The sequence below is a fragment of the Nicotiana tabacum genome, chromosome 3 (assembly GCF_000715075.1).
Source record: "Nicotiana tabacum cultivar K326 chromosome 3, ASM71507v2, whole genome shotgun sequence".
Classification (NCBI taxonomy): Eukaryota; Viridiplantae; Streptophyta; class Magnoliopsida; order Solanales; family Solanaceae; genus Nicotiana; species Nicotiana tabacum.
The window spans coordinates 183,296,886-183,357,833 of record NC_134082.1 but is presented as its reverse complement, the minus strand read 5'-3'; the positions used below and the strand labels follow the sequence as shown (position 1 = coordinate 183,357,833).

The 60,948-nt window shown below is 35.4% G+C and overlaps 2 protein-coding genes across 2 annotated transcripts; both read right to left on the bottom strand.

Moving 5' to 3' along the window:
- Positions 1–6,662: 6,662 nt before the first annotated feature.
- LOC107811494 (large ribosomal subunit protein bL21m) lies at positions 6,663–12,672 on the bottom strand. The gene is made up of 5 exons (XM_016636438.2): positions 12,075–12,672; positions 11,799–11,879; positions 8,115–8,216; positions 7,412–7,486; positions 6,663–7,312 (listed from the first exon to the last, which is right to left on the bottom strand). Exons 1-5 carry the CDS (start codon positions 12,516–12,518, stop codon positions 7,202–7,204), a joined length of 813 nt encoding a protein of 270 aa, XP_016491924.1. The 5' UTR covers positions 12,519–12,672; the 3' UTR covers positions 6,663–7,201.
- Positions 12,673–18,256: 5,584 nt separating this feature from the next.
- Positions 18,257–18,859, bottom strand: LOC142178399 (putative mitochondrial protein AtMg00300). The gene has a single exon (XM_075247739.1). The coding sequence runs from the start codon at positions 18,857–18,859 to the stop codon at positions 18,257–18,259; it is 603 nt and encodes a 200-aa protein (XP_075103840.1).
- Between the last annotated feature and the right edge of the window lie 42,089 nt (positions 18,860–60,948).

The following is a 60,948-nucleotide window of genomic DNA, read 5'->3' as shown; positions in this document are numbered from 1 at the left end:
TTTCTTTTTACGTTTTTGGTGGGTTTCAAAGCTCCAGTACTTTACATGATTGTGTTTTTTTCCCTTGAATTCACTTTCTTCTTTTTTTTTGCAGTAGGTTTTGGACTTAGTTCTTAGGCGCAGGGACCGCCAATCAAGTCTTTATTTTTTGGTTTCCCATCTATGGCATGCATTGGGATCCGACTAAATTCGAATTTACGTTTGAAAGTCTCACATTAAGGTAATTAAAGTACTCCTTATCAAAGACGACTTCATATCCAAGCACTGCCGGAGCCACATGCACGTTGACACCCTTTCGTCGAAAAATTACACTGTTTAGTTCGCTCATATTTTTAAATATATATATATATATATATATATATATATATATATATATATATATATATATATATATATATATATATATATATATACTATATAATGACACCCCTTGACTTCTTGGTGAGTTTGTTTCTTTATATTTTGACTCCCCTTAATAAAAATCTTGGCTCCGCCACTGCTTATCCAAGGCTTAAATCTGAAACCTTTAGTTAAGGATGAAAGAGTACTTATTACTCCACCACAACCCTTATTGGTCCGCCAATCATGAATCTGAATTGCAGGCATAATTAAAGTACATGCTAACGTAGAGTCTAGACGGTAAGAGACTTTGGTTTATCCGAATTCAGTTATTTTGTTTCAAATTTTAATTTATATTTGTATCAAAAAAAATTCGAACTCGAACACTTAAATTTTATATTCTAGATCCATCTCTAAGTTAAATCAAACATCTTGTTGTTCGAGATATACATACAACATCTCACATCAGTCATGTAATTTGTTTCAAAAGAGTTTATAATGACTCCACAATTATTTTGGAGTTTCAAATTAAATGTTTAAATTCATCCAACCAACCAAAAAACCAAAACAGAAAAGGACAAATAGACTTAGCTAGCGTTTGACCATAGATTCCAAATTTGTTTTGAAAAATCTGATTTGGGTGAAGTTTGGTTTGAAGATGAAAATGTGTTTGGCCATACGTTTTCAAAACATATTTTCCAACTTTATTTTGGAAAAACATGTATATAATTCCCAAGTTTTAGGATTTTGGCCCAAAATCAGCAATTGGGGTAATTTTGAGATTTTGCCAAAAATGTGGGCAAAATTTATGGCCAAATATGAGTTTTGAAAATAAATCCCAAAATTATTTTGGCAAAACTCATGGCCAAACAGGGCCTTAATATATTGTCATGTTTCATTTCGTTTCGTATGGTTAATTGGTTATAGATGAGGAACTAATTAAGGAATTAGTAAATAAATAACAGAGAATACGCATCATAATTATTGAAATTAGATGCTTAGTTTAATTTGGTTAATGAATTTGTAAAGTGGGGAAGAATGACAATTAGTACACTATTAAAAGACGTAGGTTATTCTTCTATACCCTTCATCGTAAAGCAAGAAAGATATTTTCAACAACCCAACGCAATCATACTCCAAAAGTTGATTTTGTTAAAGAAAACAATTTTAATTTTCAACAACACCCAAAATAAGTTTGCTACTTGCCTTTGAACACTCTTTTCCAACCTAAAAAACTACATAATATAATTAAAGTGCATAATGTATCCCACACGCAACAGAGAATAATAGTCAGCATAATTAAGCAACTTCATTAGTTATAGACCTAGAAAAGCATAAATTAACTAGTATATTTATCAACCTTCATTTTTCTTTTAGTAAAAAGTAGTAAGATATTAATTAACTAGTAATTTACCACCTTTTAATCAACTGTTATTTTGATATACACAGTACCATATGAATCTTCAAATAATCAACCGAATATTTGTTTAAAATCGACCTAGGTATTTCTCAGTATAAAACCGGTACTGATATATTTAATATTATCACACACTATGTTCGATTGTCAACGTTTGCCTTATCGATACTCGACCAATGAATTGATGTCCAGGGGCATGTGATAATTAATTTAAAATGCCAAAAAATCAGAACAAGAAAATAAAAAGGCCGTTGAGTAGGAATCTTACCACTCTACTATTAAGGAAAAAGACCTAACATCATTAAGTTGGTTCGAGAAATGAGAATATATACGTAATGGTGGAACAACAACACTTTGATTCTATAACGTTATTAGTGGGAAGTCATGATGTTGTTGAAATTATTATCAAACAATTCATTCTTATTTCAGAAAGGAGAGGCACAAAATGCTCATGCCCATGTGCTTTAATATTTGTAACTAATCTGGTCAATTTATCAAGATTTTTGCTTCTTTCACAATAATATTCCTCCATCAATTCAATGAGCAGTGGTAATGGAACCAAATACACTAAAACTCAGCTTCCTTTCACATCTACGAAACCCTTGTCATATTTTTGGTTCCTACTCGATGTTCTATACTTGCATATTGAAGCTCCCCCTATTCACGTCACGTAAAGCGCAGCAAAAGGCGAAGCGCTCCCTACTATGATTTTTTCCAAACGCATAGCTCGAACTCGAGGACTTCTAATTAAGAATGGAGCAATTCTATCCCTCCTATATTAACTCTTAATGGTACGAAACACATGTCATTTCTGCCGTAAGTATACTCAAAATATTGAAAGCACTAGGTAATAATTAACCCTATCATTTCTCCCATAGAAAGGGAATTTGAAAGAAGGGATGATGCTACATGGATCGGGTTGGTTCGGTCTTTTATCAAAATTAAACCAAACCAACTATATCGGTTTGGATTGGTTCGGTTTTATCGGGTTTTTCGATTTTTTCGGGTTTTCTGTTACATGAATATTATTTCAATCTTACTTTGCTAATTTTTTATAAGTAAATATATGTTTAGTAAAAATTGAAAAAATTGACAAACATATCACCTATTAAAATATTCTTGTGGGAGAATTCTCTTAATAACACATGATAGTAGTTTTTTTTAGTCGTGTGACAATAATTTTTCGTTGATGGACACTTTCAACATTAACCGAATTTAATAATTAAATATAAAAATTAATATGTTACCTATATAATGATATATTCTATTTAGTTTAAATTATCGAAATATCACTTCAAATTTGAAAAAGATATAAGATTTAATAGATCTTAGCATATGAATATGGAAGAACAAAGAATTTGGCGCATTTCAGTAACACTTGATTAGAAAGTGATTATACAACCAATTATTTAAAGTTAATAAAAAAGGAGCACTTCATATTTAACTAAATATTACATCCCATAAGAGAATAGCAAATATTTCTAGATTTTTTTTTAAAGAAAATTCTATAAAAAGTCTTAAAAGTATATATAATAATTATATATTTATATGTCGGTTTGGTTCAGATTTTTTTTACTCAATACCAAACCAAATCAAACCAAACCTAATCGGGGATTTTAATCAGTTTGGTTTGACTTTTCGATTTGGTGTGGATTTCCGGTTCGGTTTGTACACCCCTAATGCTCCTTTAAAGCATAAACCATCAATTTCTTGTTTATTCTTATCCAGCTGCCTAAGAGAAATCAATAGAGCAGTCAGAATTTGTAGTGTGTATAGTTAGACCTCTCTATAACAGCATCTCTATATAATAACCATTCGTTATAAAAGTCAAGTTTTTTCGGAACCAATTTTTATGTTATGTTATATTATATGTTCTTTATAACAGCACCTCACTATAGCAGCCATATCGGAACAAACAAAGCTGTTATAGAGAGGTTGTTTGACTGTATTACTTTTACAACATATAATATAATCGTAGTTGAGCAATACGAAATTATGGCGCTATGAGAAACTGTTGTTCAGCTATAATATATATCAATTTTGTGATATATTGTCTTTGTTATAGCGCATTCACCAATATTCAATGCAAAGTATAAAAGTCTAGTGAGCAAATTCACATGTTAACTAGCCAAGGACGAAAAGATGAAATGTGAGGAACAACTCAAAAGGACACTCAGCCATATACAGCATAAATATAGAATCTAATTGGAGTTGAGTTGGAAACCTCAAGAAAGGAATGCATATAAGTAAAGAGGGAGAATTAATATTCAAATCCTATTGCTACAAATTAGTGAATAATTGAAGCTTCCGAGGGGCGGTGCGATGGGTCGAATTTCCCCTTTTTGAGATTATAAGAATTAATATAAAGCATTAATCTTGTTCTGTTGCATTTTTATGTAAACGTTACAAGACCATGCGCGATTGAAAATTTAGACATATTTTAGATTTTTTTTTTAATGTCTCGCGACCTTTTAGAATATATACTCATAGATTTTGAAATGTTACATAATTATGTTTAAAGATTCAAAACATCTTATTTACCTATGTTTGATATGGATAAAGGGACTTGAGTCCTATCTTTCTATCTAGTGGTTGTGAAAAGTTGAAAATATATATAAGAAGATAAGTACTTCATGGCCATAAGTACGTAGTTTCCTCAATTTGATTAGTATTTACTTCTATGTACAAATTATCACACATTCTGCGTAGCAATAAAGATATTAGATTCATTTTCTTATATAACAATATATATACCTCTAAAACAGTGAGAAGATAATTATAAAATCTTAGGACGAAAGTAGAAGCACTCCACATGTTAATGAAAATGAAGTTTTGTGAGTGGGGGTGGAGGCTAAAAGAGTCGTCGTGAGTGGGAGGGACTATAGAGTATATACTATGAGTCTATGACAAAGAATTCCATTATTAGTTTTTTAATTAAAAATACAAGTTGGAGCACTGAGAAGTCCCCTTATTCCTTTTCCCAGCTTTGTTCATCAATGATACTTAGGTTAATAGGTGGGCAATTCTAGTGATATCCACTTGTTTCTGTTTTATTTGTTTAACAAGAAAAAAGGTTAAAAATAAATAAATAAATAAAGTAAAATCCACTTTCAAGTACTTTCTTTCTTTTTCTTTTTCTTTTTCTTTTTCTTTTTTTTTTTTTTTGGTGAGGAGAGGTATCTTCCACAATTTCTTAATGATTTTAGGACTTTAAACAAGATTTGAATGAATCGGATCTATTCAAAGAAAATAATTGATTGCTCATGAGAAAAAATAAATTAAAATCTGAATTCTTCAAATTTAAATCTCTGACAACAAATGGAAGCACAGTGATTGTAAAGATGGAAAAATGTAAATGAAATATATAGGACGAAAGTTATGTACTTTTTAAAAAGAAGGTAGGGCCAATCTAATAAGTGGAGCATAAGAAAATGAAAAACAGTCTTCTTGAACTATTGTACTTAGTTAGTGGCGACATAAAAGTGAAGAGAAGGTTCATCCTAATCTCAAGTTTTGTTTTGGAGTCAACTAAGAAGATATACTTCGAGGAGCAATTGTAAAGTTGGCTTCGTGTGATCTTTAGGTCATGAGTTTAAGTTGTGGAAGCAGTCAATAATGCTTGTATTAGGGTAGACTGTCTACATCACACCCCCTAGAAGGTGTGGCCCTTCTTAAAGCTTGCATGAATGCGAGATACTTTGTGCATAGGCTGCCTTTTAAAGAACTATATACCTGCAAGCTATGTTTTGCACACACCCAAGATCTTCTTCTATCAAGAAGTGGGACAGAGAGTGTATTTGGAAAGTGTCTGTGGTGACTACTGTTACAATCTCTGTTTCCACAAGTTGTAAACTCAGAAGTTCGATAATGCGACATATGGTTAACAAAAATTAAATTCGAAACTGAATGCTTAAAGCAATATACTTGGTGCCTCCTGTCTGTTATGTTACTATTGTATGGAAATATTTAGAGCTTGTTATCTTTCTTTTCTCTTTGTATTTTTCTAAAGGGTGAGGGTAGAGGATAATGTAGGTCCAAAGGGGGTCAATCCAATCCCTTTTATCAGAAAATTACACTATGGTAAGGCAAATTCAATTATTGTTTTATCACATTAACAAAAGAAATCCTTTACTATACATAAAAGAATATCTAGGTCACTGCTCCACCACTGGTGGGGGAGGCTTTTCAATTCATCTGTTTTTGCTTGACCAACAAAAACTGGCATACTTGGTCAACTAAGGGCAAGTCCTTTTGTATTTTGCTTGACAAAAAGAGTTCAAGCTAAGCTGCCCTCAGCTTCGAATCCTTTTCATCCTATTAATTAGTCATACAAAAGGAGGTTAAGAAGGGGATAAGGGTGGGAAGCCGCATGAAATTTACTTTTTCCTTGGGGTTGGACACGACAATTTCGGAAATAAGCAATAGGGCTAATCAACTTTAGAATTAGAACCACGATAATTGTGACAGTAAGATTACAAAAATACTTTTGTACGTCAAAGTTTATGGCATTGAAAATAGAGATTAATTACAGAACAAGAGAAAGAGGAAGGAGCGAAGAAAAATGGTGCTCAAATAACCCCTGGCTTTTGAACTATTAAGACCACTACAGATATGTTGAGATTTCTTTTACCATAATCAGTAAGCTGCGCAGAGGTAAAAGTCTTCAATTTGCAATCCAGCAGAATGTAGTTTCCATTCTAACTTTGTTCCTCGCCCACACTTAAAGATGGAAAATTTTGCAAGAAATTTTTGACTAACAAGCCGCATCCAGTGGAAATCCAGGACCCAAACCTAGTGTTGGGCCTTCATTTAACATGGTTCTCGACTACAAGTTTGCATGAGCGCATAATGCCGCAAAAACTAAGAAACAAGATACAAGATATAAGGTCTGAAAAATGCACGAGTGTGGATACATGCTTAAGGTACCAGCTGCATTAACATAGTCCCTCATACACTTCGTTTTCCTTGGACACTACAGCATTAGTTTTCCCTTTATTTGCTAAACAACAACGCTAATGTTTTATACAAAGCAATGCAAAAACCAAATATCCAGTCAAAGCTGATCATGTCTCACCATATTTTGCATAGTCCAACAGCTAAAGCCGTGCAATATGACAACACGTACGGAAAGGGGAAACCAGCAAAGAAAACAAAACCACCAATGACTTGAGAGTAGGACATACTCCTCTAAAAGAAAATATTATTCTCTAAGCTTTATAGGCGATGTGTTCTCGTAACCGAATATACCCTCAAGATTCAACTATGTTAAGCCTACAACATAATCATTGCCCTCCATCTCATGCCACTTTAACACCTGACCACATGTGGCATCTGCGTTCTCACATAAATCTTATAAGACAGGACGAGAATGGAAAAAGCTGAGCCATGTCAGCTGTATATGCCAAATATCCCTTACTCAACTATTACTAAAACTTTTTAGCATCTTTAAGCTGCTACTGCTACCTTCTTAACACCTTTCTTCTCTGTTTTAAGAGGGGGTGCCACTTCAGGTTTCTCAATTCCTTGTATATCCGTAATCCTCAATTTTGTTAATTCCTAGAAATGAATAGGAAAAGAGGATGAGAAGTAACAATGAGTAAAAAACATAGCTGTGTTTCAGGCAGTATGTTCATTGTGGATGAATCAATGACTAACCTGTCGATGTCCTCGTGTTCGTCGATAATTCTTCCGTCTCTTCTTCTTGAATATAAGTACTTTAGCATCTAATGCCTGGACCAAGAGAAGGACAGATTAAATATCCTAACCTATCTGGAATAAAATGAGATGTGTGTGTGCATATATGAAGTAAGTTATGCGACCATCCAAGCTCAAAGCCTGAAGAACTGAACCTAGTTCCACATCTGTGGCATTCCTCGAATAAGCTCAGCAAGATCCAATAAGTAATATAATTGAAGCTAACAGTTATAACTACTGAAAAATGAAGTTCTGGTAAATACACAAACCATTCTTGAGGTATTGTATATTACTAATATCAGTCCACTTACCATAAGTGGTTACTGGTAGTGCAATATGTGCAATACCTTTTCAACAGTGATGAAATATAGATCATTTAAAAAATAACAACAATCACGCCTCAGTCCCAAACAAGTCAGAGCCGGCCCTCGATGAACCTTTTTTTCCTTGGGATAAGTATTCCTCTCAACAACTCCTTATAGAATTCATTCAAATAAGAACTTATTCTTTTAATATATTTTAAAGGATTAAAAAGTGGTTTTTGAGGAAATTGCTAATCCAACTTCTCAAGCTTCATGGGAACTCACTAGTCAACCAGAAAATACACAAGTAAATATGCAAACAAACTAAAGGCAAAGGTAGACTCATGACACAACTATCTTACATGCTCCTCAACGACAGCATGAACAGCTGCATCCGGCAATATAGGCCTGCCAATGATTGTCTGAGACGTTGAGCCCAGCAGCAAAACCTTGTTTAGTATTAACTGAACACAAAACATGACATAGTTATGCACTCACGTGAAGGTAATTCCAATGTACAAGCATTTTTCACAAGTAAAAGACAGGCAAAAACTAAAGTGAGAGGGGAAGCACCAGTGTTGTCAAAGGCGTGCTTAAAGCGCGCTTAAGCCCTGAAGAGAGGCTCAAAACATGTTGCGCGCTTCGCCTCGCTTAGCGGGCGCTTCAATGTCGTCATCAAGACTCTAAGGCATACTTTTCCTTGCCAATGGGCGTAATCTGAAGAGGCGACACTAAACAATTGATATTTCACTTTATCGTAATTCTTTTTTACTTTCTCTGTCCATATACTCCCCCCATTTCAATTTATGTGAATCTATTTTATTTTTAGTCCGTGCCAAAAAGATGACTCATTTTCATATTTGGAAATAATTTACTTTTATGCAATGATTTGTAGCAATACATAATATATATGCCTCATTTTACACCACAAATTCAAAAGTCTTCTCTTTTTTCTTAAACTTCGTGTCCAGTCAAATAGGATCACATAAATTGAAACGGAGAGAGTATTTGTTATTCACATTTATAATTATTAATTAATCTTGGACTACACATACATATTTGTATATTTTCTCCATTTGTGCCTTTCTCCATTAAAGCCCTCTCTTTATTTGGCTTTGCGCTTAAAGCCCCAATGGACCTTAGAGTTTTTTGTGCTTTTCGCTTTTGATAACACTGGGAAGCACATAGCAAGCTTCATCAGGGTCAAGGTCTCATGCGCAACGTGATCCTGCACTTTGAAGCTTATCTTGTGCTTCAGCTTGTATTAGAACTAAAACCTATCATTAAACACAAGCCACATTATATTTAAGGGTTATGAGTTTGTTCCTCTTTCCTCTATATTAAAACTGAACCCATAAGATTTGTTTTCTAAACAATTACTATGGTGGTAGTTACTTCTAACTAAGTTGGAAACCAAAAAATTTAGCATCTTCCCTTGGCATCGAAAGATATCAAAGCCAATTAGTTTCATATGGATTATGGAACCCAAGAATTTTGTGCATGCACAGCTCAAAAGATGTCCATTTCCAGCAATATAATTCAAGTCTCCTTTTATACTTTACATAATTTTAGAACAGAAGGCATACTACCCTATTCTAATTATAAACACTTGTCAATTCTTCTCCAACGCAAGTACGTAACAAATAGTCTCATTAGCCCTTTTTACAGTATTATACCTGTATATTAAGACAAGGAAACTCATTTTGCAATAATATCTAGGATCAGTGTTATCAAAGGCAAAAGCGCAAAAAATCTCTAAGGTCCATTTAGTGAAAAGAGGCGCAACTGGAGAAAAAGTAACAATATGTATATATAGTCCAAGACCAATAATTATAAGCATAAATAACAAATATATGGACAAAGAAATTGAAAAAAAAAAATTACGATAAAGTGAAAGATCAATTGTTTAGTGTCGCCTTTTCAGCATCACACTCATTGGCAGGAAAAGTATGCCTTAGAGCCTTGATGTGACACTGAAGCGCCCACAAAGCGAGGCGAAGCGCTCAACATGTTTTGAGCCTCGCTTCAGGGCTTAAGCACGCATTTGACAACACTGTCTAGGATACACAGAAAATATTATAAGGTTGTTTCATCTCAAAGTCCCAGTGGTCTAATTTGCATTTACTTTCTACCATCAAAAACCTGAAGATTAAAGAATAAACTGATGACAGGAGAAAGAATCATGGTTTTCAAAAAAAAAATAGTTGCATGTTTTCTTAATGGGAAAATGCATAATTACCCCCTTACCTATACCCGGATTCCCAACTACATACTTTTTCTTTGCGGGAATCATATTACCCCCTAAACTTATTTTAAATGGAATTATTTGCACCCTTAACGTTGATGTGGCAGAGTGTGTGTATTTTACTCTCCCAAAGGAGAGTGAGAAGCAAGAAAAAATGATTTTCAGATTATTTTTTATTCTTTTTTACCATTTTTTCTTACTTTTTTTTCCTTTTCCTTTTTTTTTCCTTTTTTTTTCGTTTCCTCTCTAATTCCGGCGGATATTCATTCACCGGCGACTTTGTCTAACCGTTTTTCTTCCATTTTTTCTTTTCACACACAAATTAAACTCTCAGAAAGATCTATTCATAAGAAAACCAAAATACACTCAGATTTGGGGGGGGGGGGAATTCATCATCGGAAAACCTTCCCACGCCGGAAAAAAAATAATGTATTGAAATTTTAACTGGAAAAAGTTTTCTCAGCTTATATTCGTTTTTATTTCTTTTGCTCTTACTCCCACTCATAAATTCAACTTTCAAGAAAAATTTATATATATATAAAACAAAACACACTTAGATCAGGATAAAAAATTTGTCGCCGGAAAAAAAAATTCGCCGAAAAAATGGTGTTTGTGAAATTCCAACGACCACCATTTTATGCTGCCGGTGACCAAAACAAAAAGAAAGAGAATGAAATAACCCAAAAAATGAGAATAATAAGAAAAAAGGATAAGAAAAAGCAGAAAGAATAAAAAAAGTACTAAAAATACATGTGGGGGCACGTGTAGCTCACCACTTGCCAAGAGTTTGGTTGCCAGCGTAAAGGGTGCAAATAATTCCATTTAAAATAAGTTTAGGGGGGGTAATAGGATTTCCGCAAAGAAAAAGTGTGTAGTTGGGAATTCGGGTATAGGTCAGGGGGTACTTATGCATTTTCCTTTTTCTTAATCAACCCAAAGTTGCGTGGTTTTATGAAAAAGGCCTCTTTAATTAAGGAAAACTACAGAGGAATTACAGGGATATTACATAACAAGAGGAGGGTAATTATCAAATTCCAAAAGCAATAAAAGGGTAACTTCCTTTTCCCCCTTTTCATCAAGCATCAGATGAGTTAAAAATAGAATTATGAAATTTCCCACATCTAATAATAAATATCTTAAACTTTTTTCCACGTATATCACCACTTAATTGATGTTATAGATATACTTTTTTCTCAACTTTTTCCTTGAGAATTGCTCTGGAGCCTTTTCTTTCAAGTAATGCCAATTGATGCAAGGTCAGTAGTAAATAATCTATTGAGAAGAGCAAAGATAAAAGTAGTGGACTGATACCTAATACATTTGCACAAAGAACTAAGGAGATCATCAACTAGCTCCTGCAGTCCTACTTAAGGTTTGGTAGAAATTGAGCATTTAACATATCCAGAGGGACGAGGCACATAAAGCTCAAATAAGCACTTAGAGTATCCCTTTACCCCATCATTCCTTACTTGAACAAACAACAGAGCTTAAAAAAACGATACATGGTCACAATCCAACCAGACCTGTGACAGCCACAACCCTAAACTCAGCCTTTAGTTTTTTTCCTGATGAAATTTCAGCAGTTAGGGTAAATTTAGTATGAGAGCAGCGGGTGCATCTGCACTGCACACTTGCATTTGATTTTAACTATATGAACTGTTGAACAATTTTTAAGACATATATTTTTACTAAGTTAGCGCCCGCTGCTACAACGTCCTCAAGGTGTCTTCTGTTGGTGGTATGCATAAGAAAAAGACATCAACTTTGTACACAACTTCCAGAAAGCAAGAACCCAACTTACCTTGTCATTAACTTCGCAGAACTTCAGTTTCTCAGTAAAAATGGAATCACCATTGCTCACTTTAAACTGGTGAGAACCAATCTACATAACAAAAGACAACAGCTTCAATTCTCCAAAGGTCACAATTAAAGATACTTTATTTATCAGTAAACGTATACAATCTATAGTGTTAAAAAAACTCCTAATATATTAAGTCAATAAAAAATAGCATAGACATTCATATAGTCGACCCAAACTAGTTTGGGATTATAAGGTATACAGGAAACAGCAATTAACCTGAACAATGGCGAAAACGGGTTCATATGGTTTGAAGACCCGGTCCGATTTCTGAAGTGGGCCGATGACCTTATACCCAATTTCAGCTGCCTCGTGTTCTTTCTCCTCTGGAGTGTACTCTCTGCTGGGCTCACTATTCGACTCCAAACCCTCCACGTCCTGATCATCATCATAATCATCATCATCAGTTTCTTCTTCACTTCCCTCCTCGTCATCATCGCTATTGATCGGTCGATTGGAACAGAAATTCCGGTGGAAAGATGAAATTTTAGTGGTAATGTGGGGGCATTTTGGGGAGGACGTGAGTGCGTTAAGGGAATTGAGTAGTTTTGGGGTTAGGATTTGAGGGGAAACGGAAGTAAGGGAATGGAGAGAAGATGGCTCCGGAGATAGAAGATATGTTAAATGACGGGTTAGGGTTTGAACGCATCGGCGATTCGCCATTGTTTGGCTGAGCTTTGACCTTTAGGGGAGTGATGAGTGGGGACTGGTGAAAGTCTAGGGTTTAAGAGTGAGCTGGAAGTTGGGGGTTTCTGTTCTGATTGAACTCGGTAACATGACTCACGGTTCTCTTTTTCTTTTCGTTTTTTTCCCTTTTTTATTTGAAGAGTAGTAATTTTATTTTTATTTTTATTTTTAAATAACAGTGGTGTTTGAGTTTCACATTTTCTGGTTAGCTTGCCCCTGTCATGATTTTCATATTTATCGACCACCAAACCACACGCTCGAATTTGGAGTAACAGTTTTAACTTTTACTTAATAGCTATGTTTAGCTTGATCAAGAAATAATCAACTCACCCCTCTTAATTTGTAACTTTTCATATTATCAAAGTAACTAGCGTGTGTTGAAGAATTATAATGATTTTTGAAAATTCGTGTTACTGTATTTAAGGATATTTTATCAACGACGAGCATGATAAGTGATAAAAGTTTTTGTGTTGCATTCATTTGTTTGATGCAAATATAAATTTTTTTGTGGAATCTTTAGCATGTTGGCTCATTACTTGCAATGTATGATACCGCAATCTCATCTCATCTATAGTTGGAAACTATTGATCAGCATGTTGGTTTTTTTTAAATCTAATTAGATAAGAGGTGTGAATAGGAAATGAAGGGAAAAGATTTGGAGAGAAACGAAAAGTTTGAAGCTATTTCCTTTACTAATGCATTTTGTCCCTCATCGAAAAAATTAAAGAAAATTTTTGTGCTTATATAGAGAAGTATCTCGCGCCGTCGTCACTCGCTCGGCTTCGGTGAACCCTTAGTTACCATAAGCTTGCGATTTATGTCCAGTACTAATGAGGTTATGCCTGGGTATGTTAGCAGATCCACTAACATTTTTATTTTCGTCAAAATTATCAAACGAATAGCATAAACAACATGCACATTCTAACATTTACCAAAACGTGACAACATTAAAATCTATTAGGAGGTATTTGTGAGCTTAACATATAATTCAAATTGCAAAGAGGTTGAAAAGTTTTTTAATTTCAACAACAATGAAATGAAGTATAGGTGTTTTATTTTTCTTCTGAATCAAGTATTTGAGAAGATATGTGATTTGAAGTGTTCTGCAAAAGCATAGTGTTTAATGTTATTGTCACTGAATCTAAACTTTAACTATACACAAGAGATCACCAACAAAATCTTAGCTCCTATACATCATAGAATTGCCTGAAATTTCTCTGTGTTGAGCCTGATCAACTTTGGTTTTCTTCATTTCCCTGCTCGTGTTAGAGCTATCAGGCATTCTTGAACTATGCACATTCTCATCTAAGAGTGAAACAGGAATAAAGGAACATTAGAGTTAAACTTGTAGTGACACAATCTTAAGCTCAAAGGGTAGATTGGCCTTGAAAGTTAAAACAAGGCTCTAAGAAACTACTGGTATAACTGGGATAAACATACCAAAAGAAAATCAAATTAAAAGAAATGAACAACTTGGAATTTGGCTCTGCAGAAATTGAATTTTCCTATTTAGTTTTGGTAGTGTATTATTAGCATGACTGTGTTTTAAGCAAGGAAACATGAGACTTATTAGTAATTGGAAGAAATTCTGAGGTGAAACAATGAGTATGATGGGCCTCTAAAGATGTAGCAGATGAGACAGTAATGTCGTCAACCCACAACGTCCACATATGTCAATTCAATAAGCCTGCATAATACCAAAAAGAAAGGATCTTAGCCCAGTTGATATCTTTCACTGTTATGATAAAACTGTTGTATTTAAACTATATAACCAAATCCCAAAACACAATCAATAGAAAACTATAATAGAAAAAGAAACAAACTAATATATGAATTGTCCAATTCAAACAAACTCAACTGTTTGGAGACACCACAACTCCCTCTACCCTATAACAAACCAGTAACCACTCAGAAGAATACATTATTTTTTATCAGGTAAGATAATCTAGCAACAAATATATAATAACTACTACTATCCCTACTATCCCTCAACCTCACACAAGTTGAGGTCACTATATGGAGCCTCTTTACCATTCTAATCTATTTTGGCCCGTCTCTATTCCAATACTGAACCTTTGCTTAAGGATACTCTTACTCTAGATTTCATAGTCTTATACGGACATACAAGTTGAGCTAGCAATAACTAACTTAGTAAAATAGTGTGTAACAGTTTCTCCAAAATAGAAGACAAAACAAACAAATTCGAATCAAAACTTAAATCAACTGGTCGCTGCACTTGGGAGCACAGATCGGTAGAGTCACCCAACAACTAAAAAACTTACCAATGGACATGGATTCAGGAGGTCTGATAGTACATTTTCCTTTGTTTTTTAACACCAACTGCTAACCAGAGAGGCACCTGTGTTGCTATTGTGGACAGATAATTTGAATATTCAAAACAAAATTAGCACAAAACACTACAAAGCTTATGTAAAATAAATTTAATTAAAGGAGGAAAATAATACATATACAAGATTGAGAGGATCCATTCTCATGTTTGGCATGTATCATCTTTTGAAAAAATTCCAACTGCACAAGCGATAAACAAGAAACTAAAGCTCACCGCTTTGGCATTACTTAAGAGCATGAAACAACACAAAATAAAGTGAAATTACTAAAAGGTGATTTGTATTAAAAATAGAAGCAGATCTTGGATTTTTAAGTTAGTGCATATAGATTACCTGTTGCACCCACTACTCTTTTATCTTTAGTGACAATAGGCATGGATTTGGAAAAATATAGGTGCAACATTTATTTTCACTGAAACTGGTACTTCTATGTAAATCCACAATGGTAAGAGGAAATGAAACAAATTCTAAGAAATATAGAGCACAGATATCCTTTAAAAGCATAAGTCAAATAGAAAATCAGATGAAAATTTCATCAATTTGATTGTGCGAAGAGAAAATGAGAATTTTTTTAAAAAAGCTAAGAATATCAGTGTGGATAGAGAAGTAAAAGAACCTCAGCTGCAGAAAAAGCGAAAGCGTGAGGATCAGATTGGCTATCCATTGCAATTATCTTTTACTTGTATGTGAATCCGGAGTTTTGAGTACTGAAAGTCTCACAGTGACAAATCTACAAGCAACCAAAAGTAAACACAATAAGCAAAATCCAGGATACCTCATATTCCAATAAGTTAATATTCAAGTAATTTCCAAATTAAAAATAGTTCACTATAAAATAAACCAAAAGTGAAAAATAATAAAGTATTCATTGGAATTATTATGTTCTTCTACTATGTAAAATCTCCATAATAGTAATTGATTAAAGATATAGCATTTTAGAAGCTCTAATGTATTATTGATGTCACACGCAAGCACTTCATTTGAGACAACAACATGCATTTTATCTAATCTTGGTAAGGTTCAAAGATAATCACACCAGATAGTAAGGATTTGTTGTACGAAGAAATCCTGCAATTAATATTGTAACACCGAAATACTTTAATCCTTTCAGCTAGATTACTAATAAAAACAAATCATTAACAATGTCATATACATTATCAAAATTACTGTACGAAATAGGAGAAGACATTAGTGGTTAAAAAGCAATTTTATCGTAACAGAGAAAAATAACTTCACAACTGTGAAGCAATAAATGAAAACACATCAGAGAAGGATGTAACTTATAATAGACAGTAAATCCTCCTTCTTCAAGCTATGTATATGTAACACATCCTCACATTTTCAAGAAAACAGACAGAAGAACAAGCAAGAAGACGGCGTACATGCATTGCAACAGGTAAAAACTTTTCCTTTGTGTATTTATCCCGAAAAGAAAGTTTCAAATATTTTATATTCAATGATATTATACAATGTCAGAAGTAGTGCTAAAAGCACAGAAGGTAAGGGAAGTTTGTTGTCTTAATCGTATCCTTTTTAATTTATCAGATAGATTTTTGTATTCGATATAAAATGATCAGCGAAATTGTATAAGTGCACATATTAAGATACGTTAAAATATTATTTGATAGTTTGTTTACAGTTTGTATTGCAAAGTGAACAGTTAAATGATGTTATACATCCATTGTTAATTAAATTATATTACCTAGTCGATCGATAAACCATCCAAAGAGTCAGTGAGTATATATCTTATATTAACATACAATAGATAACTTAGTTTAGAGACCACATATCATCAAGAGAAACTAAAAAAGAAGAAACATGGTGCGCCTCTGTCATGAAGGTAGGAGGCAAGTGTCAAATTCGAAAATCACAAGTACTGCAGTAAGTCACTATTTAGATTTTATTTGTGTTGCGGAATATCGTGGGTTAACTAGCACACAATCTCACACAAAGCAAATAAAGAAGAAAAATCAACACAAGGATTTAACGAGATTCGACTAAGCCTAATTCTCGGGGCAAAAGAAGAGAGAGTTTTTTCACTATGAATGAAAAGAAAAGCACAATACAATCTATATAATCCCCAACTATAACCCCTATATATAGATCCCAAAAGGTCTCAAACATATATGAGAAAGGTTTCTCAATTTGACAAGGACTATAGGTTTTCCTTTCCCAAATCTATTAGGACAATGGGTTTTCCTAAACCTATAGAGATTATGGGTTTCCTAAAAATACAAGAAAATAATTCAAGCCACAAATAACAAATCTTCCCCTTGGCTTGAATTCTCTTCATCAACAGGAACAACGTCTCTCTACATTGCCCTCATCCCTCGCAAGGGCTCTATTGAGTACTGCACACACCAATCAAGTCTAGGCAATGCCTAAACTTGTTAAGAGACTCAACCTCTTTAGCCATAGCACTAATCCATCGATTTGGTTATGTACTCTAAATAGCTTCTGAGTAGCTATAACACTCAAATGCATCAACGGTCTCTGCAACTGCCAAAGCAAATCCCACTGGATTCGTATATCCAAGGAGATTCCCATCAACTACATTTGCAAACCTTTGCGGTCGGTTGATCATTCTCTTCTCTCTGCCTATTGCAATGCTATAGAGTTGTTGCGCAGGTGCATCAACATTATCTTCTTGATCAATATTTTGCACCTCCTCCACTTCCTTTACTTTAGAACTACTGGGCTGAGCTAGTGGAGATTCAATTTCTAGCTCTATGCGGTCACTGACACCATGATCTGTTTCTGCTATTGCCTTATCCCTCTGACTGTCCAGTGAGGCAGATTCATTGAATATTGCATCCCTACTGATAATTAACCCTGGAGTCTTTTGATCTGTGTACCACAACCTATAACATTTCACTCCAGTTGCATACCCTAGAAATATGCACTTCTTTGCCCTCGGCTCAAGTTTTCTATCCCTCACATGAGCATAAGCAGGACAACCAAATATCCTTAAATTTGAATAATCAGCAGGCGAACCGGACCATACCTCAAAAGGAGTTTTGAACTCAGTAGCTGTGGATGAAAATCTATTGACCAAATAACAAGCTGTATTGATTGCTTCAACCCAAAAATCTTTGCTAACACATGAGTGTGAAAGCATGCTTCGTGCCCTATCACAAAGCGTTCTATTCATACGTTCTGCAATACCATTTTGTTGTGGTGTTCCGACACAAGTGCAGTGTCTCACTATGCCCTCCCTGCTGCAAAAATTATCGAACTCAGAATTGCAAAATTCCAACCCATTGTCAGTTCGAAGACGCTTAACTTTTCTTTCCGTTTGTCTCTCAACCATCGTCTTCCATTTAAAAATGTCGAAAATGCTTCATCTTTTGTTTTCAGAAAATACACTCACACCATCCTTGAGTAATCATCAATCAAAGTCATAAAATACCTGGCACCACTCTTGGAGGGAACTCTGTTTGGACCCCACAAGTCAGAGTGTATATAATCTAACTTGTCTCTGGTCTTGTGCTCGGCCTTGTTGATGAACTTTACCCTTGTCTGTTTACCAAAGACACAATGCTCAGAAAAATTCAAAACTTGATTTTTGTACCCATCTAGCAAATTCTGCTTACTCAACAAAGACAATCCATTATCACTCCTATGGCCAAGTCGCAAGTGCCACAACTGAGACTGATTCAGATCACTTTTCCCAGAAGCTACAGCAGCTTCCCCTTCAACTATACTAGACCGAAGATGATATAATTTAGAATGTAGTTTACCCTTCATGAGTGCCATGGAGCCTTTACACACTTTAAGTATTCCATTCTCGGAGTGAAATTTGTACCCTTGATCATCCAAAGTCGAAAGAGAAATCAAATATTTCTTTATCCGAGGAACATGCCAACACTTAATGTTTCTGATAATTCCGTCGAACATTCTTAATTTGATGTTACCAACCCCCTCTATTGGTAATGGATTATCATCTCCCATATAGACAGTCCCACTCATTTGTTTGTAAGTTGCAAACCAATTCCTGTGTGGACACATGTGGAAAGCAAATTTTGCCCATGACTAGAACTCACAACACAAACTTCCCCTACATAATCACTATCATCAAAATTATTGCCAGTGTCAATAATATTTGTCGAATTATCTATTTTCTGCTTCCCTCTTTTCTCCTTCTGCTTAGGACAATCTCTCTTGTAGTGACCTTGCTCCCCGCACTCATAACAATTTTGCTTTCTTTCTCTAGACTTTGATCTTGCGGTTGATTTTTTCCTTTTAAATTCCTTTTGTTTTGTTTTTCCTCTAATCACAAGACCCTCGCCCTCAATTCTGTTGTCTCTTTTTCAACTCTTTAGATTTTAGTGCATTACTAACATATTCTAGTGAAATATTATCTTTCCCATATAGCAATGTATCAGTAAAAGTATCATAAAACTGTGGTAAAGAACATAACACAATAAAGGACTGATCCTCACTCTCAATTTTGATATCCACATTCTTCAGGTCCATTATAATTGAATTAAACTCATCAAGGTGAGTTTTAACATGTGTACCTTCATTAATACGGAGATTGTATAACCTCTTTTTTAGGTAGAGGCAGTTTGTCAGCGATTTCTTAGAATACAAATCTTCTAGCTTCTTCCATGTCGTTGCTGCAAAAGTTTCTTCAGCAATTTCTCGACGAACGCTATCTGTAACGCTCATGAAGATCGCACTCAAAGCCCTCTCCTTTAGGTCTTCCTTCTTTGTCTCTTTTATATCTTCAGGAAAATCCTCATCAATTGCTTTCCATAATCCTTGTAACACCAGGGACGATTTCATCCTAATCTTCCATAGACTGAAACTAGAACCTCCATCAAATTTCTCTACTTCGTACTTTGTTGAAGATGATGAAGACATCTTAACCCTAAATTATGTGTAGAAACCCGAACCTTGCTCTGATACCAATTGTTACGGAATTTCGTGGGTTAACTAGCACACAATCTCACACAAAGCAAATAGAGAAGAAAAATCAACACAAGGATTTAACGAGATTCGGCTAAGCCTAATCCTCGGGGCAAAAGAAGAGAGAGCTTTCCACTATGAATGAGAAGAAAAACACAATACAATCTATAGAATCCCCAACTACAACCCCTATATATAGATCCCAAAAGGTCCCAAACATATATGAGAAAGGTTTCCCAATTTGACAAGGACTATAGGTTTACCTTTCCCAAATCTATTAGGACAATGGGTTTTCCTAAACCTATAGGGATTATGGGTTTCCTAAAAATACAAAGAAATAATTCAAGCCACAAATAATAATTTAACAACAAAGGTTTCATGGTATCCAGAAGAAAGGAAAGGGAATTCTCTTTAATTGATCAAATTTATAGCAGGATGTTAAAGTTTTTCCAGCCAAGCAGTAAAATAATTATTGTTTCAATCGATTCTAACATTGTAAATTTTTATTAAGTAATATTCGCTTTGTTGGCAAAAATATACCAAAATAATAGTAGCTAAAGCAGGATCCAAATTGCAGAGCTATCTACATAATACATGCATTTCAAACCTTGTGCTACTGCCGCTCGGGATACCTCTGTTAGTAAACCAAAATTATTTCTTAAGCAAAGGAAAATCAATCTTGATGACTATCTAAAATGAAGACAGAAAGAAAGCTTTCAACTCAAAAACACCACTTGATAAGCTAATGAAACTTCTTGCAATGTCAGGCAGAGATTTCCTATTCGTGCGTCAAAATGCCCTAACTCAAAATGTAACCAAAGAATGAAACCAGATAAAACAAAAGACAGGACCATGCATAAGAAATCTAATTGAAAACCTGGTTGAAGAATTTTGTCAAACACCTAGAGAACAAAATTTATTAACATGTTTCACTTTATCTGCAGGAATCCCCTTGCTATTCAGGGGAAAACACAAATACCTAGCATATTATCAGCGATTGAAACAAATCAATGCAAGAAACACAAGTTGAGAAGAAGATTACCCAGTAGGAAATATCAATAGACAGAGGGGAGGAGTGAGAGAGAGCAGAGATATTAAGCGAAGAGCCGTTTGAAGAAGGGGACTTTGCAGATGGAGCTTCTCACCAGTGTCGGATGTAGTTAGAGAAATCAAGCGGTGAGTTGATAGTTGGGCTACACGTGTTGGGCTACAAATTGGGATAAATTCAAAAATAGTCGGATTTACAAGTGGTCATTCAAAAAAAGCCACAATTTCAAAAGTAATCGAAATTGGGTCAGACAGACATGCTGACCATGAGCTACCTGATTATCCCCGTTTATAGTATAGGAATAGAAATAGATATGATGGGCTATGATTTGGTAACGTTTATAAGACTCTCACTTATATACAACAAAAAATAATAATCGGTCACCTCCTAAAAGAATAGGTGAAATCTTTTTATACCACCTTTTTTGCAAACAACATCTATAACACTCATCTTGCACAATTTCTAGGGAAATTACCAGCTATGTCCATTTATAAGTAGCTCATTACAAAAATTGGCCAATTGATAAAATATTACTAATATTAGCCAAATTAGCCAATTAGCTATTTGTAGCAAAAAAAAATCAACTTTTTGCTTTGTTTTGAGTGGGGTATTATTAGAATAGATTTGACACAACTTAAGGAGCTTGAATCTCAGTTTTGGAATGATTTGGTGAAGTTTTGAGGCGGTTTGAATTGAAAATTCGAAGTAAATGCTGAACATGAAAAAAAATGATGTGTGTATCATTTGTGTATTACATATGTATCATATTTGTATCAATTGTGTATCACATGTATATCCATGTATGCCTGTGTGTGAAATACATGCGTGATACATGTGTCGTAGAAGACTTTTTTGAACTTGATTTAATTACGAATTTTGATACAAAACCAGTCCAAATCGCCTCCAATCTTCCTCAAATTTTGTATATTGACTTATCTATATATTTTCAATGAATTTCAACTATATCCATTGAAAAAGTTCCTTTTTTGTTTAGATTTTTGGAATATTGTATAGATTTTTGTATTTTATCACCTTATTTGCTACCCCGTCCATGAAATTTCCTTTCCGTCTTGTATCTAATGTTGCTAATCACGCTTAAAATATGAAAGGTGATTTTTGCATGTGATTCTTTGATAAAAAGAACCCTATTTTTTGGTTTTTCAATTTTTGTTGGCTAGTTTTGATAAGTCTATGACTAATAGCTAGAGGTTGGTAAGTTAGATTTATTTGAGACATTTGTGTAAGTTTTCCTAATTTCTAACCCCGAGAAACCGATATCCTTGAGTTCGGGGAAGGAAAGAATAAAAATTTAGCTAAAATAAATATTTTATCTTGAGTTGAGATCTCTATTACCAGGAATAACTTTTCTATGACGTCTGAATTTCCTTTCTCTCCCACGCTTCGCGGGTATTTCTTTTACCGGACTAGTACATTTTAATTTATTGTTAATATATATATATATATATATATATATATATATATATATATATATATATATTACTCAATGCATATATATTTGAATATTTAATTTAATTTAGTTTAATTTAAAGCTAGCATTCTCTTATGAATAAATTAAAATCAAACAAACATATTTTTTCGACCAACTCTATTTCTATTCTTCTAGTCATTTGTGTATGGGTCAAAATCTGAAGACAAGAATCGGCGTGGGAAGGGACGACGAAAGGTTACCTGGGACTGTTATATCCATACCACTGTAACGATATGCACCTCGGCCACGGTCGAGATCGCGTATTTAGGACATCTGGGCCGAATTGAATATCGTGGTATTTCAAGGGGTCGGCCCATAATACAGTCGAGTGACCTAGATACTATGGGTAAAGACCGTTGAGTAAGGGAGAAGATCTAGTATACAGATATTCCCCAAAAAGAAGAGGGATCACCATCTCTCCCTATGGAGGAGAAAGAAGCAAGGAAGCTCGGAACTTCAACATAAATTGTTGGTTCATCACACCCAATGTATAGGGTTCTACCTTATTAAAGATTGGTGACCTTTTCCACTCATATATTCTTCATTGATTGTTAAGCATTACGGAAACCACCATCGTCTTCTTATACGATGTGATTTAATAAATATTACATTTAAATCTTATGGGTGCTATGCTTGCTTATTCTCATCTTCTATCCTAGATCTGGAATAAATTATCGTTGGCTAAGATTTACCTAAAGTCTTCTTATTTATTTAGTTTAGCAAAAAAACTCAATACTTTTTGGTCAAACAATTTGTGATATTTTTTATATCCTTCAGCCATACTAATATCAATTGTATTATCAAGATTGATTTCTCTTTTCTACAATATTTTAAGCCTCACTATTCCTGTTTGAATGTATATGTCATACAAAAAATTTCAATTTCATCATATACACCTATAAGTAATATTTATTTATACATCAATAAGTGTTAGAATCCAAATAATATCATTGGTGGATATAAAAAAAATGAATTGCATAATGATCCATCTTTTATCTACCTATTGAAAATTAGGTAATCAAAGTAAGATAAAATTAAGGGGAAAGTTCCATATATTCTATGTACTATTCAAAAGTATTCAATTTCTTCTTCTTCAATAAACTTTAGAGCTTTATACCTTCGTCTGGTTACGATGGTCCTTTCTTCACATTAGTTTAACACGGTAAGGTGATCTCCTTTTTCATTCCATTTAACTAAATGAGACTTATTTAAATAAATAAGACTAAAATTCAAGAGCTTTAAATGACCAATGTGGATCACAAATTTAAAATTGTTCATATTTTTTGCTGTCGAGCATAATACATAAAATATTAATATGTTATATTTCGCTGAAGAGATCAGATTTATGATAATATGTCACTAATCGGTAAACAATATTTATGTAAACTTTAATTTTTATCATGATCACAAGAATATTTTAAATATTAATTTAAGCTTATTTTATATCTTTCAACCTTGAAAATAATTATCCATAATATTTTATGCATGGTTACAAATTAAATATTAATTAATCAATTTTATTTGGCAGAAGGAAAACGAAATTAATTTATAACCATATGTTATTTTCAGTCATCACATGCCTGCAAATTAGGATATTTCAAAATCATAACATAATAAATATCTACCATAACACTTGTACAAAATAAATTTCATAATAACAAATGGTAAATTATAAATTAGAAGTTCATCGAGAAACCTGTATTTATATTCGTCAAACTGCTCCGATCTCTCCAAGCAACGACCAAAAAGAACATCATTTGGGCCCGAAAAATCATGTCAGTTGAAGACATCCGCTCTGTCACATTATTCATGTCTTCAATCTATCACATCATTCAATAAACAGTTGAATATATGTAATTTTGCAAAATTAATACTTCAGATAGCCACATTAGAGATGATAGAAACTGAGCGAGGTGATCGACTTGCTGTAAAAGTTGAAATGGTTTGTTAACAAACAACGTCAGAATTATAAGATATACCTTGCAAGAATTCATGAAACTCTATTGGTGGAACTCCTATTATCATTTTATACTCCTAGGTCATATGCAGAGAGCAATCTGAAGAATATTTTTGTAAGCCTTTAGATTCAGGCTCTTACTCTTGTGTTGTCTCTCTCTCTGCTTCTTGCACTTATTTCTCGTTGTGAGAATTTGGAGGAAATCCAAGAGCATCACACAGAGGCGAATTTAGAATTTCTAGAGGATGGATGCACCGTTATCGAAGATAGGAGAGAGACGAGTAGTGACGGATGCACTTTTTTGACATCGGATTCATCTGAACCCAATAATTTCGACGCATAGCACAAAGTTATATGTAAACTTTACTAAACTTTCAATAACTTAGTCTGAACAAAAATTTTTAAAATATAATGATTTCAATACTAACATTATTAAAGACGAAAATGGTTAAGTCATGATTTCGCACTGGAAATAAGTCATGAAAATCACGTGTGTGACTTGTAATTTTGGGGATAGAAGCTAAGGTTTGAATACCGCTAAGATGGAGTTGGAAGAGAGAGGAAACACAATTTTTTTTAAAAATCAGAAGAATTAACTTTATACGCGAAAGTGTAAAAATATTTATTATCAAGTTATTTAAATATTATTTATAGATAATTCATTAGTAACATTGAAAAGATCTCAAGTGAACTTGTGATAAAAGAATGAATTAAAAGATTTTTTTAAAAAAGAATAATAGAATAGGAAAAATGTTATGATAAATATCACATTATGGTGGGTGTCTACTCTTCTTCCATGATCTTCATCTCAAATGCTTAATGACATATTCAATGACATATTTTGTATGTTCAATGACATATTCCATGACATACTTTCTTCACTTTTTATGCCTATATAAAGGCCTTGTAATAGATAGGAAAATACACACAATTGAAGAAGAAATAAGAATCTCTCTTCCTCTCTTTCTATCTATATCTCTTAGTTTGTTTTGCTTGTTCTATATTGTTATTTTGGATTATATTTCATAACACGTTATCAGCACAAGGCTCTACCATCTCAAGAAGATCTTTGAGAAAATTAAGGTATAATTTTTCTCAAATTTGTATTTTTTTAAATGTCTGATATTATGAAAAGAAAGTTCGTTGCCCTTGAAATTTCGGGCAAGAACTATATGACATGGGTATTGGATGCTGAAATCCATTTAGATGCAATGGGTCTTGGAGACGCCATTAAAGATAAAGATAAAGCATCTACACAAGACTGTGCTAAGGCCTTGATTTTCTTGCGCCATCACCTTGATGAAGGGTTGAAAATTGAATATCTCACAGTGAAAGATCCATTTGTTTTGTGGAATAGTTTAAAGGAAAGATATGACAACTTAAAGTTGGTCACTCTTCCACAAGCACGATATGATTGGGCTCATCTTAGGCTCCAAGACTTTAAGTCTATTTCTGAATATAATTCTGCTATGTTTAGAATTACTTCCAAATTGAAACTCTGTGGAGATAATATCAGTGACTATGATATGCTTGAAAAAATGTTTACAACGTTTCATGCTTCCAATATGGTCTTACAACAGCAGTACCGAGAGAAAGGCTTCACAAAGTACTCTCAGTTGATTTCTCTTCTACTTGTGGCTGAACGAAACAATGAATTGCTTATGAGAAATTTTATAAATTTCACAAACAATGAGTAATATCCTATTAATTGGTATTCTAGTCTCAGTGATCTTTTAACGATTTTAACTTTCCTATACATTGCTTTAATTCTCTTTAAGAAAAGGTTTACAAGCACCCTAGAACAACTTTTGTTACTTCACCCTCAATTTATTTTATGAGTATGTTCTTTTCTTACACGGATCAATTATGTTTCATACAATGTGTAGGAAAATGTAAATAATTTATACTTGTAAATAAATTTGTTGTAGTTGTATTAGTCATATGTGTACTTGTATTATTTTTTGCGTAATTATTTGTATAATAATTAGAATTTGCCAGAAATGCATTAAAGGCTACTATTGAATTATTGGTTTAACTTTATTTCTTTTCCATTTTTCTCTAATAATACTAATATTTATTCATATACTTCTTTTGTATGTCAAACTATGGCAAGCAAATATGGATATCTTTCAAAGCAAACTTGGATCAAAGTTCAATTATAAAAATATTTGCTTAATTGATTCATGTACGACACATACAATATTCAAAGAGAAGAAATATTTCTCTCATTTAAGTATGTGTAAGGCAGATATTACTACAATTTCTGGTAGTAGTAATCTAATTGAAGGCTCTGGAAGAGCTACTATAACTCTGCCTATGGGAACAATAATTATCATTGAGAATGCAATGTTCTCCTCCAAGTCCAAGAGGAACTTGTTGAGTTTTAAAGATATCCGCTGTCACACCTCCTTTTTCCGCCCTCGTGGGGGTACAGGAGTTTTTTCCAATTAAAGGACAGTCGAAACGGGATTTATTTCTTTATTTCAGAGTCGCCACTTGGGAGATTTAGGGTGTCCCAAGTCACCTATTTTAATCCCGAATCGAGGAAAAGAATGACTCTGTATTACAGTCTGCGCACCAGAAATCCGGATAAGGAATTCTGTTAACCCGGGAGAAGGTGTTAGGCATTCCCGAGTTCCGTGGTTCTAGCACGGTCGCTTAACTGTTATGTTCGGCTTGATTATCTAATATAATACGTATTATAAACTTATGTGCAAATTTTATTCCTTAGCCGCTTTTATTATTCTTTTTATTTATTGTTATTATTTTACGAAAAATTGCAACATTGTGAAAACGTATTTCAAATCACGTCGCAATCAATTGCACCCGTGGTTATCGACACATTTCGACTCCGTTGAGATTTAGATTTGGGTTACATAAATGCACACCCGTATTTAAGGAAATAACATTATTAAATACGCGCCTAGAGCGACTAGCGTGTCATTATTTTTGGGTAGGGCCGTGAAATTTGCTAAAACGGCTCCTCCCTAATTCTAAGCAATTAACTGTACATTTATTGAGGGCCCCGAAATCTATACATTTCATTAAGCGAGGCTCATCTCATTTATTTTAAATGGACAAATCTTAAAGCGACTACATTTTTTCTATAAAAATTAGTCTCTAAAATAAAGAAAGAAAAATCCTAATTAATTACTAGCTTTTATAATTTTAAGAAAACATGACATGCTAATTGCTTGGTTAATACAAATATTGATGAAAAAAAATTACTCTTAATTTCGAAAATTTAAAATAAAATAAAAATTCAACAACTAATATTCAAAATAAACAAATATAGCTAGATTAAAACTCAGCATTGTTATTATTTTTTTTTTAAAAAAAATATTATTGAGATTAATTATTCACAATCATTTGAAACTAGATTTAACCATAATTGCTAAAGCTTATTAGAAAGTTTATTAGACTTAAACGTTCTTCTAATCTTGCTTAAGCTCAAGTCATGCCTTAATGCCTAATTTACGATGTTTAATTTAAATTCATGTTTTAACTAAATTTAGCTACTTGTTCATGATCAACCTACAATCTTGAAGCCTTCATAGTTAGTGAATTAACCTGTTTTGCCGAACTGATTTATTACAGACTAACTTATGATATTATTTTCTTATTCCAGCTATTATTTAGTAATTCATGAAATAGCTTAAATACAATCAACAAAAGAAACAAAGAAAAAAAAACGAAATTAAAACTTCAAATTTTCATTCTTCATATGTATTCATGCTTCATATTTCAGATTACAATAACCAGCTTTTCAGTTGTGTATCTGATATTGGAAGCAAAAGAAAATGAATATGAGAATCAGCAGCAGCAGTAAAATCAGTACAACACAGCAACAATAGCCCAGCAACAGTAACAAACCAGTGGAGTAGTAATCCAAAAAAAACAAAATCTTCCAGCTTTGATGAAACAACAATTAATTCTGATTTCAAACAACAAAAGAAAGCAGAATATTTTTTTAGTATTTTTTTTTATTTTGAAAGCTTAAATATTTTTCGGAATTTTCTATCTCTTAAATGTTCAGCCCTTTTCTCTCTCTTATTTTCAGATTTGTTTCTCTCTCTCGTATCTGTGTATTTTTTTTTCTATCTCCCTCTATTCTTTTTTTGATTTCAAGACTTCACATATATAACCCATCCCATAAACCTTTCAATTAATTAAAATCAATACTTTTTCTCTACCCAACCCATTATCTTTCCACTCATCCCCATTACATTAAATAAACATATCACACCACCCCATTTCATTTTGTCCCCCATGCTTCATTTAAAATAATGCAAGATTCCCCTTTAAATTAAATCTTGTCCCCCCTTTATATTAAATAATCATATCACAACCCACCCCATTTCATTTTGTCCCCCATGCTTCAAATAAACAATTACAAAATGTACAATTCCTAAACTACCCCTTCTGACCTTACTGAAATTACCAAACTACCCCTGAACGTATTACAAATTTACCAAACTACCCATCAGCTATAACACATCAATTAATCAAACTTAACCAAAATATAGACAATATGATCAATTTCTAACAATGTTCAAACAACAATATGAACACGGATGAACATCATAACAACAATATCACATGAACATGATTTTAACAATATTTCAACAACAAATCACATGAACACAAATTGAACAACCAAGAACAACTAAAATTTGATTGAACAATATTTTTAGCAACAACAAACCTATTTTTCGGATTTAAACAACAACAACAATCAAACGAGTATATTTAGATTCCTAAATTCAATAATATTGAACTTAAAATCAACTCTAACAACATTGCAACAAACAATTCTTATATTAAACTTTAAACAAGATTATGAGAATAATTCAAGAAATAATCATAAAGGGTAAATAAGAAATCAAACTATACAAAATTCGGATTCAAGATCATCCAAACAAAGTATGAACATGAGTGAATCTATTTTAACACAACAAACATGACGGATTAAACGATTAAATCAATATATTCCTTTAACACAACTAAATTCTTTAAACAAATAACAAGATCGACGAAGAAACAATTATGAACTTAAACTTGAACTTAACAATACTAACAATTTCTAACAATACATAAACACATGAAACAAATTGAAGAAATAGTTAATTAAATTTCAATTTGAATCTAACAAACAACAAACTAACAAATATTCACTTAAACAATAATACAAACATGACATGAATATGAAAACAACTAATTAAACTTCTATTTTGAAATCTGAAAATTAATTTAACAAACAACATGAACACACTAGAAAGTTATTTCAATGATGAACAACGAACAAAACAAGGATTAAATCGTTTAACGATTTTGGATCCGGAAAATATCAAACAAAAATATGGACAAAAATAAAACTCAAAAACAACTAACCGGAGATGAATCAATGACGAACTTTGATTGTAAACAAATCTGTCCGAGAACGAATCTCGCACCAAGATAACTTGACGTCGAAGACGACTACGAACGGACGACCAAAGAAGGTGGTCGTTTGGCATCGTTTAAAACGAACAATGGCAGCCCTCCACAAGCAGAAGGCAGCAGCAGCAACACTGCTGGAGCAGCAGCACGAAACAGTAGCAGCAGCAGTGTCGGAGAAGATGCAACGGCAGCCATGGGAGCTCGAGTTCGAGCTCGATGAAGCTCGTCCATGGCTGGACGCGGCGGGCAGCAGTTGTGGTGGTTTGTTTGGACGACACAACAGCAACATGAAGGATGAAAAACGCAGCAGCAGCAGTGTTGGAGAAGAAGAAAACGCAACAGCAGGAGGAGAAGCAACTACGGGCAACAATGGTGGCGTAGAAGTTGCTCGACGAACTTGAAAAACGCAGCCATGGCAGCGAGGGGATGTCGTGGGGGTGAGAGTGGTTGTGTTGTGTGTGTGTTGACGTGAGGGGGGCAGGGGTGTGAGGGGGGAAGGTCTGCCATGGGAGGAGCTTGGGGAAGCTTGAGGAAGAAGAAGAAGATAGGAGGGGGCGGATGGATTTCTTAGGGTTTTCTTCTTCTTCTTTTCTTTTTGGTTTTGTTTTTGTTTTGTGTTTTGAAAAATGAAAAAGGGTGTTGGGTATTTGGGTTAATGGACAGGGGTGACCCAGTTCGAAATGGACTGGGTCGTAGGGAAGATTGGGCCATTTTTTGGGCCTATGGCTTGAAATCGAAGAAGAGGCCCAATTCCGACTTTCTTTATATTTTCGCTCTCTTTTCTTCTTTTATTTCTCTAAAACTAAACTATAAAAATACTTAAACTATTATTAAGAATTAAATTAAGTTATAAAAGTGCAAATTAACTCCCAATAACAATTAACGCACAATTAAGTAATAATTAAGCATAAAATTGTATATTTGGACATTAAATGCTAAAAATGCAAACGATGCCTATTTTTGTAATTTTTAATTTTTGTAAAACAAATTTAATTACTAACAATTGTAGAATTAAATCCTACATGCAAAATGCGACATATTTTTGTATTTTTTATTAATTTAGCAAATAAACACGCACAGACAAATACAAATAATTATTCAAAATATCACAAAATATCACAAAATTGCACACCAAAGAAAAATCATTTTATTTTTGAATTTTTTGGGAGTAATTCTCATATAGGGCAAAAATCACGTGCTTACAGCTGCCCCTCTTTGCCCAAAGACACGAAGGGTTTTCGTGCAAAGATAAAGCGACCGATTTTTGCCCATCCGAGTACTCCGTGTGAAGCATTTTTTGAAAAAGATTTGACCGAACCTTTGCTTCAAAGGTTTCCTACATATCCTGGGCTAAACAGGAATCAGGTCAATGTAGTTCGAGAAATTTTGGTAGCTGGGACTACCGTAGGACTGCATTGTTACTGTTGTTGCATGCTATTACTACTGCTTACCGATCTCCTTGTTACACCTTGCTTAAAAGAAAACAAGAAGCTAGGCTAGAGTAAAATTTGTTTTTGTTGTCTTGCTTCCTTGTCTGCTTGCATTACTTCCTGTGCTTTTCTTCTTTTGACACATGTACTTGAGTTTGTACTGTGACCTCTTGTTGCAACCTTCTGTTTCCTGGTGCCGGGGAATTTTATTGTTTCCTGCTGAGGATTCCTATTGTAACCCTCTGTTTTATTGTCCTCTGACTTGATCTTGAAATGTATGCCTCTTGTTCTATGGGCGGGCTCCCAACTTCAACACTTGAAATTAAAGACTGAATGTATGCCTCTGTTATCTGGGCGGGCTCCCAACTTCAACTCTTGAAATGTAAAGACTGAAATGTATGCCTCTGTTATCTGGGCGGGCTCCCAACTTCAATGCTTGAAATGTAAAGACTGAAATGTATGCCTCTGTTATCTGGGCGGGCTCCCAACTTCAATGCTTGAAATGAAAAGACTGAAATGTATTCCTCTGTTATCTGGGCGGGCTCCCCACATCAACAACAACTTTTAAAAATAAGCGACATTCCTCTCTTCAGGCGGGCTCCTGACTTTAAATACATAACTTTTAAAATAAACGCCTTTCCTCTCTTCAGGCGGGCTCCTGACTTCAACAACAACTTTGAAAATAAATCGCCATTCCTCTCTTCAGGCGGGCTCCTGACTTCAACAACAACTTTGAAAATAAATCGCCATTCCTCTCTTCAGGCGGGCTCCTGACTTCAAACAATACATCGCCATTCCTTTCTTTAGGTTGGCAAGATTTCAACAACTTTTTAAAAACGCCTTTCCTCTCTTCAGGCGGGCTCCTGACAACAATTTGAAAATAATCGCCATTCCTCTCTTCAGGCGGGCTCCTGACTTCAAACAATACATCGCCATTCCTTTCTTTAGGTTGGCAAGATTTCAACAGCTTTTAAAAACGCCTTTCCTCTCTTCAGGCGGGCTCCTGATGTCAAACTTGAAAAGTATGTCTCTGTTCTCCAGGCGGACTCCTAATTTCAACAACAACTTAGGAGGAAATGCCTCTCCTATGGGTAAAATAAACTTAGGAGGAAATGCCTCTCCTATGGGTAAGACTAAACTTAGGAGGAAATGCATCTCCTATGGGGTGAAACTAAAAGAAACTTAGGAGGAAATGCATCTCCTATGGGTAAAATAAACTTAGGAGGAAATGCCTCTCCTATGGGTAAAACAAACTTAGGAGGAAATGCCTCTCCTATGGGTGAAACTAAACTTAGGAGGAAATGCCTCTCCTATGGGTGAAAACAAACTTAGGAGGAAATGCCTCTCCTATGGGTGAAACTAAACTTAGGGGGCAAAGAGGGGCAGCTGTAAGCACGTGATTTTTGCCCAATATGAGAATTACTCCCAAAAATTCAAAAATAAAATAATTTTCCTTGGTGTGCAATTTTGTGATATTTTGTGATATTTTGAATAATTATTTGTATTTGTCTGTGCATGTTTATTTGCTAAATTAATAAAAAATACAAAAATATGTCGCATTTTGTATGTAGGATTTAATTCTATAATTTGTTAGTAATTAAGTTTGTTTACAAAAAAATAAAAATTTACAAAAATAGGCATCGTTTGCATTTTTAGCATTTAATGTCCAAATATACAATTTTATGCTTAATTATTACTTAATTGTGCGTTAATTGTTATTGGAAGTTAATTTGCGCTTTTATAACTTAATTTAGTTCTTAATAATAGTTTAAGTATTTTTATAATTTAGTTTTAGAAAAATAAAAGAAGAAAAAAGAAAACGAAAATATAAAGAAAGTCGGAATTGGGCCTCTTCTTCGATTTCAAGCCATAGGCCCAAAAAATGGCCCAATCTTCCCAAACGACCCAGTCCATTTCGAACTGGGTCGACCCAGTCCATAACCCAACACCCCTATTATCTTACAAACAACACAAAACAAAAAAATAAAAATGAAGAAAACCCTAAAGACTAAAAAAAAAAAAACCTAAAAATGGTCCGCCCCCCCTTCCCTTTGCTTCTTCTTCTCCAAGCTTCTTCGCACCCCATCCATGGCTGCCCTCAACCAGTTGCTTCTGCCTCCGTCTCCAACCAAGCGACCATCATCGCGACTTCATCTTCATCGTTCAACACCAAGCTCGAGTTTGAGCTCGACGTCCGTGACTGCCCTCCTCCACCTCGTTTCTTCTTCTTTCCTCTACTCCAAAGCATCACTAAAATGAACCCAAAACTCGAAGACTCGAAGACTCAGCTGAAAATCAGCATCAAATAGTCCGGAAACTCGGACAAAAAACGAACCAAGCACTGCTGCTTCTGCTTCACCTTCCTCATCGTCGGCCATGGATATTGTTGCTGCTCAAACACAGTTTCTGCTGTGTCGATTGTTGTTGTTCCTCATAGACGACCTTAGTCGTTGAATGCAGCAGCAAGTCGACGACCATAGCTGCTTCAGCTGCGTCCGCCACAGTCTGTCGACCTTGCTACGTCCAACGCTTTCTTCATCTTCTTCGTTTGCTTCGGATCGTCTCCGTCGTGCTGCTGCCATGGTTGTCGCTGCTATTGCTTCAACTGTCTTATACTGCTGCTCGCGTTTCATGGCTGCTGTCGCGACTGCGTCTTCTCTTCGTCGCCGCGGCTATCGCCGCTACTTCCTCTGTCGAACTGCTGTTGTTTCTGCCTTCATCAAGGCTCGTTGATGCTGTTTCTCCTCCTTCTACTAAGCAGCTGCTCCCAGCCCACACGACCCTATGTGCACGTCGAACAGTTGAAAACAAACCACGTTGCTGCATCGACTATTGCTTCACTTCGGCGTCAACTCCAGTCGAGTTCGCGTACATGGATGAGTTTTGGTCAATGTCGTCGATCACTGTTCGAGTTCGTTGTTGGTTGGTCGTTTGTTCGTCGTTTCAATCCGGTTGGTAGATTTTGAGTTTTATTTTGTCCGTATTTTTGTTTTGATATTTTCGAATTTAAAATCGGCAAATGTTTGTTTTGTTCATGTCTATGGTTAGATATTTTTTTTTAGTCATGTTCATATGTTTTGTTAAATTAATTTTTAGATTTCAAATGGAAGTTAATTAGTTGTTTTTCATGTTTATTTCATGTTTATATTGTTGTTAGAATAAATATTTGTTAGTTTGATGTTTGTTAGATTCAAATTGAAATTTAATTGATTATTTCTTCAATTTGTTTCATGTTGTTATATATTTTCCAGAAATTATTAATGTTGGTTTAATCATTTATTCCGTCATGTTTGTTGTGTTAAAATAGACTCATTCATGTTCATACTTTGTTTGATTGTTCTTGAATCCGAAATTTGTATAGTTTGATTTCTTGTTTATCATTTATGATTATTTCTTGAATTGGTCTCATAATCTTGTTTAAAGTTTAATATAAGAATTGTTTGTTGTAATGTTGTTAGAGTTGATTTTAAGTTCAATATTATTGAATTTAAGAATCTAAATATACTTGTTTGATTGTTGTTGTTTAAATCCGAAAAATAGGTTTGTTGTTGCTAAAAATATTGTTCAATCAAATTTTAGTTGTTCTTGGTTGTTCAATTTGTGTTCATGTGATTTGTTGTTGAAATGTTGTTAAAATCATGTTCATGTGATATTGTTGTTATGATGTTCATCCGTGTTCATATTGTTGTTTGAACATTGTTAGAAATTGATCATATTGTCTATATTTTGGTTAAGTTTGATTAATTGATGTGTTATAGCTGATGGGTAGTTTGGTAAATTTGTAATACGTTCAGGGGTAGTTTGGTAATTTCAGTAAGGTCGGAAGGGGTAGTTTAGGAATTGTACATTTTGTAATTGTTTATTTGAAGCATGGGGAACAAAATGAAATGGGGTGGGTTGTGATATGATTATTTAATATAAAGGGGGACAAGATTTAATTTAAAGGGGAATCTTGCATTATTTTAAATGAAGCATGGGGGACAAAATGAAATGGGGTGGTGTGATATGTTTATTTAATGTAATGGGGATGAGTGGAAAGATAATGGGTTGGGTAGAGAAAAAATATTGATTTTAATTAATTGAAAGGTTTATGGGATGAGTTATATATGTGAAGTCTTGAAATCAAAAAATAAGGAGAGAGATAGAGAAAAAATACACAGATACGAGAGAGAGAAACAAATCTGAAAATAAGAGAGAGAAAAGGGCTGAACATTTAAGAGATAGAAAATTCCGAAAAATATTTAAGCTTTCAAAATAAAAAAAAACTAAAAAAAATATTCTGCTTTCTTTTGTTATTTGAAATCAGAATTAATTGTTGTTTCATCAAAGCTGGAAGATTTTTTTTTTGGGATTACTACTCCACTAGTTTGTTACTGTTGCTGGGCTATTGTTGCTGTGTTGTACTGATTTTACTGCTGCTGCTGATTCTCATATTCATTTTCTTTTGCTTCCAATATCAGGTACACAACTGAAAAGCTGGTTATTGTAATCCGAAATATGAAGCATGGATACATATGAAGAATGAAAATTTGAAGTTTTAATTTCGTTTTTTTTCTTTGTTTCTTTTGTTGATTGTATTTAAGCTATTTCATGAATTACTAAATAATAGCTGGAATAAGAAAATAATATCATAAGTTAGTCTGTAATAAATCAGTTCGGCAAAACAGGTTAATTCACTAGCTATGAAGGCTTCAAGATTGTAGGTTGATCATGAACAAGTAGCTAAATTTAATTAAAACATGAATTTAAATTAAACATCGTAAATTAGGCATTAAGGCATGACTTGAGCTTAAACAAGATTAGAAGAACGTTTAAGTCTAATAAACTTTCTAATAAGCTTTAGTAATTATGGTTAAATCTAGTTTCAAATGATTGTGAATAATTAATCTCAATAATATTTTTTTAAAAAAAATAATAACAATGCTGAGTTTTAATCTAGCTATATTTGTTTATTTTGAATATTAGTTGTTGAATTTTTATTTTATTTAAAATTTCGAAATTAAGAGTAATTTTTTTATTATTATTTTTTTTATCAATATTTGTATTAACCAAGCAATTAGCATGTCATGTTTTCTTAAAATTATAAAAGCTAGTAATTAATTAGGATTTTTCTTTCTTTATTTTAGAGACTAATTTTTATAGAAAAAATGTAGTCGCTTTAAGATTTGTCCATTTAAAATAAATGAGATGAGCCTCGCTTAATGAAATGTATAGATTTCGGGACCCTCAATAAATGTACAGTTAATTGCTTAGAATTAGGGAGGAGCCGTTTTAGCAAATTTCATGGCCCTACCCAAAATAATGACACGCTAGTCGCTCTAGGCGCGTATTTAATAATGTTATTTCCTTAAATACAGGTGTGCATTTATGTAACCCAAATCTAAATCTCAACGGAGTCGAAATGTGTCGATAACCACGGGTGCAATTGATTGCGACGTGATTTGAAATACGTTTTCACAATGTTGCAATTTTTCGTAAAATAATAACAATAAATAAAAGAATAATAAAAGCGGCTAAGGGATAAAATTTGCACATAAGTTTATAATATATATTATATTAGATAATCAAGCCGAATATAACAGTTAAGCGACCGTGCTAGAACCACGGAACTCGGGAATGCCTAACACCTTCTCCCGGGTTAACAGAATTCCTTATCCGGATTTCTGGTGCGCAGACTGTAATACAGAGTCATTCTTTTCCTCGATTCGGGATTAAAATAGGTGACTTGGGACACCCTAAATCTCCAAGTGGCGACTCTGAAATAAAGAAATAAATCCCGTTTCGACTGTCCTTTAATTGGAAAAAAACTCCTTGTACCCTCGAGGGGGCGGAAAAAGGAGGTGTGACAGGTTCAACAACAACTTAGGAGGAAATGTCTCTCCTATGGGTGAAAATAAACTTAGGAGGAAATGCCTCTCCTATGGGTAAAAATTAAACTTAGGAGGAAATGTCTCTTCTATGGGTGAAACTAAACTTAGGAGGAAATGCCTTTCCTATGCGTGAACCATTTCCTTCTTCCTGAATTATTTACTTACCTGTGTTGTCTTCCCTCGAAACTGCTGGGGATTATTTTGCTGGGGATGACTTTTCCTTTTCTTCCTTACCCACTCTGGGTTGCCCGAAACTCTGTCGAGGATGCTTCTACATCTCGATGATCCACTGGGGATAACACTGCTGTGGATAACTCTGCTGAGTAAATATGTTATCTTACTCCTTCCAAAATTACTTCCTTTTGAGTAGGATGTTTCATTCCTCTGCATACTACTTCCCCTTTTTCTTTCTTTTTTCGTTTTTTTTTAAATGAAAAGACTGAATGTATTTCTCTGTTATATGGGCAGGCTCCCAACTTCAACCAACAAATCACCATTCTATTTTTCAGGGGGGGGGCTCCTGATTACTTAAAATTTGAATTGTATTCCCTTATTCTCCAGGTGGGCTCCTGATTGCTGATACTTCCATTGTATTCCCTTATTCTCCAGGTGGGCTCCTGATTGCTGATACTTCAACTGCTCTTCCTTGTTCTCCAGTTGGACGCCTGATTGCTAATACTCCAACTGCTCTTCCTTGTTTTCCAGGTGGACGCCTGATTGCTAATACTCCAACAGCTCTTCCTTGTTCTCTAGGTGGACGCCTGATTGCTAATACTCCAACTTCTCTTCCTTGTTCTCCAGGTGGACGCCTGATTGCTGGGGATAATACTACTAGGGAAGTCTCCTTTCTTCCCCTCCTTCAAATTCAATTTTTTTTCTTTTTGTTTTTTTTTTCAACACAGCTGGGGATAAAAGTGTTATCTTCTCGGGATAACGTTGTTGAGGATAACGCTGCTGGGGAATTTTATCCCTTCAAATCGATGCTTCATTCTTCTGGAAGCTGCTGGGGATGATAATGGCTCTTTGCTTTTCTAAGCACAAGTGTCATCCCTTTGTTCTGTCTGTTGGGGATAACTTCCTCCATTGAAACTTATTATGTTGGGGGCAACATTGGTTCTAAGACCATTTCCCTTGAGATTGGTGTTATCTTTATTCTTCCCTGAATGGGTACCTGACTTCCAGAAAATTTTCTAAATGAAATGAAAATTTTCTGCCCCAGTTTGACAGTCTTCCTTATGGCATGCATTTCTGTCATCAATGCCATTTCCTTTACCTGTTTCAAATCAAACAAAATTTGTTAGTTTAAAACGTGGTGGTTGGTTGTGATACTCCTACTGGGATGGCTTTTCCTTTTCTCCTTCCTTGCTCTGCGCTCCACAACTTGTTGGGGATGATATTATTTGCTGGGGATAATCCCTTTCTGCTGGGGATATCCCTCTTCTTTTGTGGCATAGCTCGGAAACTGGCATTTCCCCAACCTTTTAGTCTAGTATGAATTTCCCCAAATCATGCTCACTGCTCTCCTTGCTTTGTTCAACGGGCCTTGGCCTTTAGGTTTATAACCTTTGATTTCGGCAAGGGTATCCCTCTTGACACTTGTCAATCCTTTTGTCAATTCCCTTTTGCTGGGGATATCTTTTTTTGACACTGGCCTCGCGTTTGTTCCTCGCTGACTATACCACTTGGATGTACTAGTCAGATCTTATCTTGCATAATTGGAAAGCTGATGACATATTTTGAAGTCAATTCACACTTGTTTTGACCAGACAGACTCTATTGGGGAGTTTTTCTATGAAAGAAAAAAAAAGGAACAGAATAAAAGACAAATGAAAAAGATGACTTTGTAACAAAAGAAACTATAAATAAAAACCTATCAAACGCAGACACCGACTCTAATGGTCATGGCATGCATTTGTGGCCTATCTTCCGTCGTCAATCGTCTTTCAAGACCTTCAATTGACAATTCCCCATCTGATTCTCAATCTTATTCGACTTGTAGTGCCCGAAGGGTTTTCACTATCAAGTCTCTCTCATTTTGGTTTTTTCTCTCAGCTTTCATCGCCTTATGGTGTCCGTGAAGATTTTCACCGATAAGACTCTCTCATTTGTATCACTTTCCAGCTGGGGATTTGGAGTGTTGCCGGTATGACTCTCTCTGCTGGAGATTAGAGTCATTTCTGCTGTGGGACAGAATGTTATGTTCGCCGGTAAGACTCTCATTTGTCTGACTTGGCATCTTTTGCAGACTGGTCAGAAGGTCTTTCTTTGGACCGTAATGTGAGTTTTTTGGATAGGCTTAGAAAGAAAGGGTATTAAAGGCTCAAAAACAAATCAAATTTGGGGTTCAAAATTACAACCTTCGAAATCATATTTGTTTACAACAAGCGCAACCTTTGCCCCAGTTTCTTGCTTGGGGATTATTTATTATTATATATATATTTTAAATAATTTTTTGTTACACTATGCACCCTATGACCGAGCCGTGAAGCGCCTACGTATCCTCTTTGAGGAATCAGGTCAAACATAGTTCCCAATTCCTCTTTTTTCATTTGACTTTTTTTTTGTTATCATTTTTCTTTTCTTTTCTTTTTCGTTTTGTTGTTTTCTTTTCTTCTTTTTTTTTTCTTTCTTTTTTTTTTCTTCATGTTTTCATGCCATGCTCGCGTTTTCTAGTCGTTTTTTTACTGATTCCGAACGAGGGGTATGAAAGAAAAATAAGTAAGGCTCAAAAGGGGTAACGAAGGATAAAGTGTTTAGGTAGCAGAACAAAATGCCTTCGTCATTCCAGTCTTCAAAACATGCCAAATGCAAACAACACAACAAACAATAGATTTATAGTCTCTTCCGACGGTGTTGGGCTTGACAATTATGTTAAACATTTGCTTTTCCCTTTGTTATTTCTAAAACATCGTTGGGCGACACTCTCATTATCATGAATGACCCTCACGCCAATTTGGAGAATCTTGATTTTAATGGTTTTCTTTGTGTTTAACTTGCCCCAATTCCACATGACTCGGGCTTCAAATAATCCCAAACCGTTCTTATTTCCTTTAAATGGTCTGATCGCCTTTCCAGGGTTTTACGATTAACTTTTAATGTTGGGCCCAAACTGTGTGCGCATGTCATGTCACTAGAATCGGCACTGAACAAAAATGATAAAAGGACCAAACAAAGAGATGACTGGAAATAAAGAAAGACCGGATTTTGTATTAGACTACTGGTGAAATGGTTTAAATAACAAAACAAACAAAACAATCCAGAACAAAATCCTAAAACAAACTGGACAAGGCAATATCTGACTTATAACCCTAATAATCCGAACAACATAAATGTCAACAAAATAAGCCACCACAAGCTTCTCTCTTGTTAACCAAGGAACAGAGCGTCCTTCCACTTTATCAAGACTGGCATCTTAGCCACTGAGCTTTGCATCGATACTGCCAAGACCATTACCAGCTTCAATATCATCAACATCCGTTGGCAAGTTCTCGAGGGGGCTCGAGTGCACCATGTCACTGTTATTAATCACAACCCGCCCTTCTTGGATCATTTTCTCTACTTCCCTTCTCCAACTATGACAGCTCTCAATGTTGTGCCCTATGACATTGGAGTGGTAGGCGCATCGCGCTGCCGGATCAAAGCTCCTTGCAAGTGGATTTGGAGTACATGCAAGGAGTGGCTCAATAGAGCCAGCATGCTTTAGCCTTTCAAACAGACTTGCATAAGATACTCCGATAGGGGTGAGAGCCTTTCCTCGTTTCAGCAACCTTTCGTTCCTAAATGCTTGATTGGGCCGGAAACCTGATCCAGGGGGCTTCTGGTAGGCTTGTGAGGGTGGATAGGCCTTCTGTGGAGCTGGGTATTTGGAAAGTGAAGCCCGTCTTTGGAAATCTCGTGGAGAGAAGTAGCATTGGGGAAGGGAGTAGCGTGGACGAGTGATGGAGCTACTCGGGTAGCTAGGAAAGCTGTCATAAGTGGGCTGGGATGGAGAGTATGGGGGATGGGTAATGCCAGAGTTTGAAAAGCTTGGCGGTGGTGGGGGTGGTGCTTTCCCAGTTATCCATGCCTGATACATGTCTGCCACATGTTGTCTCAGCATTTTCACTTCTTCTACCAACCCGTTGTTCTGTTCGACCAATTGTTGTCGGTCATCAGTACCGACCCACCCCGTTCTGAGGTTCTGTGTCATTTTCTTTGCAGGGAGGAGTTACCACAACCAACCACTTTTCTATATATGAACACAGCAAAGGGAAGCCATCACGTTAGTGTCAGGGCATTTGACAGATAATCATATATTAGAGATGCATTGCACCTAAGCAGTTAAACCATTCTATCAGAGATGCGATGCACTTGCGCTTTCCTTTATTTTTCTTTCTTCCCTTTTTTTTCTTTTTCAGTAGTGATCGAATCTTATGGAGATTGCCTACATATCATGACCCCGCATGAATCAGACCTTGCGTAGTTCGGACCAAATGAAAGGTAACAACAATGAGACACATTTTTTTTATCAATTTTCATAATAAAATAAACTGGGTTTCAAAGGTTGAAAGATGACCAACAAACTCAAAAATCAAACAACCCATATATTCTAGCCAAAAGATTTATAACCTCAAAACAAAAAGGCCTGCTTCATTTCCTTGTTTGACAAATGCAACCAAACGGCTATTTTTGCAAATGTGCCCCCTTCCAAATCTCACATGAATTTTGAGGCCGGGGATGATTATTTTGACACTTTACAAACTTGTCTGTTCTTTTACGAAAATAACCTTTTGACGATTGAAAGATACTCTAAGGCTATTTCGGCAAGAACGGTTTTAAGACGCGGCCGAAGCTGGCTCGGCTTTATTTTGACCAAAAATTCAAATGGTATTCACCTAACCGCTGACTCTTTATTTTTTTTTTTCAAATTACAATAAAAACCGGGTGTTGTAAACACGGCCCTTCAGCACCTCGGGGACGAAGATTTTTAAGGCTGTGTGGGTCAACTAGACCAAAAATCCTAAACATGACCCAAAAGGTGGTTGTTTATGCAAAGTCAGCCTTCCGGTGTCCCTTTCGGGAACATTCGGCTATGTCTTGATAAAACAGCGTCACCCGACTTCTTTATGACCAAATTAAAATTTGACATGCTTTTTTATTGGCTATTTTTAGCAAAAGGGGAGGTTGGACACCACTAGACTTATTTATGACAAAATAAAAATTTTTTACACGTTTTTTATTTATTTTTTTGGTTTTTGACTATTTTAGCAAAAAGGGGGTTGGACCCGATGAGGGTTGCCTACGTATCTCACATCCGGTGAGAATGAAACCCGCGTAGTTCGGACAAATTAACCGAACTATTTTAAAACATGACTCTTTTCCGTTTTTATTTTTTCCTGGCAAGACAATCTATTTTCCTTTTCTATTTTTGAAACAGACAAAATAACGATTTTTTTTTCATTTTCAACAAACAATAAAACAATCTATTTTAAAAAAATAAAAGACTCTTTTTTTTCAATATTTTTTAGTAAAACAAAATAAAAAAATTCCTCTTTTTTTTTCAAAATTTTGGCAGAGTTTCGCCAGTAATTGGTTATTGATTTTTTTTTCTAAAATAATCAATTAATTCCCTAACTGATATATTCTTTTTCCCTTTTTTTTCCTTTCAATTTTCCAACATTCCAGAGATTCCGAAACCGGTCAACATGCAAGTTCGAAACAAATATATGTACAGAGCAAGTAGGATGCATCAGAATGGTCTTTTCATTTCAGGTTGCTAGTCCTAGACGGACCCAACCCCTGTGTTGAGTCCCCTAAGTCAAATGCAACGTGATGCAAATAAGCGTTCCTACTAGGGATCCGGCATGAAGTCACGTTATTCTATATTCAAAACCATGGTCAGTGTACTAGACTGTGTACCCGAGCGGACAACTCGAGTCGAGGAGGGGGCAACTTACCGGGAACCAAAAGGCCATCCGGCTTCGTAACTTGTCCGACCTCTTTCTTATTTCAGGGTATAACACTAACAGAATAAGGAGTCTCAACCAGTAAGCACATCCCCGGAGGTGAAGAGAGAAGGGTTCGGCACAGTTTATATATACAGTCAAATAATATCAAAGCGGTAAAAGCAGCATTTAGCACATTAGGCTCAAACATGTAAAAATCAGATAAAGCCAAATATAACAATTTATCTAAGCTCGAATTTCTAACCCTGAACCAGTGGTTCTGGGTTTAAAAAATAGGATAGTCCCCGGCAGAGTCGCCAGAGCTGTCACACCTCCTTTTTCCGCCCTCGTGGGGGTACAAGAGTTTTTTCCAATTAAAGGACAGTCGAAACGGGATTTATTTCTTTATTTCAGAGTCGCCACTTGGGAGATTTAGGGTGTCCCAAGTCACCTATTTTAATCCCGAATCGAGGAAAAGAATGACTCTGTATTACAGTCTGCGCACCAGAAATCCGGATAAGGAATTCTGTTAACCCGTGAGAAGGTGTTAGGCATTCCCGAGTTCCGTGGTTCTAGCACGGTCGCTTAACTGTTATATTCGGCTTGATTATCTAATATAATACGTATTATAAACTTATGTGCAAATTTTATTCCTTAGCCGCTTTTATTATTCTTTTTATTTATTGTTATTATTTTACGAAAAATTGCAACATTGTGAAAACGTATTTCAAATCACGTCGCAATCAATTGCACCCGTGGTTATCGACATATTTCGACTCCGTTGAGATTTAGATTTGGGTTACATAAATGCACACCCGTATTTAAGGAAATAACATTATTAAATACGCGCCTAGAGCGACTAGCGTGTCATTATTTTTGGGTAGGGCCGTGAAATTTGCTAAAACGGCTCCTTCTTAATTCTAAGCAATTAACTGTACATTTATTGAGGGCCCCGAAATCTATACATTTCATTAAGCGAGGCTCATCTCATTTATTTTAAATGGACAAATCTTAAAGCGACTACATTTTTTCTATAAAAACTAGTCTCTAAAATAAAGAAAGAAAAATCCTAATTAATTACTAGCTTTTATAATTTTAAGAAAACATGACATGCTAATTGCTTGGTTAATACAAATATTGATGAAAAAAAAAATTTTACTCTTAATTTCGAAATTTTAAATAAAATAAAAATTCAACAACTAATATTCAAAATAAACAAATATAGCTAGATTAAAACTCAGCATTGTTATTATTTTTTTTAAAAAAATATTATTGAGATTAATTATTCACAATCATTTGAAACTAGATTTAACCATAATTACTAAAGCTTATTAGAAAGTTTATTAGACTTAAACGTTCTTCTAATCTTGCTTAAGCTCAAGTCATGCCTTAATGCCTAATTTACGATGTTTAATTTAAATTCATGTTTTAACTAAATTTAGCTACTTGTTCATGATCAACCTACAATCTTGAAGCCTTCATAGTTAGTGAATTAACCTGTTTTGCCGAACTGATTTATTACAGACTAACTTATGATATTATTTTCTTATTCCAGCTATTATTTAGTAATTCATGAAATAGCTTAAATACAATCAACAAAAGAAACAAAGAAAAAAAACGAAATTAAAACTTCAAATTTTCATTCTTCATATGTATTCATGCTTCATATTTCGGATTACAATAACCAGCTTTTCAGTTGTGTACCTGATATTGGAAGCAAAAGAAAATGAATATGAGAATCAGCAGCAGCAGTAAAATCAGTAAAACACAGCAACAATAGCCCAGCAACAGTAACAAACCAGTGGAGTAGTAATCCAAAAAAAACAAAATCTTCCAGCTTTGATGAAACAACAATTAATTCTGATTTCAAACAACAAAAGAAAGCAGAATATTTTTTTAGTATTTTTTTTATTTTGAAAGCTTAAATATTTTTCGGAATTTTCTATCTCTTAAATGTTCAGCCATATTCTCTCTCTTATTTTCAGATTTGTTTCTCTCTCTCTCGTATCTGTGTATTTTTTTTTCTATCTCCCTCTATTCTTTTTTTGATTTCAAGACTTCACATATATAACTCATCCCATAAACCTTTCAATTAATTAAAATCAATACTTTTTTTCTACCCAACCCATTATCTTTCCACTCATCCCCATTACATTAAATAAACATATCACACCACCCCATTTCATTTTGTCCCCCATGCTTCATTTAAAATAATGCAAGATTCCCCTTTAAATTAAATCTTGTCCCCCCTTTATATTAAATAATCATATCACAACCCACCCCATTTCATTTTGTCTCCCATACTTCAAATAAACAATTACAAAATGTACAATTCCTAAACTACCCCTTCCGACCTTACTGAAATTACCAAACTACCCCTGAACGTATTACAAATTTACCAAACTACCCATCAGCTATAACACATCAATTAATCAAACTTACCAAAATATAGACAATATGATCAATTTCTAACAATGTTCAAACAACAATATGAACACGGATGAACATCATAACAACAATATCACATGAACATGATTTTAACAACATTTCAACAACAAATCACATGAACACAAATTGAACAACCAAGAACAACTAAAATTTGATTGAACAATATTTTTAGCAACAACAAACCTATTTTTCGGATTTAAACAACAACAACAATCAAACGAGTATATTTAGATTCCTAAATTCAATAATATTGAACTTAAAATCAACTCTAACAACATTGCAACAAACAATTCTTATATTAAACTTTAAACAAGATTATGAGAATAATTCAAGAAATAATCATAAAAGGTAAATAAGAAATCAAACTATACAAAATTCGGATTCAAGATCATCCAAACAAAGTATGAACATGAGTGAATCTATTTTAACACAACAAACATGACGGATTAAACGATTAAATCAATATATTCCTTTAACACAACTAAATTCTTTAAACAAATAACAAGATCGACGAAGAAACAATTATGAACTTAAACTTGAACTTAACAATACTAACAATTTCTAACAATACATAAACACATGAAACAAATTGAAGAAATAGTTAATTAAATTTCAATTTGAATCTAACAAACAACAAACTAACAAATATTCACTTAAACAATAATACAAACATGACATGAATATGAAAACAACTAATTAAACTTCTATTTTGAAATCTGAAAATTAATTTAACAAACAACATGAACACACTAGAAAATTATTTCAATGATGAACAACGAACAAAACAAGGATTAAATCGTTTAACGATTTTGGATCCGGAAAATATCAAACAAAAATATGGACAAAAATAAAACTCAAAAACAACTAACCGGAGATGAATCAATGACGAACTTTGATTGTAAACAAATCTGTCCGAGAACGAATCTCGCACCAAGATAACTTGACGTCGAAGACGACTACGAACGGACGACCAAAGAAGGTGGTCGTTTGGCATCGTTTAAAACGAACAATGGCAGCCCTCCACAAGCAGAAGGCAGCAGCAGCAACACTGCTGGAGCAGCAGCACGAAACAGTAGCAGCAGCAGTGTCGGAGAAGATGCAACGGCAGCCATGGGAGCTCGAGTTCGAGCTCGATGAAGCTCGTCCATGGCTGGACGCGGCGGGCAGCAGTTGTGGTGGTTTGTTTGGACGACACAGCAGCAACATGAAGGATGAAAAACGCAGCAACAGCAGTGTTGGAGAAGAAGAAAACACAACAGCAGGAGGAGAAGCAACTACGGGCAACAATGGTGGCGTAGAAGTTGCTCGACGAACTTGAAAAACGCAGCCATGGCAGCGAGGGGATGTCGTGGGGGTGAGAGTGGTTGTGTTGTGTGTGTGTTGACGTGAGGGGGGTAGGGGTGTGAGGGGGGAAGGTCTGCCATGGGAGGAGCTTGGGGAAGCTTGAGGAAGAAGAAGAAGATAGGAGGGGGCGGATGGATTTCTTAGGGTTTTCTTCTTCTTCTTTTCTTTTTGGTTTTGTTTTTGTTTTGTGTTTTGAAAAATGAAGAAGGGTGTTGGGTATTTGGGTTAATGGACAGGGGCGACCCAGTTCGAAATGGACTGGGTCGTAGGGAAGATTGGGCCATTTTTTGGGCCTATGGCTTGAAATCGAAGAAGAGGCCCAATTCCGACTTTCTTTATATTTGTGCTCTCTTTTCTTCTTTTATTTCTCTAAAACTAAACTATAAAAATACTTAAACTATTATTAAGAATTAAATTAAGTTATAAAAGCGCAAATTAACTCCCAATAACAATTAACGCACAATTAAGTAATAATTAAGCATAAAATTGTATATTTGGACATTAAATGCTAAAAATGCAAACGATGCCTATTTTTGTAATTTTTAATTTTTGTAAAACAAATTTAATTACTAACAATTGTAGAATTAAATCCTACATGCAAAATGCGACATATTTTTGTATTATTTATTAATTTAGCAAATAAATACGCACAGACAAATACAAATAATTATTCAAAATATCACAAAATTGCACACCAAAGAAAAATCATTTTATTTTTGAATTTTTTGGGAGTAATTCTCATATAGGGCAAAAATCACGTGCTTACATCCGCAAAAATGGATTTCATATTGAGACAATAGATGAGAATAATATGGAATATCTCATCGTTACCAAGAATGTCTCTGGCCAGAAAAGAATTATTGAGAAGTTCCCATCTTTATCTTGTGGCCTGTATTGGACAAACATTAGTGTAATTGAGGCACATTCTACCTTAAACCAAAAGGTTACTGCTTACAATACTTTTGTACTTTGGCATGATCAATTGGGCCATCCTGGATCAATTATGATGAGACGAATCATAGAAAACTCAAATGAGCATCCGTTAAATAATTTGAAAATTCTTTTAAATAATGAATTTTCTTGCACTTCTTGTTATCAAGGCAAGTTAATTATAAGACCATCTCCAACAAATGTTGGGATTGAGTCCCCTGCGTTTTTGGAACGTATACAAGGGGACATTTGTGGACCTATTCACCCACCTAGTGGGTCGTTTAGATATTTTATGGTCTTAATAGATGCATCCTCTAGATGGTCTCATGTATTACTATTGTCATCTCGCAACCTCGCGTTTGCAAAATTAATGGCACAAATAATCCGATTACGGGCACAATTTCCCGATAATCCAATTAAGTCTATTAGACTTGATAATGCAGTTGAGTTTTCATCCCAAGCATTTAATGATTATTGCTTATCAATTGGGATAAAAGTGGAACATCTTGTAGCTCATGTTCACACTCAAAATGGCCTTGCAGAGTCTTTAATTAATCGTGTGCAATTGATAGCAAGACCGTTACTCATGAAAACGAAGCTGTCCACTTCTGTTTGGGGTCACGCCATTTTACACGCAACAATGCTAATTCGTCTCAGACCGACAAATTATCACAAATATTCCCCGTTACAATTAGTTTTGGGTCATGAACCTAATATATCTCATCTAAGAATTTTTGGATGCGCTATATATGTGCCTGTAGCACCCCCATATCGCACCAAGATGGGTCCCTAAAGAAGGTTAGGAATATATGTTGGGTTTGAATCACCCTCCATTATTCGTTACCTTGAAACATTAACGGGAGATTTGTTCACTGCTCGTTGTGCAGATTGTCGATTCGATGAGGCATTTTCCCCAAAAATAGGGGGAGAAATTAGTGAAACAAAACATGAAATTTTGTGGAAAAATACATTATTGTCTCATCTTGATCCACGTGCATCTATTTGTGACACAGAGGTGCAAAAGATTATCCATTTGCAGAAAATAGCAAATCAAATGCCAGATGCATTTACGGATTTGAAAAGGATAACAAAATCACATATCCCTGCAAAGAATGTTCCAATCCGTATTGATGTCCCTATTGGACAATCTTCTAGTGTCATAGCTAATGAGTCAAAAGCACGCCTAAAACGTGACAGACTATTAGGTTCTAAGGATCGAAATTCTAGAAAAAGAAAAATAAATGATCAAGATGACACTACGAAAGAGTCCCATAAAGAAATTCACGATTTAACCAATCTTGAGATTCATGAGGAAATCAATGAGCCCGAGACTCAAGAAAATAAGGAACTATCAATAAATCCAATCGATATTGAGACAAATTTGAATCGAATGGATATAGTGGCAGATTACATCTTTGCATATAATGTTGCATCTAGCATTATGCAAGAAAGTGAGGATCTTGAACCTCAATCTGTTGGAGAATGTCGACAAAGACTTGATTGGCCAAAATGGCAAGAAACAATCCAATTAGAGTTAAGTTCACTTGCAAAACGTGAAGTTTTTGGGCCTGTAGTCCAAACACCTAATGGTGTTAAGCCTGTTGGCTACAAATGGGTCTTTGTACGCAAAAAGAATGAGAAAAATGAGGTACAAAGATATAAGGCACGCCTTGTTGCACAAGGATTTTCACAAATGCCTGGTGTCGATTATGAAGAGACATATTCTCCTGTTATGGATGCTATAACATTTCGTTATCTCATTAGTTTTGCTGCGCATGAAAAGCTTGACATGCATTTAATGGATGTAGTTACAACCTACCTTTACAGCTCACTTGATAATGAGATATACATGAAAATTTCCGAGGGATTTAAAATGCCTAACGCACAGAATTCAAATTCCCGGGAAACATTTTCAATCAAATTGCAAAGATCTTTGTATGGTCTAAAGCAATCAGGAAGAATGTGGTATAACCGTCTTAGTGAGTATTTATTAAAGGAGGGTTATATAAATGATGCCATTTGTCCATGTGTTTTTATAAAGAAAACAACATCGGAATTTGTTGTACTTGCCGTATATGTTGATGACATAAACCTTATTGGAACTCCTACAGAACTCCAAAAGGCAACTGATTATTTAAAGAAGGAATTCGAGATGAAAGATCTCGGAAAGACAAAATTATGTCTCGGTTTGCAAATTGAACATTTGACAAATGGGATTTTTGTTCATCAATCTGCCTACATTAAAAAGGTATTGAAACGGTTTTACATGGATGGAGCACATCCATTAAGTACTCCGATGATTGTTCGATCACTTGATGTGAATAAGGACCCGTTTCGACCTCAAGAAAAGAATGAAGAGCTTCTTGGTCCTGAAGTACCATATCTTAGTGCAATTGGTGCACTAATGTATCTTGCTAACACTACAATGCCTGACATAACTTTTTCGGTTAATGTCTTAGCAAGATATAGCTCTGCTCCTACAAGAAGACACTGGAATGGGATCAAACACATATTGCGATATCTAAAAGGGACTACCGATATGGGCTTATTTTATGGCAATGATTGCAATTCCGATCTTGTTGGTTATGCCGATGCTGGGTATTTATCTGACCCGCATAAGGCTCGATCTCAAACAGGTTATGTGTTTACATGTGGCGGCACTACCATATCTTGGCGATCGACTAAGCAATCAATCGTGGCTACTTCTTCTAATCATGCTGAGATAATTGCTATTCATGAAGCAAGTCGAGAATGTATTTGGTTGAGGTCTATAATACATCTTATCCGAGACAAATGTGGTTTGAAGTGTGAAAAACTACCCACAATTTTGTATGAAGACAATGCAGCATGCATAGCCCAATTGAAGGGAGGATTCATAAAAGGAGATAGGACAAAACACATTTCCCCAAAGTTATTTTTTACACATGATCTTCAAAAGAATGGTGATATCAATGTGCAACAAATTCGTTCAAGTGATAATATGGCTGATTTGTTCACCAAATCTCTACCAACATCAACCTTCAAGAAACTGGTATACAAAATTGGGATGCGAAGACTCAAGGATGTGAGTTGATGCTCTCATCAGGGGGAGTTAATACGCGTTGTACTCTTTTTCCCTTACAAGGTTTTGTCCCACTGGGTTTTCCTTGCAAGGTTTTTAACGAGGCAATAAAAGGGCGTATTTTCTAATCATGTGTACTCTTATTCCTTCACTAGGATTTTTTTCCCATAGAGTTTTTTTCTAGTAAGGTTTTAATGAGGCACATTATCTTTGGACATCCAAGGGGGAGTGTTATGATAAATATCACATTATGCTGGATGTCTACTCTTCTTCCATGATCTTCATCTCAAATGCTTAATGACATATTCAATGACATATTTTGTATGTTCAATGACATATTCCATGACATATTTTCTTCACTTTTTATGCCTATATAAAGGCCTTGTAATAGATAGGAAAATACACACAATTGAAGAAGAAATAAGAATCTCTCTTCCTCTCTTTCTATCTATATCTCTTAGTTTGTTTTGCTTGTTCTATATTGTTATTTTGGGTTATATTTTATAACACGTTATCAGCACGAGGTTCTACCATCTCAAGAAGATCTTTGAGAAAATTAAGCAAATATGGATATCTTTCAAAACAAACTTGGATCAAAGTTCAATTATCGAATTAATGCCCCAAGCATAAAATACTGTAAATTTACTTGAAAAGCTTTAAAAAGAGAAGTCATGATAAAAGGTTTTAACTCCTTTACACATATGCACATAACTAGATCCTCGATCAGTGCACCATGCCTTTGTTTGGTGCGCCAGAGCTTTTATTTTATTGGGTGCACAAGGATACATTTGTCTAATTTATGAAAAATTTGTACAACATAATACAGAATTTTGGGTCTTAGCATGGGTTCCTGTGAACCAAAATATATTAAGTGGATCCGCCCATCACAGGCCCTAATTCTTGATACACATATTAAGATAGAAGGTAATTTATTGCACATTAATGAACCGTTGCCTTTTTTTTTTTCTTTTCTTCTTATAGGCTTCATAATAGTTTGAAGTGTTGCCTTATATGTTAGGCGTTAATTTCTTTCCTCTTTTTTTTTTTTTAAAAAAAAAATTAGGATAATTAATTTTTTCAAATGCCAAATCGGTAATTTAACTTTTAACTTAAGGCCTTCCCACTTTTAATATAGTACATAATATATATATTGCATTTTAAGTTAGAACTTAAATTTTAAAAAATATAAAAAAATTGTAAAAATGGTAGGCCATCCAGTGGGTTGGATTGACCACATTAAGGCTCATAGAAATAGTGGGCCGATCCAGCCCAACCCGTCAAATGTCAAAGCCCACGTGAGCTGGGCTAGGTCAGGCTGGGCCAACGGCTCTATCAAATTGTTTGGATGAGTTATAATAGTAAGCTAGTAACACATGCACTTTGCCGATCTTTTCTCATCTTATTTGTTCAATTACAGCAGTGAGCATACATATGCCAAACGTTCTGAAGCCATGCTTTTGACAATTTGGGCGCATGTGGGAAATGAAAGCTGAACTTTCCTTTTGGCTCTCCCCAAAAATTCATAAGTAGTAGTAGCAAAGTTGGTTGGTGGACAGCCGATATCACATTTAAGTACCTCTCATAATTTATAGAATCAAAAAGTCATTATATTAGTCAAATCATCACCAGATCAGCACATAGGTGTAATTTTAGCACCATCATTAATTTTTATTTTTATAAACATTTCAAACGCTGTCCTTTTAATTTACTCAAGCATTATCGATAAGTATAGCGTATTTTAGTCGATTATTACACTTTAATGTACTGTACTTTAATTGAGTTTAAACTTTAATCGCTAGTGTTTTGCACTAATTGTGTATTTTATGCCTTGTAGGAGTGATTCCGAGCTATGTAGATATTATGGAATGAATTCAAGTGATTTGGAGCTTTGAAGTCTGAGTAAAAGCCCAAGGAATTAAGCCGGGATCGTGTTCGGGGATCAACGGATGATAGTTAAGAACGAAACGGAGAATCGAGCGGGCATAAGGCGCATTGTCTAGTAAAATGCACAAAAATCTTCGCTCAGAACTTCGTTTGGGCCCCACAATATATCATTGGAAAGTTATTTGAAAGGGCTACAACTTTCATATTTTGCATTTTCGTGAATTCCCACTACCGCGGCACGTATATCAACGTGCGGTGCGTCGCGCCTCTGAAAATTTTCTGCAGCCTGTCAGAATCAGCAATCTGAACTTTCCCACTACCGTCCGGCATGGCGCGTCGCCCCATGCGGCGAGGTAGTGCAAATTTTACAGAGTGATTGTCCTATTTCGCGCGGGAGAAGGTATTTTCGTCTGGGCCCGACCCTACTTGGTATAAATACATGTAAAAACGCTATTTTGAGAGGGGGACATACTTTTGACACACTTTAGACCTAAGGAGGCTATGGAGACCGGGGGTTCGACCTAAGGAGGCAAGAACACACTAGGAGCAAGGGGGAGAATTCTTCTACGAGTTTTTCACTTCCTTCTTCCTATTTTCATTATTGGTTATGAATTCTAGTATTGTAGTTATGCATACTATTATGAATAGCTGATTTGTTATCTAGGGTTTTGATGGAACCTATTAGAGGATGATTTTCCGGTTACGTTAATATATATTTATCTTAGTATTTTCTTTATTTGTTCAACTACATATTATTGTGGTTGGTTGAAGAGCTCTCAATCGACTATGCCTATTTAGTGTATATTACTCAGGAGAGAGTGCATATTTAGGTAGTTATTGAACAACATCACTCCTAACGTATATGAGGGATCAATTCGGAGGGTTTAAAGGTGGGATTAAGGAAAACGAAACCTTGGGTGCGATCCGATTGAGACGTACTTAATGCCACCTAGCGTAATTTGGGAGAATATGTCTAGTAAATTATGGTAATTACTCGGGAGAGAGTTACGACAGTCAGAGCGCTCATGATCGGTAGAGAATACTTAGGCGAATTTATAGAAAACGTAGCGGGAAGGATTCCGACAATAGGGGAAATCATAACTATAGACCTCCTTAATCTTGTCTCTATCCCTTAGCATCTTTAGTTGTTAATTTACTATTTTAATTTGTTAGTTAATTAGTTAAACATAAGAACATTAATATCTATAAGTTAGGAATTATTCAAGCTTGTCTTCTTGGTGATAGTGTTGTGATTGTTTTAAAAATAAATTATGTGTTCCGAGGCCTTAAAACCTCCCTTTTACCTCACCTCGATTTGCGTGCATAGTTTTGACGTATGTCCGAAAAGTTTTTATGTGAAAATATGAGAAATAGAAATTTCTAGAGTTAAAATTTGATTATGGTTGACTTTGGTCAATATTTTGAGCAAATGGACCCGGATCTTTGTTCCGATGATCCCGGGAGGTCCGCAGTAAAATATGAGACTTGGGCGTATGCCCGGAAATGAATTCCGAGGTCCCAAGCCTTAGAAATCAATTTTTGAAAGAAATTATTTTGCTGAATTATTTATGAAATAAAGAAAAGAATTAATGTTTGAAACCATTAGTATCGGGCTCGTATTTTGGTTCCGGAACCCGGTACAAATTTGTTAAAGTATTTAAATGATAACTGTGAAATTTCGTGAAAAATGGAGTTTATTTGACGTGATTTGGACCTCCGGTTGAAGAGTTATGAACTTTAAGTGTTATTGATGAAAATGATGAGTTTTGAGATTTAATTCATAGTTTTACATGTTATTTTCATGATTTAATTGCACGAACAATTCCGTATGATATTTTTAGGTTGGTGTGCATATTTCATTTGGAGCTCCGAGGGCTTGATTGAGTTTTGGATAGGCCACAAAGTGGAATTGAACTTAGGAAGTTGCAGGTTTTCAGCTATTATGTTGCAGGTCTGCAGGCTTCGCAAATGCGATATCCGACCTGGTCTACCTTGGTCGCAAATGCGACTTCTTTATCGCAAAAGTGACATCGCATTTGCGAATGGTCCCTCGCAAATGCGAAGGTGACCGAAAATAAACTGGGTCGCAAATGCGACAAAAGCTTCGCCTTTGCGAAGTTAGCAGTCTTAGGGGTTCGCAATTGCGATACCTAAAACCTGCAAAATCATAACTTAGACGCATTTCAATCATTTTTCAAACTCTTTCAAAACCAAAACACTCTTGGGCGATTTTTTAAAGACAAGTACTCTTCCAAATCGATTGTAAGTCATTTCTAACTTGTTTTTATTAATCTTTAACATCTTTTCTCATAATTTCAACTCAAATCAAGGATTTTCAAGGGGGAAATTGGGTATTTTGGATAGAACCTAGGTTTTTTAAATTTTGGGGATTTGGACCACGATTTGAGGTCCGATTTCAAAACAAATTGTATTTTGGGTTCGTGGAGGAATAGGTAATCGGGTTTTGGTTCAAACCTCGGATTTTGACCATGTGGGCCCGGGGGGCAAATTTTTGACTCTTTGGGAAAAACTTTAGAAAACTTATTTACATGCATTGGAATTGATTCATTTAGCATTTATTGATATAGTTAAGTAACTTGTGGCTAGATATGAGCGAATTGGTGGTGGAATCAAGAGGTAAAGCCATAGTTGAGACTTGAATTGTGTTAGTAGCATCGAGGTAAGTGTTTGGTCTAACCTTAGCTTGAGGGATTAAGAGTTGTGTCCCATTTGCTATGTGTTATTTGTTGAGTACGACGTATAGGCATGGTGAAGAGTATCTATATATTGGTGTGAAGCATGCCCGTGAGTCTTATATTATGATTATTATGACTCCGTTTGTATCGTTCATGCCTTTTGTGATGATTTCTATATTTGAGCAAAGCTTGTGGAAGTAGTATTGGTAATTGAATATTGAGGAGTGTTGGCTCAAGTTGTAAAAAGAATTGTGGAATTAAAATTGGTAATTGAACCTTATAGAGCATTGGCTCAAGTTGTGTAGTGAGTTGTGACATAAACATGAAAAAAAGAAGAGGATTATTATATTGTCTCCCTTGCCGGGATATTGTTGCTTTTAATGCCATTTTCCTTGCCGGGATGTTGATGTTCTTGATATTATTCCCATGCTGGGATATGATTGTTGTACTATTGTTCCCTTGTTGGGATTCTATTATGATTTCATTTATTTTCTTGTGATTGTTGATTGGTGAGGAAGAGTGTTAAAGCACGAAGGGTGATGCTGTGCATTGTTTTGGTGAGAGAGTGTTAAAGCATGAAGGGTGATACCATGTATGATTTTGTGAGGAAGAGTGTAAAGGCACAAAGGTGATTCCGTGCCTCACGATGTACAATTCTATGCCGATTATATTGATTTGATGGTGAAGACGAGAGTAAAAGCACGAAGGGTGATGCCATGCAAATTATATTGATTCTTATGGTAAGGGCGAGAGTAAAAGTACGAAGGGTGATGCCGGCACTTGTTTGATTTCTTATTCTTGTTGATAATTGAGTTATGATGTTCCTTATATTTACCCGTGTCCTTCTATTATCATTTGATGTTTCTCCGCAGCATGTTTCCCCCTCTCATTCTTAACTGTACACTCCTGCTTTTATTTTCCACTATAAATGATTTAACTGCACAGGTTTATTTGGTAGTCTGGTCCTAGCCTCGTCACTACTTCGCCGAGGTTAGGCTAGACACTTAGCAGCACATGGGGTCGGTTGTGTTGATACTACACTCTGCACTGTGTGTAGATCCCGGTGCAGCAGCTTTTGGACCTTAGCTTGGGGTTGCTGCCTTCAGTCCATTCGGAGATCCAAGGTAATCCCGCAGACGTCCTCAGGCCCTGGCGTCTCCCTCTATCCTTTCATCCTGTTTCATTTACGTATTTTAGAAATAGTGTTGTATTTATTTTTCGGACCTTGTTTGTAGTATTCTTAGACCGTCTGTGAAGTTGTGACACTAGTTCTGGGTAGTATTTGTTTAAGAAATTGTATTGGAAATATTTAAATGGTTTCATTTGTTTCTTCCACTTGTTTAAATTCCGTTGTTATAAATTGTTGGTTCCTAAATGATTAAGGATTAAAAATGAAAAAAAGTAAATTGTTCAAACGGTTGGCTTGCCTAGCTTCCACTAGTAGGCGCCATCATGACTCCCGAGGGTGGAAAATTCGGGTCGTGACAAGTTGGTATCAGAGCTTTAGGTTACATAGGTCTCACAACTCACGGACAAGCTTAGTAGAGTCTGAGGGACCGGTACGGAGACGTCTGTATTTATCACAGAGGCTACAGAGTTAGGAAAAACTTTACATCTATTCTTTCATGTCGTACGACTTGGTTTCTCAATGCTAATTGAATTTCTACTCTGTTCTTTTGTAGATGGCGAGAATACACACTTTCTCATCCACTGATCAGTAGCCCGAGCCCCCAGCAGCAGCTCCCACGAGGGGTAGAGGGTGAGGCCGTGCTAGAGGCCGAGGTAGGGGCAAAGCTCAGCCCAGAGCAGCAACACCAGTGACGGAGCCTCAAGTTGAGTTTGATGATGAGGTTCCGGCCCATGCAGTTCCGGTGGGCCCAGCTCAGGTCCTAGAGGGGTTCATTGCTACCCTAGTACTCCAGGATGCTCTGGTCCGTCTAGTGGGCCTTATGGAGAGTGTCACCCGGGTAGACTTGCTTCCTGTAGCACCAGCCGTCTCTTAGGCTGGAGGAGAATCCCAGACTCCTGCTACTCACACTCGAGAGTAGATGGCTCCCCAGTTTCAGACTCCAGCAGCTCAGCCCATTGGAGCAGTTCAGCCGGGTGTGGTAGCTCAGACCGGTGATGGAGCAGTTATGTCTGCTGATGCCTTGTGGAGATTGGACAGGTTTACCAAGCTCTTCACTACCACTTTCAGCAGTGCATCTTCTGAGGATCCCCAGGATTATTTGGACAACTGTCATGAGGTTCTCAGGAACATGGGTGTATTGGGAAAATTGAGTTTACATATTGAAGTGATTGGAAGATGACGTGTCATGACACGAAGGCTGGTCAAAAAGTGATGATTGGCAAAGAGGCACGAGTTGCAATAGATACAAGTAGAAGGTACAAGTAGAGGCACAAGCAGTTATTCAAAAGACTCAACGCTCGTACCTATTTATACCCAAAAATCAAGGAGAATGAATCTGACAGCATAAGAGAGTACAGATACAATATTTAATAAGCAGTAAATACTAAAAATGTTAGAGAATCTGTATTAAATTACAATGATTATGTAACATAGCATTTAATGCCTTTAATTGTCTATAATGGCCTTATTATGACAAAGACAAAATGTATATCTTTAAGATAGCTATAAAAAGGAGAGAATGGATCATTTGTAAGGACACGAAAGATCATCTGAATATACTGCTTTACTTTGTTTTCTTCTGTCTGTCTTATTGTTAGCAAAATCACTTTCCTTTATTCCGTTTTGATTATCAGTAACCCATGTTTTTATAAATTAAAGCTTTGACTGAAATTCCACTTTTTGGTTAAACAATTTGGTTTCGTTACCGGGAATCTGATAATCTACTCTTTCTTAGCCTAACCTTTTTTGTTGCATCAACTATGTCGAACATCAATGACAACACCCAAGGAAACCAAGGAAACCAACAACTCCAGGAGAATCCATAGGATGATCCCATCCCAATCCCTTCTCCACAAAGCTCCCCTCGACGATCTCGAGAAAGCACTCCTGATAAATCTCATACAAATGGAAACGCTCAATTCAAAAATGATGAAGCTATCAATGAAGCTTTGCAAAAGCTAATCGCTCAACAGGTCAATAAAGCTCTTGAGGCCTTTGTCAGCCAATTACTTGTTGCACCACTAACACCCACTCCAAATAATAACACTTTGGAGAACCCTCAGTCTGGGCTTGCTAATTCAGGTAGTGGTGGAATCCCCAGCGCGTCACGAGAAGGAGAGCCGGGTAACTTAGTCAATTCTGATTTACAAAATTTAGTACTAATATTGCAGAAACAGCTCAAGGAGCAAAGTGACCGCATAGATCAAATACCTGGAGTACCGCCCGTAATCAAAGGGATAGATATGGATAAATATTCACAACAACCTTGGAAGCCAAGTGCTGCTCCCCTCCCAATTCCAAAGAAATTCAAATGCCCGATATTCCAAAATATGATGGAACAACTAATCCACGAGACCACGTGAATGCATTCACAACAGGTGTAAAAGGCAACGACTTGACCAAACAAGAAATTGAATCAATATTGGTCAAAATATTTGGTAAAACACTCACTAAGGGAGCATTAACATGGTATTCTCTTTTACCCGAAAATTCCATAAATTCTTTCGCTGAGCTTGCAGATTCATTTATCAAAGCACACTCTGGAGCTCAAAAAGTCGAAAAAAGAATGGAAGATATTTTCAAAATTAAGCAAGGGGACTCAGAGTTGCTTAGAGAGTTCGTGGATAGGTTCCAGTGTGAAAGGATGACGTTACCGCGTGTACCTGACAATTGGGCAGCTATAGCCTTCACTAGTAATTTGAATGAAAAAAGTTCAGAAGCCGCGAGGCGACTCAAGGAAAGTCTTCGTCAATTCCCTATCACAACGTGGAATGATGTTTACAACATGTATAGCACGAAGCTAAGGATAGAAGAGGATATTATTTCACAATCTCAAAAAGAAGAAAAGGTAAGTTCTAGATGGGCGGAAGCCGAAAAAAGGTCAGGTAAAAATAGGCACGAACCATATATGGGCCTAACGGGAAAAGATTCACGGTCAAAACACGACAATCCCAAGTAAGATCATAGGTCGAGGAATAGAGAGTCGGGCTCGTCATTAAGATTTGGGAATGATCAAAACAAGCGAGAGTCACAGGATGATGATAGAAGCTTGAAGGCAAGATTTGGTGGTTATAATTTTAATGTATGCACTTCCGAGCTCGTAGCTATTTTAAGAAGCATGGGTGATAAGGTGCGGTGACCAAAAGAAATGAGATCGAATCTAAATAGGCGCACTCCTGATCACTGGTGCGAATTTCATAACGATCACGGGCATAAAACGGCAGACTGTAGGTTGCTACAAGGGGAAGTTGATCATCTATTAAAGCAAGGGTATCTCACCGAATTATTCAATGAGATAGGTAAGCAAACATACATGAAGAATAGGCAAGAGACCCCTAAACCGCCTTCTCCCAAAAGGATCGTTAATGTTATAAGCAGAGGTGAAGACATCAATGGCGTGACATACACAACAACCAATAAGTTTCCAAAATCACAATTACCCACGGGAAGCGAGTGCGACATGTCTTAGAGGAAGAAAGTATTACGTTTGATGATGCAGATGCGGATGTCGTATTATATCCACATAACGATGCACTGGTAATATCTCTACTTGTACATGATACTAATGTGAAATGAGTTTTGATTGATCCAGGTAGTTCCGTGAACATTATTCTGCTAAGAGTACTACGTGAGATGCAAGCTGAAGATAAATTAATACCAAAGGCGCATACTTTGTATGGATTTGACAATTCTAGCATCATGACGAAAGGGGAGGTAATACTTACTATATTAGCAGAAGGAGTTGTCAAAGATACAAAGTTTCAGGTGGTAGATATGGAGATGGCTTACAATATGATTCTCGGAAGACCATGGATCCATGAGATGGATGTCGTTCCGTCGACCTTGCACCAAGTAATTTAATTTCCATCACCATGGGGGATATGTCAAATCCGTGGGGATCAATAGACATCCAGGAATATCAACTCTGTAGTAGATTCAAGTACGAGAAACAAAGAAAAATAGCAGTTATAGAATCCAGTTGAGGGTACCACAACACAGAACCAGAGAAAAACAAAAATATCAAAACAACAATTGAAGAACTGGAGGATGTACTGTTATCCACACAATGGCCTGAAAGGAAAGTCTACGTAGGGGCCAATCTAAGCTAGGACATGAAAGGTAAGTTGATTGAATTTTTGAAAACTAACATGGATTGTTTTGCTTGGTCCCATTCTGATATGACAGGAATACCACTGGAAGTAATGACTCACAAATTAAATGAAGACCTATCATATCCGTCTGTCAAACAAAAGAAGAGAAAGCAAGGAACTTTCAAAAATTAGGTGATTTAAGAAGAGGTCCAAAAATTACTAAAAATTGGGTCTATAGGCGAGGTAAAGTATCCTAACTGGTTTGCCAATACTGTTGTGGTACCAAAAAAGAATGGTAAATGGTGTGTTTGTGTAGATTACACAGACCTTAACAAAGCTTGTCCTAAAGATTCTTTTCCGTTACCACATATAGATCAACTAATTGCTGCTACTGCAGGGCATGAGTT

Excerpts from the sequence above, each read along its gene's own strand:
- LOC142178399 (XM_075247739.1), bottom strand. The coding sequence starts at position 18,859 with ATGAGTGGGACTGTCTATATGGGAGATGATAATCCATTACCAATAGAG.
- LOC107811494 (XM_016636438.2), bottom strand. The coding sequence starts at position 12,518 with ATGGCGAATCGCCGATGCGTTCAAACCCTAACCCGTCATTTAACATAT. Across the intron at positions 11,880-12,074 it reads CCGTTTTCGCCATTGTTCAG|ATTGGTTCTCACCAGTTTAA; the intron begins GTTAATTGCTGT and ends TTTGTTATGTAG. Across the intron at positions 7,313-7,411 it reads GAACACGAGGACATCGACAG|GAATTAACAAAATTGAGGAT; the intron begins GTTAGTCATTGA and ends ATTCATTTCTAG.